The sequence below is a fragment of the Equus caballus genome, chromosome 1 (assembly GCF_041296265.1).
Source record: "Equus caballus isolate H_3958 breed thoroughbred chromosome 1, TB-T2T, whole genome shotgun sequence".
In the NCBI taxonomy this organism is placed as follows: domain Eukaryota; kingdom Metazoa; phylum Chordata; class Mammalia; order Perissodactyla; family Equidae; genus Equus; species Equus caballus.
Window position 1 is genome coordinate 40623555 of NC_091684.1, and position 68093 is coordinate 40691647.

Consider the following 68093-nt stretch of genomic DNA (forward strand, 5'->3'; position numbering starts at 1 on the left):
ACTCCGCTACAGGTGGCCCAGTGTTTCGTTGGTTCGAATCCTGGGCACAGACATGGCACTGCTCATCAAACCACGCTGAGGCAGCGTCCCACGTGCCACAACTAGAAGGACCCACAACGGAGAATATACAACTATGTACCTGGGGGCTTTGGGGAGAAAAAGGAAAAAAATAAAATCTTAAAAAAAAAAAATTCTAACACGAGTTCTATACCGTCTGTCCTCACTATATATTTTTCTGCATAGCACATCACTTTCTAACTGCCTATGGGATTTCCTTGTTTTCTTCATTTAGTGTCTGTCTCAGCTTACTAGAATGTAACATCCCTTCAAACAGACTTTGTTTTCTTAATGCTCTATCCCTGAGACTAGCAGAGCACCCAGCATGTAGTAAGTTCTCAATAAATAATTGTTGGATGAATTAATTAATCAGAGATGGGAGGAGTTCTTATTGGGTCACTTCATGCTCACCACATAGGCCAACTGTTAGAGCTATTAAAAGATTACCTTTTTTTTTTTTTAAAGATTTTATTGTTTTCCTTTTTCTCCCCAAAGCCCCCGGTATATAGTTGTATATTCTTCGCTGTGGGTCCTTCTAGTTGTGGCATGTGGGACGCTCCCTCAGCGTGGTTTGATGAGCAGTGCCATGTCTGCGCCCAGGATTCAAACCAACAAAACACTGGGCCGCCTGCAGCAGAGCGCACAAACTTAACCACTCAGCCACGAGGCCAGTCCCAAGGACTACCATTTTTTAATTAAACCTCCTCTCTAACCGTGCTCTTTCTACTTTATTCCAGGCCTTTCACTGTCTTTTGTGTGGATTGTTGCATCATTACTAGCTCACCTTTCCCCAGGTTGGTCTCAGATACAACTTTTCCTTCATCTTGCTAGAAAAGTACAATTTCTAAATTATAAAATTTCACCCAATCCATATGTTTTAAAACCGTTTTTTGTTGTTATATTATTTATAAGATAAGGTCTTAGCAGAAAGGACGCTCCATGATCCTGCCTTTATTTCCAGCCTCTATGTATTCTATCCACTGGTGTGCTGGAACAGTTTGTACCAGCTCTTGAGAATGGATTGCGTGTACCTTTTTCCAATTCTACATTCAGCGAATCCTTGGTGGTAGCTTGAAATCAGTTCTACTAGGAAAATTTACACCTCAAAAATTTGCTAACTTTTCACATCAGAGCATTTTTCCCCTGGAGAAACAGTTGTTAAACATTTTCCAGCACATCACGGCTCCCCTCCCCCCAAATACCTACCTCTCACCAGTTCTCTTCAACTCCAGATACACAGGAGAATGATTTCTTAACCTGACACACTCACATGAGATGTCTCCACTGAGAAGTTGAAGTTCTCAGTTTACTTTCAACGCTGATTCGACTTTTCCGTTATAGTCCATATATACACACGGTAAAATAAAAATGTAAACAATTTACCATGTGAGTAAAATGGATGTACAGGAAAGACTTGTAAGTTTATCTGGTGCCTTCAGATACTTCCTACTTCATGTCTGTGTGCTTTATGAGATTTTAGTACCCAAGTTTGCAAAGGTTGGGCTCATAACCAGGCCCTCCCAAGCTGATCATAGGTACCTTAGAATATTAGGCTCCTTCTTAGCTCTTTTGTGGACTCTGGCTGCTCCTTAGGCTCGAAATTGTCATTTCCTCTGTGGAATCTTCCTTTAAGTCACTCAGGACAAAAAATTTAGTCATCCTTCACTCTTTTCTTCTTTCACATTGCATGTTTAGTCAGGAAATATTGTTAACTCTTTTAAAGTTATGCATTCACAAATCATCTCCCTTTTAAAGTAGACAATTATTTTTATTTTTTCATTATTTTTAAAGATTGGCACCTGAGCTAACATCTGTTGCCAAGCTTTTATTTTTTCTTTCTTCCTCCCCAAAGCCAACCAGTACATAGTTGTATATCTATTTGTAGGTCCTTCTGGCTGTGCTATGTGAGATGCCACCTCAGCATGGCTTGATGCCATGTCCATGCCCAGGATCCAAACAGGTGAAACCCTGGGCCGCCAAAGTGGAGTGTGCAAACTTAGCCACTTGCCTGCGGAGCTGGCCAAGACAATTATTTTTATAGCAGTTTTAGGTTCCCAGCAAAATTGAGAGGAAGATACAGAGATTTCCCATGTTCTCGAACACATGCATAGGCTCCCCTAATATCAACATCCCCACCAGAGTAGTACATCTGCTACAATTGATGAACCTACATTGACACATCATAGTCACTCAAAGTCCATAGTTTACACTACAATTCACTCAGTGTTGTACATTCTGTTGGTTTGAACAAATGTATAAGACATATAACTATTGTTATATAATCATACAGAGTATTTTCACTGTTCTAAAAATCCTCTGTGTTCTGTCCATTCATCCCTCCCCCATGCTAGCCCCTGTCAATCATTGAGCTTTTTACTGGCTCCATAGTTTTTCCTTTTCCAGAATGTCATATAGTTGGAATGATAAAAGTACAAAGTCTTTTCAAATTGGCTTCTGTCATTTAGTAATATGCGTTTAAGTTTCTTCCATGTCTTCATGGCTTGATAGCTCACCTCTTTTTAGTGCTAAATAATATTCCACTGTCTAGATGTACTGTAGTGCATTTATCCATTCACCTACTTAAGGACATCTTGGTTGTATCTAAACTTTTACAATTATGAATAAAGCTGCTATAAATAAGTGTGTGAAGGTTTTTGTGTGGATATAAGTTTTCAACTCCTTTGGATAAATACCAAGAAGTGAGATTGCTGGGTTGTGTGGTAAGAGTTATGTCGGTTTTATGAAAAACTGCCGAACTATCTTCCAAAGTGACTGTGCCATTTTACATTCCCACCAGCAATGATTGAGAGTTCCTATTTCTCCAAATCCTTGCCAGCATTTGGTGTTGTCAGTGTTCAAGATTTGGGCCATTCTAATAGGTGTGCAGTGGTATCTCATTGGTGTTTTAAATCACATTTTATTGATGATATATGATGTGTAACATCTTTTTGTATGCTTATTTGCCATCTTTATATCTTCTTTGGTGCAGTGTCTGTTAAGGTCTTTGGCCCATTTTTAAATCAGGTTGTTTCTCACTATTGAATCTAAAGACTACTTTGAATATTTTGGATAACAGTCCTTTATCAGATGTGTCTTTTGCAAATATTTTCTCCTAGTCTGTTTCCGGCTTCTCATTTTCTTGACGCTGTCTTTCACATAGCAGAAGTTTTTAATTTTAATGAAGTCAGGCTTATTAATTATTTCTTTCACCGATTGTGCCTTTGGTGTTGTATCTAAAGAGTCATCATACACCCAAGGTCATCTAGGTTTTCTCTATGTTATATTCTAGGAGTTTCATAGTTTTCAATTTTATATTTACATTTATGATCAATTTTGAGTTAATTTTTGTGTCTAGATTTAAGATGTCTATGTCTAGATTTATGTTTTTGAATGTAATGTTTGATTGTTCCAGCACCATTTATTGAAATGACTGTCTTTGCTCCATTGTTTTGCCTTCGCTCCTATGCCAAAGATCAGTTGACTATATTTACATAGGTCTGTTTCTTGCCTCACTATTTTGTTCCATTGACCTATTTGTCTTTTCTTTCACCAATGATACACTGTTTTGATTATTGTAGCTTTATAGTAAGTAGAGTAAGTCTTGAGGTTGGGTAATGTCGGTCCTCCAATTTTGTTTTTCTCCTTCAATATTGTGTCGGCTACTCTGGCTCTTTTGCCTCTCCGTATAACTTTAGAAGCCATTTGCCAATATCCACAAAATAATTTGCCATGATTTTGATTGGGATTGCATTGAAGCTATAGATCACGTTGGGAAGATCTGACATCTTGAAATATTGATTTTTCTTATTCATGAACAGAAAATATATCTCCATTTACTTCATTCTTGGTTTCATTCATCCATTTTGTAGTGTTCCTCATATAGATCTTGCACCTATTTCGTTACATTTATACCTAAGTGTTTCATTTTTGGGTGCTAATGCAAATGATATTATATTTTTAATTTCAAATTCCACTGATTTATTGCTGGCACAGTCAGGTGTCCCTTAATGACAGGGATGCATTCTGAGAAATGCTTCATTAAGTGATTTCATCATACTGAAAACATCATAGTGTACTTACATAAACCTAGATGGTACAGCCCACTACACATCCAGGCTATATGGTACTAATCTTATGGGACCACTGTCACATATGCGGTCCATCGTTGACTGAAATGCTGTTATTCAGTGCATGACTGTATATAGAAAAGAGATTGAAATTTTTTATTAATATTGCATCCTGCAATCTTGCTATAATGGCTTATTAGTTCTAGCATGTTTTTTTTTTTCAGTTCTTTTGGATATTCTGCATAGGTGATCATATCCTCTGCAAACGAAGACAGTTTTATTTCTTCCTTCTCAATCAGCATACTTTTTATTTTCTTTTACTGTCTTATTCCATTTGCTAGGACAGGTACCTACTTTTTACACCTTCACTACTTCCACCTTGGCAAGCCATCACCGTGTCTTCTATAGAGTATTACGATATCTTCTTCATTGGTCTCCTTGCTCCTACTTGTGCCTTCTCCAGTCCATTCTAATGCCACAGCTAGAGTAATCCTTTCTAAGATGTTATTAGTCGAGCCATGTTCCTCTTGGCTTCAACTACTGCAATAGCTCCTCATTTCACTCGATGTAAAACTTAAATTCTAACAATGGCTTATAAGGCCTTGCACAATCTGACTTACCTCCTGAAAACACCCTGATGTCCATGTTCTTCTACCTTCTTCTTGTTCATGCCATACCAGACATTCTAGGAAATCTCTGGTTATAACCCTTTTCGAGACAGTCCTGTGTTATCTCTTTGGGAGGTGGACAAAGGGAGCATGAAAGAAGGATAGTTTATAAGTGAACGCAGGCTGAGAGTCAGCCAGATATTAGGGAAACACAGAGTTCACTTTTTAAAATATGAGATTCTTAAGTAGGTCTCTGGATAGTATAGACGAGATGGTGGACATGTATAAATACATTTGTTTCAAGTCGATTCGGTGGTAACTACCCAATAAGTGATCACATTATGTTACAACACATTCCTATTATGAACTGAACAACTACTTTATTTTCATACGATAATGAATTTAAGAGTTATCCCATCTGTTTCCTTCTCACTGTGTTGTCAAGAAGATTCAATGTCTTTTCAGGAGAGGGGGCCCTGCATTGCCATCTTGGGACATGAAGTTTTATAATGAAGAACTGAGATGAAGCAATAAGGAAAGAAGGAACAAAAAATAATTCAGGAGAATGATTGAACCAGTTTTTAATGTTTCTGAAGAGAATGGCTGTGCTATATAAGGCATTGAAATAGGGAGAAGAAAAAACAAAAGCAGTTAAAAATATTTTGGGGGAGACTCTATTTTTTTCTTCATGGTGTTTGGGAAAGTTTAAGTAAAGGTTTTTATTAATTTGAAGTCCTAATCAACTCTTATTTCAACAGAAATGTCCTCTGAGCCTGAACCATATAATCCATATTCTGTTACAGTAAAATCTTGGAATTCTAATTTTATTATGGCTGCATCAATTTATAATGACTCTCCGATGCACTTCCATATATGCAAAAGCATGAATGTGAAAGGGGGAAATGAGTGCTCAGAGACTCATAAGTTGACTGGGCACTTGACCTAGTGAGAGACTCTGAATGCCAACAAGTTTCACCTCTGCTTCTAGTTATATATTACAAATCATCTGCCCTTGCAGTAACTGCTGTTGATGTGACTTGAGGAAGGGAAATTTAATAACTTGATGTATCACAAATATCTAAATATATTTTTCTCAAGAATGTAAGGGGACAATTGTATTTTACTTGCAATTATTTAAGTAACCACAGCAATCAAATCAGACTAGAAAGAAGGGATGTAGACTGTTTTATAATTGACCTGGACTTACTGAAAACCCATATTGGACAATGAAAGGTATGGATTGTTTTTTAGTGTAGATGAACCACGTCTGAAAAGTTACACTTAATTGTTGATATCCCCATAAGTTTTATCTTTTTTCAAAACTATGTATTTACATAACTTTTAAAAATTGAATAGCTAGATAAGAGATATCATTCTCTTACCCATTTTCTCATTTATATTTTCTGCTCCCTGAAGACAACTATTTCCATCGTTGGCATTACAAATCTGTAAATAATATGCTTTGACTGATACTGCCTGATTGATTTTCCACTACAGAAGATGAGGATTAACTCTCTTTTACCCCCAGCCCCTAGCCCAATTGCCTCCATGAGGATTTTTCCTATCCCCATCAATTTTTAGTAGGCCAATTGTACATTATCAGGACGATGTAAATTACATTCCCAGATAAACTATAATGTTCTATGATTACCTTTACATCGTCATACACCTTCCTTTTTTCCATGAGATTAATAATTGTTTGGTGCTTTTGTTTGTTTCCTTGTGTAGTTTTCTATGAATCTTTCATGAAACTCTCCATTATACATCTATATTCTCAGTATGGTCAAGCAAGCTGGATACTCCATATCTCATATCATAGTTCAAAAAGTGAACTCCCTACAAGCCACTTCCTCCCAGTCACCAGCAAGAAAACCTGGTGTTGGTTGAATCTTCCCACTTCAATTAGTGAACTCTATTCTTCCTTTTGTTCAGACTAACATCTTGGAGTCATCCTTAACTCTTTTCTTTCACATTCAAGCTGTTCACAAATATTGCCAGCTCAACTTTCAAAATATAACTAGAATCTGGACAATTTCATAACCTCCACTGCTACCACATCATTCTAAGCCATTATTATCTCTCACCTGGATTAGCACAAAATGACCTGTTAACTGATCTCCTTGTTTCCACCCTGGCTTTCTTATAGCCTGTAAATGTAGCTGCCAGAGTGACCTAGCTAAAAATGTAACCACTCCAGGTCCTTCTTTGTTTTAAACTCCATCTCACACACAATAGAACCAATAGTGATTTTTTTCCCAGCCTTGTTGAGATATAATTGACATAGAACCTTGCGTACATTTAATGTATACATGTTGATATGATACACTTATATATTGCAAAATAATTGCCACCCATGAGTTAGCATTGCCAGTGCCATTCTTTTGCTACTTGTGCCTCTGAGGTTGCTGATGCCTTGCTGCTTATGATGTTATTGTTGTCTCAGGTATGGCTACCAGGGTCACTAGGCTGTCAGTACGTCTGCTGCTTCCAGGGTTGCCTGGACCTCGTGTTCCCCTCCTGGCTCTCTATGGGCTCTCCATGGATTTGGATGTTGCTGCCTTGTGCACCACCTCTGTTGCTGCCCCCAAGTTGTCTGTGGGTGCTGTTGGCATTGCTGACAGGGATGGTGGGTTCACAGGTGCTGCTGTCACTGCCAAAGTCCCAGGGACCCAGGGACTTATATGCAATCCCCGCTGCTGGTGAAGCTAGTGTCAGGGGTGCTGCCACTGGGGGCTAGGTCACCGGTCTGCTTTGGTTCCTGAAGCCTCTGGTCACAGGTTCCACCTGCCACCACTCAGGGGGAAAAGATGCTAAGTAGGGAGAGGTTTTGTTGCTGCTCCTTTGTGCACCCTCTGGTCTCTGGCGTTAGTCAGTGTGTTTTTTAAAACTCAAGTCAGGGAGCTCTGACGCAGCTTGGAAAATCTCAGTTTTGTATACTATCCCAACTGTTGCAAAGACCTGGCCACTGCAGGGGAAGAGGGAGGGAACTGTTCACTGAATCCACTGGGAGATGGGCAGGGGGCATGCCACACCTGTTTTCTCTTCCTCCACCCACTGCTCACAGGCATGCAGACTAGATCCTGTGAGAGACAGACAGGGAGCAAGCTGCACTGTTTTTTTCTGTTCCTGTCTCATCCACTCACAGTCATGTGAGCCATGGCACCTACTGGCCCCATTCCACTTGCAGTTGCATGAACCATGACACCAGCTCTTTCCACTCCAATCCCTGAATTGCTGCTGCTGGGCGAGGTAGAAGAGGCTGCTCCTCTTGTTCCTCAGCCTCACAGGGGGCCAGTCCACCCACCTTCAGATATATAGCTGCATGGATCTCTTAGGCATCCTGTTGTGCTGTGTAGAGAATCCTCTGTTGGTCAACGGATGTCTGATTGGATGTAACTTTGAGAGGAGAAATAAATGGAACAACTCAGTTCACGTTGATTCTGACATCACTCTCTTGGTTTAATTTCTATGAATGGTATAAGATAGGAGTCCAGTTTAATTTTTCTGCATGTGAATGTCCAATTTTCCCATCACAATTTATTGAAGAAATTATCCTTTTCCCATTTAGAATTCTTTGGCTCCCTTGTCAAATATTAGTTGACTGTATATATGAGGGTTTATTTCTGGGCTCTTGATTCTGTTCCACTGATCTATGTTTATATTTTTATGCCAGTACCATAGTGTTTTGATGGCTGCGGCTTTGAAGTAGAGTTTGAAACTAGGAAGTGTGATGCCTCCAGCTTTGTTTTTATTTCTGAGGATTGCTTTGTCTCCTCAGGGTCTTGTCATTGTAAAAAAATTTAGGATTGGGGCTGGCCCCGTGGCCGAGTGGTTAAGTTCGCGCTCTCCGCTGCAGGCGGCCTAGTGTTTCGTTGGTTCGAATCCTGGGCGCGGACATGGCACTGCTCATCAAACCACGCTGAGGCAGCGTCCCACATGCCACAACTAGAAGGACCCACAACGAAGAATATACAACTATGTACCGGGGGGCTTTGGGGAGAAAAAGGAAAAATAAAATCTTTAAAAAAAAAAAATTTAGGATTGTTTTTTCTATTTCTGTGAAAAATGTCCTTGGAATTTTGATAGAGATTGCACTGAATCTGTAGATGGTTTTACCATACAGTTTTTAATTACCTAAATCGTCCTGCATGACCTGGCCTCCAGTTCCTTCTCTGATCTTACATCTGATTCTTCCCCACTGACTCAGGCTATTCAAGTTACACTGGCCACCTAGTATCCTCATGTGCTCCAGCTATGCCTCTGCCCCAGGGCTTTGCCCTGGTTCAGGCTTCTAAAGATCTGGACCCTGGATTTGTATTGTCAGAATCATCTGGAAACTTGCTAGAAAAGCAAATTCTTGGGTCCACCTTACCTACTGAGCCAGGAACTCTATAGTTATGGTTCAGAATACTATGTTTAACAAGTCCTCTAGGTGATCTTGATGTAGGTTAAAGTTTGAGAACTACTGCCATAACTGTTCCCTCTGGCTGAAATACTTCTTCCCCAGTGCCTTGGCTTTGGTTCTTTAGAAAACAAAGCTTGAGACAGGGAGTCTTATCTAACTTATTTGTTGAGGGTGTGCTGACGGGTGAAATTTGTAACAGAAGAAGAAGGAAAGGGATGAATAAAGGGAGGGAGTATGGAAGTGGAGGATGTTAATGAAGGGGAAGAGGAAGTCCCCCAAAAGAAGCAACAATCATTGTGAAGACCAAGCAGAGTCTGAGCAGTGGACCAGTAGGGCCTCCATGTCCTGGCTGTACAGAGCTAGGCCAAAAGACCTCAAGGAAGGCCACAGTCCTCTCAAGTTGTCATCATCTGACAAGGCAGCCACCATGTGCAGTTTCTGGCAGCTTTAGGAAACAGATTTCCCTCCTCTCCTCACCTCTTCTCTCCCATGCCAGAAAGAAGGCAGCCTGAGGCAGGAGTATAGGTTACACATGTGCAGCTATGGGTTGCTCCACTGCTCCTTCAGAGTCTTCCAAGCCTTGTCCATCTTGGTGGGGATCAGCTTCTTCCATGGGGCAGCCATGATCCTGTGGAAGTCATCCACAACCTCAGTGTCTGCTCTGAGGACTTGTGGCCTCAGCTTCTGTTGCTCACCTCTTCCTTTGCAGCCTCAGCAGGTTGGGCTTCTCTGCAGTTGTGGGTACTCAGAATCTGATTAAGCAGGCCTGCCATTTGTGTATGTCAGCAGTGATCTTATCCTCTGTGTCCCCTTTGGTTCTGAGACTCCAGCAAGCCCTGAGTGATCAGCTCTTCCTTTATACGGCTCTCCAGGAACTTGGTATGTGGTACATGGAAGGGCTTGTTCTGATTGTGGGGAGAGGTGCTGGCAACCCAGCCTTGGAATCTCCCCCAGATATGTCATGAATAGGAGAGTCTTCCATAGGGTAAATAACATTTCCTTCACCTGGGACTCTAGGAGGTGTTTCATCAGGGCACCAAAAGGGTGCCAGTCTTCTGGCTGCTTATGCTGGGCCTCAGCCTTCTTCAGCAGGGCATACCCATCTTTAGTGCGTAGTTTACTCAGTGGCTCGACTTCCTTTTTGTCAGCCACTGACTGGGTCCATCCTTTTCCTCTAGCAGGTCCTCCAGTGCCCAGCACTTGGGGGAGTTGAATTTTCCCAGGTATGAGATCCAGTAACGTTAGGCCTCATCTTTCGGATGTTTCATTAGCTTCTGTAGCACGTACATCTCTTTGCTGATGATGTAAGCACGCTGAGGCTCTACCTAAGCTCAGAATCTGTTGGAGGTGTCATTCCAGGAGATCCATGGAATGTGGATGGGGTCATCAGTGAGTTCATATTCCTGCAGCTTGGACTGAAGGTTTTTGGATTAGAGCTACCCATGGTGGAGGCCGGGCCTAGGTCTCACTTTCCCTTCCAGTTTCTGTTTCTTGGGTTTCCCAGGCCAGGGAAGCTCAAAGCTCAGGGCATCCACCTAGCCTCAGGAATTAGTAGCCAATTTTCTTATCCTGCCAATCTGTCAGGATCCAGGTTTCCACCTCCAGCACCTGTAGGCCTCAACATGCAGAGAAGAGTAGGGTCTCAAGCTCCAGTGGCAAAGTGTCCAGCTCCTTGATGTAGATGCCATCATCCTTGAAATAGGCCAGCACTGCCCTGCAGCCGGGACACAGTTTCAGGTGGTCCACAGATTTGAGTTATGGAATTGCAAGGGGCAGTCCTTTAGTTCATTCATGGCCTGGGATAAGACACTTTGTTGAACTTCCTGCACATGCCATGAGGATTAACAGATGATGCCCACCCAAAGCTCAGCTCAGTGCTTGGCACAGAAGAGATGAGATAGTTATAATATCTGACTCCACCAGTGGGTTTCCTCAATGCCCCACCTTTAAGGGCCCTGTCTGCAACATCCTACTTTCAGGGTCCCCATCCTCTAGGACTCCTAAAGCCCTGGTTCCCTCTACCTCCTCACTGTGTTCTCCTATGACCAGGGACCTTAAATGTCAGGCAGCAGCTGTTCTCTATACCAATTCTTAATATTAGAGCTGTAGTCTGGATGTCTTAGAAACTGCACTAATGGGCAAAACCTGAAACAGCTTGTTCTAGCTGAGGACATAAGGAGATAAATTAAGGGCATAAAATTATACAATGCCAAAAGGGAGTCTGAGCTTTGTGTTTGTAAGCACACGTAGCCTATGCAGGAATATGTCAGAGAGAGACAGAGAACTAGTGCTCATAGAATCCAAAATGCTAGAGCTCTAGGAGCTCTTAGACATTATTCTCCTTCATTTTACATGTGGCAAAATTGAGTTGAGAGAGATTGTATTTATTCTTTCTTTTTAGTAAATACCTGTGGAGTTAAGCACTCAAAGATGTAGAAAGAAAAAGAAATCTTTAAGAAATGAACCATGTTTTACAGTCCCTTGCAAGCAATTGCAAAAATTAATTTGGAGAGAAAGTATGGCTTACTTTAATGGATCAATTAGGTATAATTCAAATTAATTTTATAGTAGAACAGTTGATCTGTGCAATTTAAAAGAACATACACTGTTCTGAAATGGTCATCTTTGCTTCATTTTTCCTTGTCAGTGATTAAACCAATATCTTTTTCTCTCTAATATATCTAAATATTTGTGTGGTTTATTCTTAAAAATAAACTTTTATTTACATTTCTAAGCAATTAATATTGGTGCCTGATTAAAAACCAGAGATGACAAATCAAATGTGGCACAAGTACTCATGTCACAACAGGGTGAGCATCTGGTACACTCTAACTTTGGGTTTCTTACTCCTTAGAAAACCTTTCCTCGTCCTTAGATTCACCCTGCATTCACCCCAAATCTAGAGCTCACTTATTCTCTCTTTGAACCTCTGATTGGGGTTATATTTATATCACTCAATTGTCACTGCCCTCAAGATTTTCTAAACATTTCTGAGATATTGTTTAAAAGCATTATAAAATGTGTATTCTCTCTGTTTTATTGCTTACAAGTGCATGTGAACTTATGGTTGTCTCAAAAATTTTAATTTAAAATTTATATATACATACCATTTTATAAAGGAGAAATTAAAAATATTCTTGTCTCTTCATTAACTGGCTTACTTCGATAGAAAACATGAATTCATAGATCCATGAGAGTGTTTCTTTTCTTTCTTAAGGAATTAGAGTTGATTCTTGTTATTTGAAGTAGTGGTGTTCTATAAAGGCAGCAGAAACACTGAATTAGGAAATACTGAATCACTGCTCTCAGGTGAACTAGAGTTAGGTTCCCGTGAGCCCCCGGCCACAACACTTTCATCAAATAGTCAATACATAACCTTGCTTTATGTGTGTGTCTGCTTAAAAACATCTCATTTAATATATTCTGTTGATTCACTAACATTGAACTCCTGGCCAACAGCATTGTAACTCGTGTCTCAATGAAGATTATCCAACAGGTGCTTTTCTCCGTAAGACACATCACAGCCTTCATGTGCTCAGAAACACTAGACGATGCTTCAGCATATGACTGAGGGCCATTTTAAGCAGAAAAATTATCAGCAAAAAGCACAAAAATGTGAAAAATATGGCACTAACTAGATTGTGAAAAGGATACTTGTTTACAATATGAGAGCTGAAATAAGGCAGAGTGCCATCTTGTTTGACTGCAGCTGAGAACGTGCAAAACTGACCACTGAAGTTTTTCACTGTCCTGTGCATGTTCACAAATGACTGTAAAAGCAACATATTGACTTTGGTATTACAAATAAATTTTAGCCAGCAGGTAAATTGTCAAATATGGAATCTGGCTCTAATGAGGATTGACTGTAGCTCCTATCTATCTAGATTTTTCTTTTTTCCATGTTAATATGTTCAAACTTAAGTGATTTACTGACATCTGATATGTATATAATGCTATTTTCTGTACTATTGGTGCAGTTTGCAGAATTGTTTCTTTTTAGGAATATCCCATAGGCCTTTTCCTTCAATGGTATTGCTATATCAACACCTACTCATTTCCAAAATTATATTCCGTCTAAAAGAAATTCCTGACATGAAGTCTTTTCCCTTCCAGTGTTCTGCATCCTCCTTGGACATACTGCTTGGCTGTCTCCATCTCATATTTGAGTGATCCCCTGAAAGCCACGCTTGCTTTGCTCAGGACAGATTTCTCAGGTTCTTTAGATCTAGGCCTTTTACAAAGCTACCAAGTAAAATGCAACTTAGAACTTATGAGTCAGTTTGTGCCAGTTGCGGTCTTAAAGTTAAAACATAGTAACAGTAAGCTGAGCAATAATGCCATATCCTCTCAAAAGATAATTGAAGTGATGAAAAAAAAGCTACTACTTACTGACACTTCATTGTGGGTGCCAAACCTTCGGCACAAATACACTATTTTGGTCAATTATCTGACAATCCTATGAAGCAGAAACCTTAATTCATCGATTCGAACCACTATTCAAGAGCGCTACAGTGGATGATGGAACCAAGGGGATCTGGATTTCAACCCCTTCTCAGCTATTTATTTTTACTTTGACTTTTAGTGGGTTACTTTATCTCTGTAGATTTCAGAATTACAATTTGTAAGGGTATAATAAAGATTAGTAATAAAATCTACAAAAGATCTTGTGTACAGCAATGCCTCAAAAAACATGCATATGTTTGCACAAAAACCCATATGTTATGTGTGTAGTTTGTGGGTTTGAGGTGGGACTGGTGCATTCCTAATATCTTATTCTCTATTTCCCTTTGGTAACTCTGCATGGGGAATTTTTAGCCCAGGGGAAAATAGACAAATGGAATGACTTACAGGGTTTATTTATGGCTGGAGAGTCCACTGTGTTTTTTATGTAGCAGCTGTTCAGTCATTTTCATTGCTGTAGGAGAGTATTCCATTGTGAGAACACACCACAACCTATTTATCCATTTTATCATTGATAGCATTTGGTTTATTTCCATTTGGGGATATCATGAAGAATGTTTCTATGAACATTATTGTATACAGATTTGGTGCACATATGTTTTGATTTCTGTATATTCCTAGGAGTTGAATTGTTGGGTCATATGCTATGTATATGTTTAGCTTTAATAGATATTTCTAGGCTATTCTCCAGAGTCACCGTCCCATTTACCTCCATCAGCAGGTTTTTTCCATGAGAGTTTTTAAGCAATCAGCTAAACCTGGCTAGGACACTCTTCAACAAGTAAATAAAGAATGTCAGGCAAATAACATCTTTACCGTTTCAGCTATAAAGGGGAAGCTAACATTTTCAAATGGTTAGAGCAGTTTCCCCTTCCCCTCAGAAATAGACTATAGTCTAAGCATTTAAATTGTAACAAGAAAATGATTTTCATAAACTAGAATCTCTGTGCTCCTTGGTTTCTTTATTTGTGAAATGGTGATGTTAATAAATATCTGACAAATTCCATAAGGTTGTTGTGAGGTTGAAACCCTGAGCCCAGAAATGGAAATGTTTCTTAAATGTGAAAATATGGTACTTAATTCTTAAACTCTGGAGTCAGACTTTCTGTGCCAGAATGCAAGCCTTGCCAATCACAACTTGTGAGATTTTCAGAAAAATTAATTGCTATGTACAGAACTGTGTCATCCAAAAATTCATATGTTGAAGCCCTAACCCCAATATGATGGTATTTGGAGACTGGGCCTTTGGGGAGTAGTTAGGTTTAGACGAAATCATAAGGTTTCATGATGAGAGATGTGCCCTTCTAAGAAGAGACAAGAAAGCATGCCATGTGATGACACAGCAAGAAGGCAACTGCCTGAAAACCAGGAAGAGGGCCATCACCAGGAACTGAATTGGTCAGTACCTTGATCTTGGACTACTCAGCTTCCAGAACTGTGAGAATTAAACGTCTGTTGTTTAAGCTACCCAGGCTATGGCATTTTGTTCTAGCAGCCCAAGAAGACTAAGACATTACCATTTCTTTCCTTGCCTCAATTTCTGCATCTGCAAAATAGAGACAGTAATTGTTCCCACCTTACAGTCAGTTTTTTGAAACCTCTGTGAGTTATTTATAATATATAAAATCCTCAGAATGTGCATTGTTATCCTCAATAAGTGTTGACTACTGTTTTTCTCTCCACAAAAGTTTCATGAAAGTAGGGATTTTTATCTGTTTGGGTCCCAGATGTATCCCATTGTTTGGTATAATGCCTAATACTTTGTAAGTGCCCTATGAAGTATTTGTTTCATGACTGAACTTCTCTAGACTCTCTTCTTCTTTCTATGTAATTTTGCTTTTTCATAATTCCTCTGAATCTTTCAGCTTCTTACACTGATATTCAGCCTACAGAGACCAAAAATTATCTTTTTGCCTCTCATTAGAACATATATGCAAATTTGTAGAAAATTCTTAGCCTCTCTCTATTGCTTCTAAAAGTCCAATTTTTATTGTTTCCTTCTGAATTATCTCTATAATAAATATTAGTCTATCCTTGCTATTTTGCAATTCAAAAATGTTACAGAAACAAATTTTCTACATCTTTAAACATTCCTGCTTGAGTTGTTGGCAGATTCTATGGGAAGCTGCATTGGATGGGAATTTCTAGATCTAGAAAGAATTCTTGGTGCAGAGAACACTAAAAGCAGGCCCTCTTAATACTCAGGAGCCCTATATCATGGTTAGTGGTTTTGGAATATCATCACAATTCTACCAATAACTGTATGTTAGGTATATAATGTACAACGGATACTTTCACAATCAGTTTTAAGTTGCTTCACACAATGTGGCTTCTTTGAGGGCATCTGCCTATTTCCTGTGAGGATCTATAAATCTAAGACTGTATCCATCATTTTAGAAAGGATTTCAACACTGGAGTTATTGCAATGACACACAATTTGAATTTTGCCTGAAGTATTTCCCAGTCCTTCATAACTGATATTATAAACTATCTGTTCTCCTTTTCTGCTTCTGTTGCGAGTATTTTTTGTAAAATGTTCTAAACATTGATAGCTCTACTATTTGCCATCCCCATGTTTTGCTCTCTTCCTTTTCCAGAGCTTTTCAATAAAAGTTTTTGCAACTGGTAAAATGTTGTATATTCCTGCTTTACAATATGGTAAACGGCAACCTTTATGGTTATTGAGTACTTTAAATGCAGCTAGAGAAACTAAGGAATTGAAATTTTTAATTTAATTTGATTAATTGTGATTTAAATTTAAATAGTCATGTGTGGCTACTGGCTACCTGATTGGACAGCATATTGTAACAGATGAACGAAAGTGGCCAAAGCATTTTGATAACCTCACATTGTTCTTGGGCTTTCAACACATATGGAGTGACTCAGTCTGATAGCATCATATGTTAATGACTCAGATTCTTTTAGATAAATGCATGACTAAAAGTGAATGCAACCCTGGGAGTCAATAAACAATGTTTTATCAGCCTTTGACATTTTATATTTTATACTGATTGACATGCTTCTTTTTGGAACTATTAATCCTGGGAAGAGCATTTCCCATAACAGAAAAATGATCTTAAGAAAGTTTCTTCTATTTTCCATACTAGGGGATACTAATACAAACACTTTCTTCAAAAGAGTTACTGGGCCATACAGGTGGTGAGACAGGAGAAGTCCTGGTTTCCTTGAATTTCAGACAAGAAGACTAATTGACAAGGTCCTATTTGGCTTCCTTGACAAAAAATTAAGGTAGGCATTTTTATAGTTCTTTCTCCAGACACCATATCCCCCAAATGCATACAATACATCTTTGGTTTCTTCCTGCATAAATATTTCAAGATTACTTTTTTGCCAATAAGAAGTATGCTTACTCTTCAAAGAGCTCTCTTCTTGGCAAAAATATAAATATTACCATGACATGAAAAGCATTCACGAGATGAATGAAATATTTAATAAGTGCTCATTCTTCTTTGTACAAATACAAATGATTTAGCCAAATGATTCTGACTCTAAAACCAAAAATGTTTAAGTAACAAAAGATAAGCAAGAGAACTTTTACATACAGAAAAGCAAGGGGCCCTCAGAAGAGTTGGGAAAATATGTGCAGAGCAAAAGAAAACTTCAGTCTCATTGAGCTTCATTCATCATTGTGATTATTTCAGTGTAAATCTGATCATAAACATCTAATCCTAATACAAAATCAAGATGATTGTAGAAAGGAATCTTCTTATGGTAAATGAGATTGGAGATTTTTGGTTCCAAATTCCTAACATCTATTGGGTCGACCAGAATGTCCTGTCCACCACTCCACATTGGAGTGGGAACCTTCATATCTTCCATCTGGTACAATGGAGGAGTGGGCAAGAGGGAAATGAGGAATAGTAATGTTTATGATAACAGCATATCAAACTACAAATAGTAACTTGATTATTTTCTTCTCCTATGAAATGCTAATGGTTATTACCTCTTTATTATATCCATAGAAATTATCTATAGAATCTCAACCTTTGTCAGACAGAAATAGACTATAGTCTAAGCATTTAAATTGTAACAAGAAAATGATTTTCATAAACTAGAATCTCTGTGCTCCTTGGTTTCTTTATTTGTGAAATGGTGATGTTAATAAATATCTGACAAATTCCATAAGGTTGTTGTGAGGTTGAAATGACACGATATACAGAATTGTGTTTTGTATACTATTGTGGTAAAAATTTTATGCTTTGTTATTTTGAACCCCTCCTTAGGTCTATCTTTATCATTTTCCTGGGAAATGTAAAGTACTACAAAATTTTTTAAAAATAAGTGTTTTCTTACATCTTTAATATACTTTCATTTTTGTCTTTCCAAAAGGGTCAAATAAATAAATTTTGAAAAAGTGTTCTTAGCTGATTATGGTGTAGAGTATTTAGAGATGGACTTCCCCTGTCATAATCTTGATATGTACCTTTATTAATAGGCTTAAATAAAGATTAAAAACCTAATACTAATAAAATCTTATAAGATAAATAGAGCTAGAGATTACTGAGTTTGTTGCTTCATTTTACAATATGACCCATTGATTCAGACTCAATGTCCCCCATATGTAAGTCCAGTACTCTTTCTAACAGAATGCTACATGTTCCTGGATGATTGGCTACTAAAACATATTCCCAGTCAACTAGAAATCAGATAAATTAGCACAAATAACGTATTTTTAAGAAAAATATTAAGTACACTTTACAGATATTTTAATAATGTTTAAACTATTGTAACAGCATGCTATGTAATAAGGAAGGACCTAATTAATAGATTTAAAATAACTATAATAATGATTTTGTGGGAATAAATACATGTTTGTCAAGTTATTTTAAAATGATGATTTGTTATATCATTAATTTACTTTGGTGATACAAAGTAAATTTCAGTTTGTAAATATTCTTTACTACCCAAATATTTCAAATTACTAGGATCCAAATGAATGAAGTCTTACAGTACAAATAAAATATGCAGTGACAATTTACTAGTGGTATAAAGACTTCTTTATTGCTGTACAATTCAATTGATAAAATATATTTTCAAACAGATTAAATTAGTTAACATTTGCAATGAAAATCGATACGCAGAAAAAATTTTATCCTTTACGTAGAATTACCTTTTTATAAAAATTTTCCCATGACACTCCAAAATAATTTTTGCAACATAGTAAGAAAGATTTCTGTTGCAAAAGGATTGTCTTAGAATTGGAAAGAGTAATAAATGGACCTTTTGTAGTACTCTAATTGTCAGATGTAAGTTGTTCAAGGACCCTCTCTTCTACAAAGTGGAGATACTGTGCAGTGGAAATGTCCTAAACAGATTTATGCAAACAAGAAAACGGAATGAAGCATTTCTTCTTAGGAGCTGACTTATGTTGCTTTGTTGATTATGTGCTAGTGGAGTAAAAAATTTCATGGCAATGAGGGCACATGGAATCAAAGAGGGAGAGGGTGGTGATTTTCTTCCAAGGGGCATTTAGCAATGTCTGGAGACATTTTCAATCATTATAACTTGGGGGGAGTGCGCTAGAAAACTTTTTTAAACTATTAATCTTCATCCAATATGGCTTGAAAACCAAATGGGAAATGTTCTTAAACAAAAGGGATCGTTAGAGTGAAAATATGTTCCATACTAAAATGCCTGCGCTGACATTTACTTGTCCCAGGTTATTGTCCAATAGAATATAATCAAACCTACGTATTTCTCTACTTTGCATGAAGGTAAAATAAGCACAAAATAAGAGTATTATGAAAGTGTAATGGGTTAACCACGACATGGATTATTCTTCTGTTTCAGGCAGGACAAAAATGTGGTTGTTATTAATTGTGGCAAGTTTGATCTCTGCGTTTAGAACTACACATGGTTTCTTTGGAAAATTAAATCCTGAAAACCTTGAAGTGATTGTAAATATTGTAAGTTACCAGGGGAAAAAGCATAAAACTAAGAGATATTACTATGATTAGAATCATGGGAGGGGGTTAAGCTTTTACATGACCAATTAAAAAATCATTAACAATATCTAATTACGGACATTTAAAAAGTCAATTAAAACTTAAAGTTTTGGTTTTTCCTGAATCATCAGAGTCAGATGATTTCCTGTTGGGGATACACAGGTGAAGAATCTGCAATTGTGACTGAAGATGGTTATATCCTTGAGATCAACAGAATTCCTTATGGGAAGAAAAATTCAGGTAGTAGACGGTACAAGCTTCTTCCTTTCCTGCCTTTTTCTCTCTTTCTACTTTTCTTTTTCCCTTTCCCTCTTTTTTCCTCCCTTCTTCTCTCTCTTTTCCTCCCTTCATTCCTTACTGTTTTTTCTTTCTTCCCTTGTTCCTCCTTCCATTTCTTCTAAGGACTCAATGAGTCTTGCTTATTGTGTGAATACAACAGTAATGAAGCCATATATTCAGCCTTCAAGGAGATCACCAGTAAGTCAATGAGCTAGACAAATACAGATGATGATAATAATATGTGAAAAGTGCAATGTTAGAACTGTTCACAGAACATTAAACTGGAAGTTCTAACAAAGGAACCTAACCCAGCTAGGGGAAGTCAAAGAAAGCTTGCTCTCAAACATAATAACTGAGCTGAGTCCTGGAGGATCAGGAAGAATTAGCCAGAGTGTGTGTTACAGAGGGGAGAATGGGAGGCAATTAGAGGTTCATTTCCTCAACAGATAAAAGTCACTTTTTTCTAGTACCATTAACATTTTTCTTATTGTACAAAAATTGTGAAGTACAAAAAAAAAATAAAATTAAGCAAGACAACACATAACTTAACCACTTAAATTAACATCATGCTGAATTTCCTTAGACTATAATTTTATCAATAGCTTTTTGAGATATAGCTGGCATACAATTAACTGCACATTTTTAAAGTGTACCATTTGATAAATTTTGTCAACTGAGAAACCACCATTACAATAGGATAAAATTTTCAAAAATATTCAACTCAATCAAGCAAATGTATTCAATTATAGTCATATGGAAGCCTGTTTCTCTTTTCATGATTTTCTTAGAACAACGATGAATTTCAAAGCTTTTAAGGAATTTTCTTCTTTAGGCCAGACCTGTTGTGTTTTTTTTTGTTTGTTTGTTTTTTGTTTTTTTTGGAGGAAGATTAGCCCTGAGCTAACTACTGCCAGTCCTCCTCTTTTTGCTGAGGAAGCCTGGCTCTGAGCTAACATCCGCGCCCATCTTCCTCTAGTTTATGCGTGGGACGCCTACCACAGCATGGCTGCCGAGCAGCGCCATGTCCGCACCCGGGATCCGAACCAGTGAACTCCGGGCCGCCGAGAAGCGGAACGTGCGAAATTAACCGCTGCGCCACCGGGCCGGCCCCCTGGACCTGTTGTGTTTTTGCAACATGCTTTTCTCACAGTGGCCACAAACTGGATTTCCAACCCTCCCAATAACAGCCTGGACTTCCTTCTGGCAGATGCTTGTTACGACGTGTGGCTGGGGAACAGCAGAGGAAATATTTGGGCCAGGAGAAATATGTACTATTCACCAGATTCAATTGAATTCTGGGCTTTCAGGTAAAGGAAAGGGAAAATTAAAAAGCACAGGTATTCATACATGGGTATTCCAATCCGGCCCCTTTTTAACATATTACACTCCAAGAAGGAAGAGAAGGAAGTCATTTTTATTCTAATTCCTTCTTGGGTTCTTCCACACACCTCATTCCAAAGGTAGCTTTTCCTCAAAAAAAATTATTTTTTTATGATCTCCGTACCCATTAATAGAACATTCCCTGAATATACTTTTCCAAATAGAATGAGAAAAAAAGGTTAAAGCAAGGAAATTCACTGCTCCTAGCAAATTCTGGAAGCCACATCTATATGGATTCAAGAGGATTTTAAACCCAATTGGTGGCTCAAGAACAACAATTTGAGTCATCATCAATAGCAAGGTGGGGATGAGACAGGATGAAATATGGGCACCATGGAGAAATTATCAAAGGTTTTCTGTCCCTGACTCTCTGATGCCTTATTCATGGAAATTACTAATGAAAGTGAAGAACAGAAGAAAATTTGGCTGATGATGCTGAGGCATAAAAGTGCTACAAGAGTTCTAGGAACTGAAAGGAAGCCCATGTCAACCAATGTGATACACCACATTAACAAAATGAAGAATAAAAATCACATGATCATTTCATTAGATGCAGAGAAAGCATTACACAATATCTAATATCCATTCACAATAAAAACTCTCAATGCAATGGGTATAGAATGAAAGCAGCTCAAAATATAAAGGCCATAAATGACAAACCCCCAGCCAACATCATACTCAACAGTGAGAAACTGAAAGCTCTTCCTCTGAGAAGAGAGACAAGACAAGGATGCCCACTTTCACCACTCTTACTCAATATAGTACTAGAACTCCTAGCCAGAGCAATGAGGCAAGTATAATAAATAAAAGAATCTAAGTTGGAAAGGAAGAAGTAAAACAGTCACTATTGGCAGATTACATGATTCTATGTGTAGAAAACCCTAAAGAATGCACCAGAAAGCTATTAGAAATAATCAACAATGTTGCAAGATAGAAAATCAACAGGGAAAAGTTAGTTGTATTTCTATACACTGAAAGAAATTGAAGAAGATATTAAGAATCAAAAATATTCTATACACATAGATTGGTAGAAAAAAACATAGCTAAATTGTCCATATTACCCAAAGCAATCTAAAGATTCAGTGCAATCCCAATCTGACCCAATAACAGTTTCTATGTAAATAGAACAAAGAATCAGAAAGTTTACATGGAATAACAAAAGACCCCAAAAGCCAAAGCAATCCTGAGAAAAAAGAACAAAGTTGGAGGTATCACACTTCCCGATTTCAAAATATACTGCAAACCTATGGTAATACAAATAGAATGGTACTGACAGAAAAACGGGCACACAGATCAATGGAGCAGAATTGAGAGCCCAGAAATAAAACCACACATCTATGGACAGCTAATCTTCAACAAAAGAGCCAAGAACAAACAACGGAGATGGGAAAGTTTTTTCAATAAATAGTGTAGGAAAACTGGACAGTCACGTGTAAAAGAATTAAAGTAGGCCATTATCTCTACCATACACAAAAATTGACTCAAAGTGGATTGAAGACTTGAATGTAATACCTGAAACCATAAAACTCCTAGAAGGAAATATGAGGACTACACTCTGACATTGCTCTTAGCAGCATCTTTTTGAATACCATGCCTATGCAGGCAAGGGAAACAAAAGAAAGAATAAACAAATGGGAGTAGATTAGGCTAAAAATTTCTGCAAGGCAAAGGAAACAATCAACAAAGTGAAAAGACAGCTCACCAACTAGGAAGAATTATTTGCAAATCGTATATCCAACAAGAGGTTAATTTCAGAATATATAAAGAACACATACAACTCAATAACAAAAAAATGAACAACTTGATAAAAAAAAATGGACAGAAGATATGAACAGACATTTTCCCAAAGAAGATATACAGATGGCCAACAGGCTCATGAAAAGATGTTCAACTTCATTAATTATTAGGGAAATTCAAATCAAAACTATGAATGAGATATTACTTTGCATCCGTCAGAAAGAATATAATTAACAGATGAGAAATAACAAGTTTTGGGGAGGATGTGGAGAAAAAGGAACCCTCATCCACTGCTGTTGGAAATGCAACTGGTGCAGCCACTATGGAAAACAGTATGGAGATTTCTCAAAAAATTAAGAATAGGAATAAAATATGACCCAGCTATTCCATTACTGGGTATTTATCCAAAGGACGTGAAATCAGTAATTCAAAAAGATACACGCATCCCTGTGTTTATCACAACGTTGTTCACAATAGCCAAGACATGGAAGCAATTAAGAAATCATTCTCCTATATGTATAGAGTTGAGGAGCACTGGTGAGTGGTAGGTATTTGGTGGGAGGGGAACAGTGGTGTGCTGAAAAATGTTTAACTGTTTCTCCAGGGGAAGAGATTACCAGGTTTGTAGGGTTTGCCAATTTTTGTGGTGTCAGTATTCATAGTAGGACTGATTTCAAGCCACCATCAAGGACTCACTGAATGCAGAATTGGAAAGAGGTGCACACAATCTGTTCTCAAGAGCCAGTACAAACTGGTTCCAGCACACCACTGGATGGGAACACATAGAGGCTGGAAGCAAAGGTAGGATCATGGACTGTCCTTTCTGCTAAGACTTTATCCTATAAACAATAAAGAGGCAAAAATGAGTTTTAGAACATATGGATTGGGTGAAATATTACAATTTAGGAATTTGACTTTTCTATCAAGATGAAGGAAAAGTTGTATCTGAGACCAGCCTGAGGAAATACGTGCCAGTAATGATGCAACAATTCAGACAAGAAACAGCAAAAGGTCTGGAGTAAAGTAGAAAGAGCACAGAGAGGAAGTGCAAATAAAAAATGATAATCCTTTAATAGCTGTACCAGTTGAAAAGGCTGTGGCCTATGTGGTGAGCATGAAGTGACCCAATAAGAACTCTGATTAATTAATTCCAATCTCTGATTAATTAATTCATCCAACAATTATTTATTGAGAACTTACTACATGCTGGGTGCTTTGCTAGTCTCAGGGATAGAGCATTAAGAAAACAAAGTCTGTTTGAAGGGACGTTATATTCTAGTCGGCTGAGGCACACAATAAATAAAAGAAATAAGGAAATTCTATAGGCAATTTGAAAGTGATGTGCTATGAAGAAAAATATAGTGAGGACAGATGGCATAGGACTTGTGTTATAACTTTTAATAGGATGTTCAGGTTAACGTTTCATTGAAACAGTGGCATTGGATTGAAGACTTGAAGGCAGCGTCTGAATCATGCACCTTTACCTTAAGGGTAAATTAAATCTGTTAGCAGAGAACACATTGAGCATTCAGAATGATTAAATGCATGAACTCAGTTCACATTCTCACCTACTAGATAGGGGCCTACAGCTGATAAAGGAAGACAAAAAGGACATTTACTTGGGTGTGGAAGGAAAAGGGAGATGGTATTTACCTTGCCTGAGACTTGGCAAAACGCTATGGTGAAGGGCAGGACAAGTGAGGGTCAGCATGGGTACCCCGAGATAAGGGGCTTATCGGGGTGAGAAGGACGCATGGAGAAATCTGAAGGACAAGTATTACCTTTTAAACTCTTTGGCTAAGATTGTAACTGTGAGAGAGGTTTTCGGGAAATAGTCATTTGGAGCTAAACTCTAGAATCATGCATGGCCAGTTAACAGATTTGTCATGAGCCTTTTATAGCTCTCCTCTCTCTGTCAATGGTCATTTACCCGTTTTTTGTGCAAAGGAAAAGGAAAATGTCAAGTTATGGAGACTAATTATAGTTTGTGCTCCTCTCTACTGGTATTTAGGGATTCTTGGATAAGACAATTCAGATCTTTACAGGCTTCGTAACTTAAGATCAGAGGATCCTGCTTCCCTCTCTCCATTGTCCGTTGTCTCAGAAATATCAGTTCTCTCCTCCACAGTAGTTTTTCCCCTTAAAATGGGTGAGTATAGAGGATTTCTTATCCATTGAAGAGTGACATCTCAACACAGTTATAAGGGACTTCTCTGGACATTTAATATAGCTTTTATATAAATAATGTTCTTTTTCAAAAACATCAAAAAAGTGAAATAGTTAAATTATTTAAAATTTTATGCTACAAGTTACTGGCTGTGCTCTTTATCATTGTGATTTAGGGCTAAAAAAATTCTAAAACTCTTGTAGGTTTTGTGTGTGAGTGAAATCAATACATAAGCAGAAAACGAAGAATGTATAATTTTCAAGCAATCTAAAGTCAGGCAGAAAGAGACAGCTGAACAGACAGTAAAAGGAGCAATGGCCCTTTACTGAGTCAGGAAAACTGTTTTTCACCCTTGACAAGTAATAGGTCTTTTTCTGTTCTGTGATGACTTACCTTTCGTCAGGTCTGTAGAAACTATGACCTTAATTTATTTCTATATTTTGTTATCCAAGTTCTATGTTATTCTTTGTTATTCTAATGAGAGACTAGAATATATGCCAAAGCAAATGTTTCATGAGTCACTTTAGATTTAGATAGGGGCTCACAGATATATTCATTGAAGTAGTGCTATTGAACCTGAAATGAGTTCACTCACCCGTTGCACAGCAGGCCAATCTCTGACACTGGGGGTAGTCGAAGAAAGTAGAAATTTTATTATTGCTGCACTGAGCAAGGAGAAAGGACAGCTAATGCTGAAATCCCAAACTCCCTGAAAAGCTGAAAGGAAGGGCTTCTATTTGGGGTTTTAGGTAGAGGAATGGGAGCATATGGCCTTGCTGGTTCGAGCTTTCCCACCAGCCTGTCTTTGGCCTTGAGACTACTTGCAGAGACGAGGGAGTCCATGACCTTGCTGGACAGCAAATTTCCCACCAGCCTGTCTCTCCTTGTGGGGAGGAGAAAGCAAATCCAGGTGCTTGTCCTTGGCTGTGTCTGTCTCCATGGAGGATAGCAGATTCTGGAGCCAGGAAGCCAGCGAGTAAGCATGGAATGAGTGTTTTGTTTTTAACTCCACATTTGCTGGGTATAATGTGGGGGAACCGATATCAGGGTCAGTACCAATTCTCCCCCCCCCCATCTTATGTCCATCCCTCAATCTTGAGGGACTTGGGGTAGTGACTGATACAGCTACTCCCTGCTGAAACAGGGCATAGGTTGTTCCATCTCACTGAACCAGTCTTTTAATAAGGTGGTGATGCAGGTAGGCTCCCAAAGTTAGGCATGTATCATGTAAGTAATCAGGTATTTAATAGGAAGTTTTTCTAGAGAAACAAAAAGAGAAAAACAAGGTTAATGGTTGGAGCAAATTGTAAACTAGTTCTTGAGCCCAGAGGGTAGCCAATCAAGATTCTTAGAAGTTAGGGTTGAAGCATCTTTTGAAGTTTGAAATACCTCTGATGGTGTCATCGGGCACTCAGGTAACTTTTTGAGTTGCTTACACAGCGGTAGACATGAATCTCTCTTAAGTTTATATTAAGTCCTCCAATTTCAGTTTGCATGGTGACAGGAAAAAAGGCAGATTTAGTTTTCAATGACACTAAATGAAAAGGATGGGAAAAACCCCTGAAAATATTAGTTTGGAGGTTTGTAGCCAGATATTTCAGGAGACTAAAAGAATTCAGGATCCAGTCCAGTTAAGAGATGCAATAAAAATCTTAAAGACTATTGACAAAACCAAATCCAACATCTAAAAATGTATATTATAGTTTCTGTTGAAACATAATCTTTCTCTCTAAAACCACCCTGAGTTTTATAGAGATAGCCAAATAGGACTAACTGGCTTGCAAAATAAGTCTAGTTTTAATAAATTTGGCATAATTATTTACATAAGTACAGAAAGAACAGCAATTGCTTATTGGTCCTTTAAATCTGCTTTGCTTGAACCTTATAAGGAATCTCAGGTTGAACTTTAAAGGCCTCTTGAGGCCAGGAAAGCCAAGTAAAGGATCTGTCATCAGATTCCACCTGCAGTACCTACAGATTTGGGTGAATCTCTCTCTTTGTGAGGTTCCCCAAAATATTGAGGTTCTTTGTGCTTACCAGAGGGAGCAACATTCTTTGCTCAACCTTACCAGGTCACTGGAAATCCATTAGATCAGTACCCAGCCAATATTTCCAAGTGGCTTTATTCCAGAATGTCAACCTTTATTCTTCAAAAGCTGTCTTGTCATATCTAAGTCTGTGTGTTTTTCTCAAATATGACATTCCAGTCAAAGCCTTGGTATTATAACAAGTGTTTCTAATTGTGTCCTGTTATAAAAAGAACAGATTCTTATTGGACTTATGTAAACAACCATATTGCCATGAAAATAGGAATACTTACTTACCAAGAATTTCAAAATTTCTGGAGGGATCAGGTAAGGAGAGAAAGATAAATGCTTCAATTTTGTTTAAAAATTGCTATAAATCATAGTTCCTTAAGAGGATAGAGAAAAAAGTTTTCTTAAATCTGAAAAAACAAAACATCAAAAATCAGCAATATCTTACGTAAAAAGCCATGAAAATTATAATCATCCTTATCAGGTGATTCTCCTGTGAAACTGGTCCTTAATCTTAATCTTCTGTCAGCAGTTTGTGCAGTCATCAGTTTCTCTGTTAGAGTTCTGTAATTTCCTTCCTAGTTTAGTTTTATAATAATCAAAGTTTGTCAGAAACCTGTATTCTAGAGTGTTAGAGTCTTTTCCATGAATTTCTCTGAAGATGAAACACATTTGCAAAAACATCAAAGTAAAACAACTGTCTGTAGATAACAGCATATTTAAAAATAGTGATTGACAAAGACACTTGACCATTCTCGTGACATATACTTTGAGATAATAACCAGAATTACGGCTGACAATTAGAACAGATCAGAATTTTAGGTAGTTTTAAAAATACTTATCTCAATAATACTCATTCACACAATACCATTTAAGAAAGTTTAATATTACTTATTTGATAATGCTTCCCATGTAGTCTAATATGCCACACAAGCCTAATTAGTTTATCGTTTTTTCCTAGAGGAAGAGAGCAATTTCCTCCAAGAAGTCTCAGGGGCCCTCCGCAAGTCCCCAGAGAAAATTACCCTCCCTCTCTAGGTCAAAAGAAAGCTTTTATTCAGGACTTGAATATTTTTGTGTGTGTGGTGGAAGCTTGTCAAAAATATTAAAAGCTTTAAAACATTTGTTCATATAGGAAACAAAGTTCACTGTGAAACCATGTTCAGGTACCCATTCAAAGTGACAACAGAAACAGTCAAGGGGAAACAGAGTTAAAATCGTCAAAAAACCTTTTTACAAGCTTTTTATCTAGAACAGATTAAAAGTTTAGTAAAATTATCCTTTTAAGAAAGAGGGAACCAAGTTTTAATTTTGTACCAGTTTACTTTTGACATATAAGTTTATTTACTTAATTGGATTTTTTTAGTCTTAGCCAACTTGACCATGCACAAAATTTCACAGGGTTTTACTTTCACAAACATTTCATTGCTTTTTTTACATTCAGAATTTGTCCCAGTACTTTAGGACACATTTATCTTTCTTAACTCAAGAAACAAAAATGTTTCCATTCTTTATACCTTTTTACTGAAAACATACATTTTACTTTATTTGTATACAAACCTTTTAGAAATATACATTTTCTCATAGAAAATGCCTCAGCATACATAAAACATACTTATCAATAAACCTAAGCACTTTTCATTTTCTTTGATATAAGAAAGCAAAGGCAGAGGAATATATGCTTAGTAGTTAACCTTTAATATTTTATCTTATGTGGAAAGGACCTAAATACCCAATAAAATGTTATTATTTAACTTGGTAAAGCTATAAAGTTTGTTTCCAAAAACATTTTGGAAGTAGTTTTTTAAGTATTCAGACTATAAAACAGAATTATTGTACTTAAAAACTCTTACTCAGTTTTAATAGTTATGTTTAGATTACTCTTAAAATCCTCACGTGGCAGTAAAGCAGTTAACAACCATTTAAGGTGTTTTAAGTACATACACCATAATACATAGAATTATTGTTTAAAAGTTTTTCCAAAAACTTTTATCCTTTTACATTTATTTAGTTTACCTGTCTTTAGCAATTATATTTAGATCATCTACAAAAACCTCATGAGACATTAAACAAAATTAGCTATTACACTTGCTTATTACTCTTGCTGACAAATTTTTTAACAGAGAGAATATGAGCTCATTTGAGCAGTTAACACAGGCTGTTTGCCTGCATCATATCCAATATGGATAAATCTGGAACATGTCTATTTTAAATAAAACCAGCAAACTTAAACAGGCTTTCATTCATCAAAGATCATTTTATATCACGTTAAATAACTGTCTTTTAGAAGTTTTGACATATTAATCAAAGACAACATTTCATTATGAGAGATTTTGAATTCTGTTTTTTCTGAAAGAGAGGTTTTCCAAAATGGCCATTACAATTCCAAATTATCTCAAAAGTTTGCTTATTTTTACTTGTTCAATTTTAGATCTGGAATTTCAGGGGAGTTGAAGCAAAGAAGCTCATCTTACTAGGAAGCTCAGCAAGAGAACAGACAAAAGCAGCAGATTTGGCTTTGGTTGCTGGTATGTTTAATTGTTTATTTTCTCTTAAAGAGGCAGTAGAATATTTCTAATTTTATTTAGAAGCCTCAAAAGATTAAAACAGGCTTCCTGTTATTGTAGCTGGCTTTTCTAATTGCATACATCAGTTTGAGTAAACTGAAATAGGCCCATTTTGGTCATTTTAAAGTGAGCTCTCCTTTAACAAGTCTAATTAACATAGCCCAAAAGGTAGATTCCTCTGCTTTTGCAATATCAGGCAGGGGAAATGTTCTCCAGTGAGACACAATGTTTATCCCCATGATGTAATTTATAATACAATCAGACAAAAGAGATGTAATCATTTTACATAAAGCTCATTTAAATATACTAATTTTTACAAACTCTGCCTTAGTTTTACTAACCCTTATACTTTTAACTATAACTTACATTAGAATTCCGTTAACAAGTTTTGGTATTACAATATTGTGTAGGGGAAGCATTCCCAGCTAGACATAACATTTATTCCCAAAGCAAATATCCAGGCAAAGTTGACATTATTTCTTGATATAATATTAGCTTAAACACTTTAATTTTTATAGTCTTATTAACATTAGCCTAACTGTTGCCCCAAACAATTGTTGGTCAGGGTTTCCACTGTGATTTCTGCCTTCTGATCTTTTAAATTTTTTCTAACTAGGGTGAGTCGAACAGGTTTGTCTGATGTCTTTTAATGTTGGGGGGGCAAACAGGGGGGTCCCTTTAGCCCATCCAACCTTAGGCAATGTTTTATTAAAACTTTTGTTTTAACTTTATTTATAGCTGTTCCATTTATCCTATTTTTCTTTTAATAACTAGCTAAAGATTTTCATCCTGTTGAGATGAGTCCTGTGGCTCTTTCTTTTCTAATTTCTTTTTGCTAACTTAATGTTTTCATTAGCATCTGTAAGACCACAAGAAGAAGCTGAGACCCCAAGTTTGATTAAGACTAGTCATTTTCTTTTCCTTTTAATTTGGTCTTTTCATAGGTACAAATAAAACAGCTGTTTATCATGAGAGCTCTCTAAAAACTTTCTTAACTTAAGGATCCATTATTTGGTCTTTTTTTTTTTTTTTTTGTCCTGACTCTAAAGAATATTGTGGCCACATGCTGTTACAAAAGAAAGTCATGCCTATTTAGTCATTGGCTTTTAACTATAGGTTTACCAGTCAGCCAAAGTTTTTCTCAAGGTGCTCTTAGGTGGAATAGATATGGCACATCCTATGTTAACACTTTTAAAAGGGCAAACAGACACACAACAACAAACACCAAATAAGCACACTTTCCCAAAAACCCTCGGGCACAAATGGAGGCCAAAACAAAGACCAAAACCAAAAACCAACATGCTTCCAGTGCCAGCTCAGTCCGTGTCCTACACTCGGGGGACATCCAACAAACGAAGATCTGCTACGAAGATCTTCCCAAATGAGTCGGGACGAGGGACCTCGTTGTGCACACCCAGGAGATTCACCAAAACCTGGCCGAGGTATCACGACTTCAAAACAAATGGAGCCCAGAGGGCTGCCAGGTCCCCATTATTTCTGGTCGGTCCTATTGGGAAAGTTTAGCACAAGGACAAAAACAAAAACTACCAGCTACTTACAAGAGATGTCTTCCTAAGTCCTGAACCTAGTTTCTTCCACCAACAAAGTAAAAGCCCCGTGGGCCAATGATGATTGGCTAGCAACCAGTTGCTTGGGGCTGTCCCTGAGACAAGGGGCTCAGGCAGCTGCAGGACAACTTTTAAGAGAGGCCTTTACCCAGAGGCTGGTGTGCCCCAGGTGAGACGTCCGCTTGGGACATTGTCCCACCTGGGTCAGCAAATTGATATTGAACCTGAAGTGAGTTCACTCACCTGTTGTGCAGCAAGCCAATCTCTGACACCGGGGGTAGTCGAAGAAAGTAGGAATTTTATTATTGCACTGCGCTGAGCAAGGAGAAGGGCAGCTAATGCTAAAATCCCAAACTCCACAAAAAGCTGAAAGGAAGGGTTTTTATTTGGGGTTTTAGGTAGGGGAGGGGGAGCATATGGCCTTGCTGGTCAGTGCTTTCCCACCAGCCTGTCTTTGGCCATGAGACACTTGCAGAGAGGAGGGAGCCCATGACCTTGCTGGTCAGTAGATTTCCCACCAGCCTGTATCTCCTGGTGGGGAAGAGATAGTGAATCCAAGTGCTTGTCCTTGGCAGTGTCTGTCTCCATGGAGGATAGTGGATTCTGGAGCCAGGAAGCCACTGAGTAAGCAGGGAATGAGTGTTTTGTTTTTAACTCCACATATGCTGGGTATAATGTGGGGAATCAATATCAGGGTTGATATCAGTAGCATTTACTCTATGTATCTTATATGTCTAGAATGATTCTAAATCTTGCAAGAGAGACATGAATTTACTTGAAACACTGACTTTCCTTGAGCAACCCAATATAAGAAAACACAACAAACAAATCATTTGTTTTACACCCGATGGCTTTTCCTTAATCAGAATTATAAAACTTATATGATATAATAAATTATATTTGCTTACTGGGCTGTCTTTTCTAAGACTGTGAACTCCTCAGGATAGTGTCTCATGTAAGATGTTCAGGAATTGTTTGAGGATGGCGGAAATGTATAGAAAGGAATGAAGAAGTCAAGGAGAGACATATGATGTTAATTCTGTTTCTAATGTTTGTTTATCTCTAACACTTTTGTGTCCAGATGCTTCCTTACACCCCCCACTAGATCCCTAGTTGTATTCGTTCCTCTATCTTCTCACCTCCTACAGTGATTGGGACTGTCATTAGTTATTTCTATATCAAAGGCTATGGATGGGGCAAGGGAGCTGCAAACTAGAATGGTGAGATGATATGTCTGGGGAAGATTGGAGTAGGGGACAAAAACGTGTGATTTACAGAGCAGATCTAGTTAAGCATGTCCAGGCCATGGGATGGGTACAAGAGAAGAGCACTCCTAGAGGCTGCAAACAGAAAATGTCTGTTAGGCTTAAAAATTCATTTCTACTCTTGTGAAAAAGCGTATCGGTCATATCTTTTCATCTTTCATTGATGAAATTTGAATTCATTCAAGTCACTTGAAGAATTGTCACTGTTTGGAATTTCTAAATATCGATTTCTTTTCCAATTCTTTCATTTTTTTCTTTTAGCTTCTAGCATACAGATATTCACATTTTTTAAAACATAATAAAGCATTTCTTGTTTCCTAGTGTTATTGTAAATGTGCTTAAAAATATTTTCTTTTGCTTATTGCTGATATATAGAAATGCAATTAATTGATATCTTCATATCCAGTGATCTTATTAAACCCATGTTTAAGTTCTAAAGCTTTTCTGGGTGGATTCTTTGGGATTTTTAATGATGGCAATTATCTGCAAAGAGATGAAATTTTGCATCTTCTTTTTCAATGTATAGCTCCTTTTGTTTTTCTTTTGCTGTCTGTGTTGCATTAGGAAGGGACTTCCAGTATGTTGAATAGTGGTGGTAAAAGTAGGCATCCTTGCTTTGATTCAGATCTCAGTAGGAAGGCACTCAGTTTTTCACAAGTATTCACATCTGTATCTATTAAGTTATTTACACCTATATCTGAAAGGTATACACATTTATAAACAATTTTTTAAACTTTTATCCAAATAAAATAAACCTAGTATTAGCTACTAACCTAAAACCTTTATAGTCATACTATCTTTTTAATTAATTAATTAATTAATTTATTTATTTATTTTCGGATGTACATCATAATATATTTCGAATTCTGTGTAGATTAATCGTGTTCACCACCGGGAAACTAATTATAGTCCATCCCCTCACATGTGAGCCTAATCACCTCTTTTGCCTTCCCCCCTTCCCCTATGGTAACCACCAGTCCAATCTCCAATGCTATGTCTTTGTTTGTCATTGTTTTTATCTTCTACTTATGAGTGAGATCATATGGTATTTGACTTTCTCCCTCCTGACTTATTTCACTCAGCATAATACCCTCAAGGTCTATCTGTGTTGTCACAAATGGCCAGATTTCATCACTTCTTATGGCTGAGTAGTAGTCCATCATGTATAAATACCACATCTTCTTTATCCATTCATCCCTTGATGGGCACCTGGGTTGCTTCCAAGTCTTGGCTATTGTGTATAATGCTACAATGAACATAGGGGTGCAAGTATCTTAACACCTTTGTGTTTTCAAGTTCTTTGGATAAATACCCAGCAGTGGGATAGCTGGATCATATGGTAGATCTACCCTTAATTTTCTGAGGGTACTTCATACTGTTTTCCATAGTCATATGAAGACTATAAATCACATGATCATCTCAATAGATGCAGAGAAATTATTTGACAAGATACAGCATCCATTTATGATAAAAACTCTAAATAAAATGGGTATTGAAGGAAAATACCTCAACCTAATAAATGCCATATATGACAAACCCACAGCAAATATCATTCTCAATGGAGAAAAGCTGAAAGCTACCCCTCTAAATACAGGAACCAGACAAGGATGCCCACTGTCACCACTCTTATTTAACATAGCATTGGAAGTCCTAGCCAGAACAATCAGGCAAGAAAAAGAAATAAAAGGTATCCACATTGGAAAAGAAGTGAAACTGTCACTCTTTGCCAATGACATGATTTTGTATCTAGAAAACCCTAAAGATTCCACTAAAAACTTTTAGAAACAATAAAGGAACACAGTCAAATCGCAGGATACAAGATCAACATGCAAAAATCGGTTGCATTTCTATATACAGTCATACTATCTTTTTTTTAAATATTTTATTTTTTTCCTCTTTCTCCCCAAAGCCCCCAGTACATAGCTGTATATTCTTCGTTGTGGGTCCTTCTAGTTGTGGCATGTGGGACGCTGCCTCAGCGTGGTTTGATGAGCAGTGCCATGTCCGCGCCCAGGATCCAAACCAACGAAACACTGGGGCTCCTGCAGCGGAGCACGTGAACTTAACCACTCGGCCATGGGGCCAGACCCCAGTCATACTATCTTGATAGAGATATCCAGATATTGCTATATCAAGATGCCAAACAAGGTCATTACACAGTGGTAAAATTAGACTAATGGACTACCATATAATTTGATTAAGTAATCAATTTAGCTTTACCTGAATATTCATTTTTTAAAATAATATGTATTTTATACTAATTATATTAATAAAATAAAATATGCTTCATTAAATACATTTTATTAGCTTGATTTTTATTTATTTTCATAGCATCCCAAGCCTATAGCATCATTAATTTTGCAATTGCATTTGATGTGACTGGCCTTCCTTTTTCTTAAGAATATTGGTCTACATGAGAAGCAAATGTGGAGTTTTCTGACGTCCCCAGAGGACACCTAAGTTTTAGTTGAGTGTTATTTTTTTCAGTAAATATAGAAGAGAAAGTTGAGAATCTCTCATTACATTAGGTCATAATAAGAAGCAAGATTATAAGCAGTTTATGGAGATGGGTCTCTCATTTGCTTTGCCTTGGAAAATTTATGAGGAATTATGGCTAGAAAGTGAACTATTTATATCTACTAGGTTTATTATGAAGTTATCCCTAATGCCTAGTTTTCTAAGGTAATCTTGTCAAAAATTTCTTAAGAAAGATGACTTCAGTGGAACAAAGGTCCTTAGTCCCTCTTTCTCAGCTATTTTTGCCCACCGTCAGGAAAACAACTTTAAAAAAAAAGTGTGATTTTGAAATGACTAAATATTGTTCTAAATAAAGCTATAAGATATTCATGTTTGCATTCTGATAATATTCATATCAAAAACAACATTTCAGGTACTAGAAATTTTATTTCAATTATGAAATCTATAATCTATAAATATTAAGAGAATGAAACTATCATTTTTAGATTGATGACTGTTATGGGCAGAATTGTGCTCCCCTAATATTCAGATGGTGAAGTCCTAACCCCTAGGACCTCAGAATATGGTTGTATTTGGATATAGAATGTTTAAAGAGGTAATTAAGCTAAATGAGGTCATTAGTGTGGGCCCTCATCCACCAGGACTGGTGTGCTTATAAGAAGAGAAAGTTTAGAAACAGACAAGTATGGAGGGAAGATGATGTGAAGACACAGAGAGAAGACGGCCATGTGCAAGCCAAGGAGAGAGAAGAAACCAACGCTGCTGAAACTTTGTCAAAATTCTAGCCTCCATGACTGTGAGAAAATAAATTTCCATTGTTTAAGCCACTCAGTCTGTGCTACTTTGTAATAGTAGCCCTACCAAATTAATACAGTGACTTTTGATGGGTGCTCCAAGGAACCCCAGGGTAGCCCAGAAGGTGAACTATGTCTATAATCTGAAGCCCTTGTCCTAGCTCCTCCAACTGTGAAACAGAAAATGTGTATTTACTCTGTAAATGGTTTGTAGACTTTTGCCAATAAAATCTGAATAGAAACTAAACACCAGTAGCTATAACAGTTTGTATTTACGTGTAAAAAAGCCTATTACCATTACAATAAAAAATAATTCCCCTTCCACAGGCCTTTGCTTTTTCAAAACCTATATTTCCAGGGAAATGAAGCCACAAGGAAGGTCACAAAAGGAAGCCTCATTAAATTGTTTTTAGACTTATTATCCAAGTTCTAATTAGGATTTTGCACGTTGTAACTATATAAATTTTTTCAATTATTCTGGTCATAGGAAATTACACCGATGGTGTAAAGATTTACCAACTGTGTTTCCTTAACCAAATGAATCTACCTGAGCTGGCTTTTTCATTTGTAAATTGAAGATGATACGTACTGGCTATCTCATACATTAGCTCTAAAGATTACACATAATAGAGGAGAGTTTGGAAGATGGTAACATAGAAGGACCCTGAACTCACTTCCTCCCCTGGACACAAGAAATCTACAACTACCTGTGGAAAAAGTTTCTCTGAGACAGATCTGGAAATTGGATAAGAAGAATCCCCACAAAAAGGGACAACACTGACAGGGTGGAAGAGGCAGAAACACACCCCTGCTGAGGGAAAAACAAACACCCCAGCTGCAGCACTTCAGGGCCAAGAGTCATCTCAAAAGTCCATATCTTTACCTGGAGGACTGGGGGAACTAAGTTCCACATAAGGCATCCTAGCCCTTAGATTCAGCATGATCGAGATGAGATCCCATAATACCTGGCTTTGCTGTCTTTGAAAGTGAACACAGAATATGCCCAGGAAAATTATAGAACTTCAGAGAAAGAAAAACCTGCTCTTAAAGGGCTCAAGCACAGATTCACCCAATTTGGAGACCAGCACAAAAAAAGAAAGAAAAGTATATAGTCCATTGGTAAAAGAGACTCACTTACTAAGCTTGGAGCACATCTTGGAGAGACAGGAGGCAGCCAAGCCAACCCCTCCAGGGACTGAGACACTGGCAGCAGCCATTATTATGACCTAATTCTGTCTCACTGGCACAGAAACTAGGCTGCCATTGCATTCCTTCCTCTAGCCTGTTAGCATAGGAGTTTGCCCCATCCACTAGAGCACCTAAGACAATTGAGTACAGGCAGGGCAGGCAGGCTGTCCCAGGGATGGGCACTGCCCACCAGCAAGCCTGCAGCAAAATTGGGGATTAATGAGGGCAGGGCATGTGGGATCTCTGTCATGGGGCGAGTATGCCCGAGACTGTGGGGTGTGTGTCATCCCATGGGCAGTGGGGTTGTGTGAGCCTGCAGCAGGCTTGTGTCACTGACCATCACGAACAGCCATATGAGTCATCTGTCCCATGTTCCAAAACCTGAAAGGATAGTGGGCTGCCATGCTTGGTGTGGCTCCACCCATCAGTGCTTCTGAGGCAGCTGTGTGCTGCAAGGCAGCATAGCCAGATCTGGCAAGAGGGCTGCCCTGTGCTAAAGAGACCTGGCAACAGCCACACACCACAGGGAGCTGCATCAGAGACCTGCAGCAATTGTGAGCTCCTGAGCGTAGCAACCAGTCACAGTGGGGGCTTGACTGGCTTAATAGCAAAATAGTAGTAGTTTTGTGCTATTATACCTCACAGCCAACAGAGCCAGGGCTTGCCTCACCCTATAAAGTGACCATAGAAGCTGCATATGTCTGAACCTTATAACCAACCAGCCTAGAGTACAGCCTACCCTACCTGTGTGCCCACAGCAATAGCAACCCCATCACAACAGAAAGGTACATGCAGTACACACAGAGGATATTCCTAGAGCATTTTGCATGGATGATGGTAGGGGAGGACATAGCTGGGCCCTATAAGTCATCTCCTATGTAAGACTGCATTTCCAATAATGATAGATGTTGCTGATCCACCAAAAAGATAGATATAAGCACAGAGAAGTAGTCAAAATGAGGAGACAATGAAATATGTTCCAAATAGGGGAAGTGGACAAATCCTCAGAAAAAGAACTAAATGAAACAGAGGTAAATAATCTATCTGATAATGAGAACAAACTAATAATCATAAGGGTGCTCACTGATCTTGGGAGAAGAATAGAATAACATAGTGAAAAATTCAACAAAGAATTGGAAAAAATAAAATAGAACCCATAAGAACTGAAGAATACAATAATGGAAATGAAAAATTCACTAAAGTATATCAGCAACAGAGTAGATGACAAGAAGACTGGATCAGCAAGAGTGGAGGAAACCACCCAAGCTGAACAGAAAAAGCAAAAAGAATTTAAAAGAATGAGGACAGTCTAAGGGATCTCTGGGACAACATCAAGTGTACTAACATCCACACTATAGGTATTCCAGAAAAAGAAGAGAGAGACAGAGGACCAGAGAACTTATTTGAAGAAATAATAACAGAAAACTTCCCTAACCAGGGGAAGGAATCAGATATCCAGATACAGAAAGCACAAAGAGTACCAAACAAGACAAAACCAAAGAGGCCTGCACCAAGACACATTATAATTAAAATGTCAAGGATTAAAAATAAAGAGAGAATCCTAAAAGGTGCAAGAGAAAAGCAATAAATTACATACAAAGGAAACCCCATAAGTCTGTCAGATGATTCCCCAGCAGAAAACTTACAAGCTAGAAAGGAGTGGTATGATATATTCAAGGTGTTTGAAGGAAAAAACCTACAGCCAAGAATACTCTACTCAGCAAGATTATCATTCAGTATGGAAAGAGAGAGAGTTTCCCAGACAAGCAAACACTAAAGGAGTTGATCGCCACTAAACTGGCCTTAAAAGAAATATTAAAGGGACTTATTTAAGTTGAAAAGAGAAGACCACAAATAGAAATAGGACAATTATCAAAGAAAAAATATACAGTAAAGGCAAATATACAGTAAAGTTAGTGGATCAACCACCTATAAAGCTAGTATGAAGGCTAAAAGACAAGAGTACTAAAATTTTCTATTTCCATGATAAGAAGTTAAGGGATACACAAAAGTAAAATAGGTAAAATATGATGTCAAAAACATTAAATATTGGGGAAGGGGAAAGTTTAGAGCTTTTAGTAAGTGGCCAAGCAGAAGAAACTATCACCAAATACAGATTGCTATTTACATAGGTTATTATATATGAATCTCACAGTAATCACAAACCAAAAGCCTATAATAAATATACAAAAAATTAAGAGCAAGGAATCCAAACATAACACTAAAAAAAGTCATCAAATCACAAGGAAAGAGAGCAAGAGAAGAAGAAAAGAAATAAGAATTACAAAAATATCCAGAAAAAAAGTAACAACATTGCAATAAGTATATATTTATCAATAGTTACTTTACATGTGAATGGACTAAATGCTCCAAACAAAGGACATAGGTGACTGAATAGATAAAAAAACAAGACCCATATATATCCACCATACAGGAGACACACTTTAGACCTAAAGACACTTACAAACTGGAAGTGAAGGGATGGAAAAAGATACTCCAAGAGAATGCAAACAAAAAGAAACCTGAGGCAGTAACACGTATATCAGACAAAATAGACTTCAAAACAAAAGCTTTAATAGGAGACAAAGAAGGCATTATACAATGATAAAGGGAGTAATCTGACAAGAGGACATAAAACTGGTAAATATCTATGTGCCCAAAATAACAGCATGTAAATACATAAAGCAATTATTAACAGACGTAAAAGGAGAAATTGACAGTAACACAATAATAGGAGGGGAATTTAACACTCCACTTACATCAATGGATAAATCATCCAAAAAGAAGATCAGTAAGGGAACTTTGGCCTTAAGTGACACATTAGGATAGAACATTTCATCCAAAAACTACAGAAAACACATTCTTCTCAAAAGCACATGGATCATTCTCCAAGACAGATCACATATTATGTCACAAAACAAGTCTCAACAAATTTAAGAAGACTGAAATAACAGAAAGCACCTTTTCTGACCACAATGGAATGAAACTAAAAATCAATACTAGAAGAAAACAGGAAAAGCCACGAGTAAGTGGAAATTAAACAAAATGCGATTGAATAACTATTGGGTCAATGAAAGAATTAAAGGAGAAATCAAAAATACCTGAAGACAAATGAAAAGGAAAACACAATATATCAAAACTTATAGGATACAGCAAAAGTGGCACTAAGAGTGAAGTTTATAGCAATACAGACCTTCTTCAAGAAACAAGAAAAAAATCTCAACTAAACAGTTTAACAATACACCTAAATATACCAGAAAAAGAAGAACAAATAAAGGGCACAAGGAAAGGAAATAAGAAGGAAATAATAAAATCAGAGGAGAAATGAAATAGATACCAAAAAACAAAACAAATAAATCAATGAAACTAAGAGGTCGTTCTTCGAAAAAATAAACAAAATGACCAATTTTTAGTTAGCCTCACCAAGAAAAAAGAGAGAAGGCTCAAATAAATAAAATCATAAAAAAGAGGAGACAACATGGATAGAACTTGAGGGTATTATGCTAAGCAAAATAAGTCAGATGGAGAAAACCAAATGCCATATGATTTCACTCATATGTAGAAGATAAAAATGACAACAACAATAAACAAACATGTAGATATAAAGATTATATCAGTGGTTGCCAGAGGGGATGGGTTGAAGGGTGAGGGAAAAAAAGAGTAAACGAGCACATGCATATGGTGATGGATGGTAATTGGTCATTGTGTAGTGAACATGATCTAGTCTACGCAGAAATAGAAATGTAATGATGTACATCTGAAATTTATATAATGTAATAAACCAATGTTTTGTGATTAAAAAATAAACAAAAAAGACGTAAAAAGATTACACATAATAGTGCAAATGAAAGCATACGTAACATACAGATTAGTGTGTAAAGCTAATGGAATCTTAATATTTTTTAATCTGTTTGACTGATGCTGGGCATCACATGACAAAGCCAAAGACAACTTTGTTCTCATGCTTCTGCCATATACTATTGAGTGAGGCATAACTTCTGCCTTTAAACTCTCAGTCAGGACATCCAGAGAATTCTCTCTCCAAAATAGTTTTCCCTAATTCTATCCCAATCTCTCTGTCTCTTGGACAAAGCCTCCTTGATTTCCATCCTCAACTCTCTACTTGCCTCCATTTTGTTAAGGACTCTTCTAAACTGGTTTTACCCAAGTAGGGGTGGCAGGAGAGGAGGACAAGGGACAGACCTCAGCAGGATTAGGGCTGGAACTTGTTGACTCTAAGAATGAGATCAACACCCTTATCTCTAGACCTAAGGGTTAAATGCAAGACCAATTGGCCAGATTAGGAGAATAGTCAGCATCCCAGACTGGTCTATGTCTAGAAATTCTGAAACACACCTATCTTTGTTTCTTCAAAACAGTCAACAAAGAAAATCTGGTTTGCTTTTCAATAATCTATTTTGCTATTGCCTTAAAGATTAGGAATACAAATATTGTCTCTCCTCTAATCTCAGTCTGTGTGTAGAAGGGCACCAAAGCTTGCCAGGTATACTCTGGGATCTGGTATACTCTGGTATGTGGTCTTTTTTCTAGAAGCTGTACATTTTAAAGCCAACTCACTTTCACTAATAATAATAATATAAATAATATACACATTGTCTTCTAGTAAATCATGGTTTTACATTGACCTAATGTTGCTTGTAAGTGTGATTATTTGTTGAAAACTCTTTTCTTTCCTTGTATTCACTTAGCCTACTCATCCACAGTACCATGTGACTAACAAGAAAATCTCACTTGCACTGTGGATGAGAAAAGCTCTTACCGTTTGACTGTAAGGATACCAGAAATTTACTCTATCAAATCCATAACCTATTTCACCTTCTGTCTTTGCCTCCTACAATCAATTGGATTTGATCTGGGGGCATGGAGCACTTTAGTACACTTACTATGAAATGATTGACACAATAAAGAAATCTTTCCTAGATGAAAGCTCTGGGTTTTATTGACAATGGAACTGTTCTTTCTTAATGCTACTATTCATTTTTCATATTCTTCCACAATATTCCTTAAGAGTTACTGTAGTATTTCAGTTCTATGAAATAGAGTTACAGAAATATTCATTACTAAGTTATTACCTATATCATTATTTTTCAGTGCTGACATTGAATTTATAATGCATGTAAAATAACCTTTTGGATCACAATTTTTACTATTGGGAATTCTTATCTCATTGTGAATATTTTTCCTTCTTCTATTCACTACCATTCAGTCTCATTTGACATGCATTTATTGAGAACTTTGTAATTGTTATATGAAGGATTGTTAGACACGATCTGCTCTTAATGATTTTTAACATTTTTATGGGTTAAGCATAAATTTGGGAATCTAATGGAAGCCATGGAGCTACTCGCCTTAGAAATGCACAGACATACAACAGCAAACACATAGATACAGAGATTAGATTGGTGGTAACCAAGGGGGAATGAGGGAGGAGGGAGGACAAAAGGAGTAGAAGGGCACGTGGGTACAGTGATGGATGGCAATTAGTCTTTGGGCGGTGAACATGACGTAGTCTACACAGAAATACAATGATGTATACCTGAAATCTATATAATGTTCTAGACCAATGTTATCTCATAACAAATACATAAATAACATAGAAAGAAATGCACATATGTAAATACATACACGTTTATATAAGCCCCAAGTTATGAACATCTGTCCCTTATAATGTCAGTGTCAACTATTCAGAGCGATGAGCTCACTCTGGGTTTCTAGGAGCAGTTGTAATGACAATATAATCACTCTCAAGTGATAAAGAAATTTTGGAATGCCATGAAGACAATCAAATAAACTCATTTACTAAACACAGAGTCATCTCATGTATTTGAGAAATGATGCTAGAAACAAGCTAATTCATTTAACATTTGAAATACTAAGCACTTGCTGAGTAAAAAGCTCTACACCATGGCCTATAGTGATATAAATGTGTTCTAATGAAGTTCATCTTCTTGAACTAATAGGGAATGCTCTGAAGTCATTAAGAAGCAATACATACAGGTCAAAATGAGATTTATTGTCATCAAGGTACAATAGGAGGTCATAAGCAAAGGGACATCAATTGTGGCTGGGAATTTTAGGAACACTCCATTTCCTGGAACCAAGAAGATTCTCTAAAAACTCCCTATTCGTTGAATGAAATACATTCTTTTCTATTTGAAGTCTATTCTTGGGACAGCAGGAATCAATGTAAGTTTCCAAGGCAAGAGGTGATATGATTGGCCTTGCACTTTAGGATTCAAATTGGGTAGCACTTTGGTGATGCATTGAATAATAGATTAGAGTCCAGAATACAAGTTAAGAGTGACAGCAAAAATCCTAAGTGAGATGTAATAAAAGCCTAGAATAGCATGATGAAATGAGGAATGGAAATCAATGAACAATAAAAAGGAGATGTCTCAAAGACAGAAATACTAGGACTTGGGGACTGATTGAATTTCAAGAGTAGATAAGTTTATCAAAAATAATTCTAGTATTTTGAACTTGTACGACTGTGAAAACATTCCTTCTCACTGTCAAATAAGAAAAGTCAGAAAGGGGAACATAACAAATTACATTATAAATAGTTTGACTCCTAAGACATGGTGATTCAGCTGGAACAGATATTCTTCATGTGTGGACCTCAGGGAGTCTGCACAAGCCCTCAAAAATTTAGGTAACGTTTTGTGTATATGCATATGTAATACGTTGTTGGGGAGAGGGGCCACAGCTTTCTTTAGCTTCAAGTGTGCTTGCCACTCAAAGAGATTATGAAGCAGAAGACGACTGTGCAGTGTACATAAGCTTGGCCTAGCTTTACAAGGAAGGGCCCCTCCCACTGGTTCTTGCTCAATTCTTTTCATATGCGTTGACTGTTTCAAAGCAGACAGGTGGCCTTAGACTTACTGCCTGATTCAAAACTAAGCTACGATGTGTATGCTGAATCTTCAGTTACTAAGTTAAATGCTCTTTTGAACTGGAAAGATCTGAATTATAAATTGTGAAGGTTGACAACAAATGTGGCAGGAGTAAGAATTATACTACGTTCATTGTGAGACTTTGAAATATTTATGAGAGGACAGGTGTTTAGAGAGCAGATTCTTTCTCATACTGTTGCATTCCATTTAAATGTCAAAGTAGAGTGGAAGAACTTACACTTTTTGATCCAACAAATAATTCATGAAAGTGTTAAGCAATCATGAACCACATACTTCCCTCACCCCTCCCATCACGTCACACATAAAAGAAAAATATCTCAAAATATGAGGAAAGATTATGGCCACTTTTTAGAATATGGGCAATCAATGGAATAGAATAGAGTCCAAAACCAGGCCCACATCTGATTAATGATAAAGGTGACACTGCAATTCAGTGGGGGGAAGTTTGCTGCAGCAAGTAATCTGTGTAGAGAAAATTAACCTTGACCCTTCCTCTCCCCAAATACAAAAATAAAATTGATACAGATTAGAAACCTAAAGATGAACTGTAGAACAACAAATTTTCTAGAGGAAAACATAAGTTCATGACCTACATGAAGGCAGATTTTTTACTTTTGAAACAAAAAGCACCATAAAAGGATTGAGAAATTAGATTTCATTAAAATTAATGTACTTTTCATCAAGAGATTCCATTAAGGGATTGTAAAAGCAAGCTACTGAGAAACAAGGAGAAAATATTCACAACACATGCATCTAACAAATGGCTGATATCCAAAATACAGAGAGGATTCCTGCAAATCAATAATAAAAGGAGAGAATTCAATGAAATTGACCAAAAGATTTGAACAGGAGCTTCACAAAGAGGATATATCAATGTCCAATAAGTTTATGAAAATGTCTTTCATTATTTGTCAAGGAAGGCCAAATTAAACCTGCAATGAAATATCACTTCACACCTACCAGAATGCTTAAAAATAAAAAGAATGACAGTACTAGGTCTTAGTGAATATATAGAAAAACTGGAATTCTCATTTATTGCCGGAGGAGGTGTAAACTGGTGCAACTCTGGAAAAGTGTGTGGAGGGATCTAATAAAGTTAAATGCATATGTATCCTAATGACACAGCAATTCCATCCATAGGAATCTACCCATTGGAATTGAAAACTGGAATTTTGATATGTCCATCAAAAGACATGTATATAGCAGCCTTATTCACAAGTGCCAATAAACTGGAAACAACCCATAAATCTAAAAACAGGAGACTGGAGGAATTGTAGTAAATTCATACAATTGAAAACCATTGAGCTAAAAAAAGTACAAGCTATTGTTAGATGAAATAACATGGATGAAGCTCACGTAAATAAAGTTCTGCAAAAGAAGCCAGACACGAAGAATACGTACTGTAGAGTTCCATTCAAAAAATGTTTAAAACTGGGCAAAACGAACCCATAGCTGTATAAGTCAGAAAATCAGTCATCTCCTGGGGGTGAGGGAGATATGAACTGGGAAGGAGCACCTTATGGGATGTTGGAAACATTCCATATCTTGACATGTATGGCAGTTACTCCAGTGTGTACAGGTACACAAAGTAATCAAAATGTGTACTTAAGATGTGCACATTTTACTGCTTTAATAGAAAATAAATTTTAAAACTCTACATCTGTCCTCATCATACTTGACCTCTTAGTAGCACTGAAACCAGTTAGCCACACTTTTTCGAAACACTCTCCTCTCTTGAGGGGACCACGTTTGTCTGCTTTCAGGCTACCTGGCTCCTTCTTGTCAGTTCCCTTTGCTAGAAATCTTAGGTCTCTAAGTATTGTACTGCCTCAGAGCTCAGTCTGGGACCGTTTTCTCTTCTCCATCTACAATCTTTCCCTTGGTCACAGGTTTTCACTTCTCATGAATGCATCAGAATTCACATGAAGGTTTTGCTTTCTCTTAATACTGACGTCCGGTTATCACCCTAGGGCTTCTGATTCAATTGATTGGTGCTGGAGAATTGCCACCTGTATTTAAACGTTCCCCAGGTGCTTCAAATGTAGGCAAAATTGAGAGCTATTTCTCTAGATGATCTCATCCTATCCCAAGGTTTACATACCATCTGTACACTAATCATGCCCACATTTGTATCTCCAATATAGGTGATTTTCTTGAACTCCAGACTCATATGAAAACCTACCTACCTTTAATTTTCCTCTGGTGTCAAATATATCAAAAATGGATTTCTTGACTTCCTACCTTCAAACTCAATCCATTTTTCCTTAGACTTCTCTATGTAATTGGTATCACCATCCACCCCCCTGGTTAATGCAAAAATCTGTGAGTCCTTCCTGTTTCCTGTTTTACCTTCACCCTGACCCCTGCTGAATCAAATGTGTTGGCAAATTTTCCCAGACTAACATCTGGGATGTATCTTGAATCAATTCTTTTTATCTTCTCTACTACCATTCTGATCAAAGACTTCAACACCTTTCAAGTGGAGTATTGCAAAAGCTCCTAACTGGTGGTCCTGTTCTCATTTTTGTCTCCATTTTTCAATATTTTTATATATACAGTCATTTCTTGACCCTGAAGTTAAGTCACTCCCCTGCTTAAACCCTTCAACTCTTAAAATGAAATCACAGTTCCTTGTAATGGACTGACTGAGGCAAATGCTCTGGTCCTGTCTGCTTTCCCAGCATCAGCTTGTACCACTCTCATGCTTACTCATCGTGCTCCAGTCACATTGTCCTCTTTTCTGCTCCTTGAACATGACAAGTCCTTTTCCACTTCGTGGTGTTTGCATTTGCTCTTACCTCTACCTGGAATGCTTTTTCATTGGCTCTTCATACACTGGTTCCTTCTACTCATTCAGGTCTCAGCTTCCTCCTCAGAGAAACCTTCCCTATCTGCCTCATCCTAAGTAGTATGGTTACTCTCTTTCACATAGTCTCTGTTTCTTCACAGAGCTGTTCATAATCTATGTAGACTTTTATCTATTTATTTGCTGTCTCTCTCTGTGCCTAAAATATATGCTCCTAGAGGGTAGGAACCTGGTTGCCTTTTTTTTCCTGGTGACGAAGGTTAGCCCTGAGCTAAAATCTGTGTCAATCTTCCTCCGCTTTATATGTGAGTCACTGCCAAGCATGGTTGATGAGTGGTGTAGGTCCATGCCTGGGATCCAAACCCACAAACCAGGGCCGCCAATGCGAAGAGTGCTGAACTTAACCACTATATCACAGGGCTGGCCCCCTGGTTGCCTTTTTTAAGACTGTATTTCCAGCTTCTGAGGCAGTTTCAAGCATATAACAGACACAACACATAGTTGATCAATAGATGAATGAGTCCTTAAGCAACTAGTCAAATTATTCATTATGTACATAAAAAGTACCATTTATTTAGTAACTATGCCATATCTCATGCTAAGTAAATTGTATAAATTATCTTATTTAATTTTTATAAAAACAACTGAGAGGTAGGCACTATTGTCTTGATTTTACAAATGAGGGAGGTGAGAGGCTAAAGCTAATATCAGTTCATGCAGGCAATAGATGACGATGCAAGAACTTGAACTTAGTCTGTTTGACCCTAAAGCCCATGCATTTAGATTATGGTATTCTACCCTCTGTCCAAAAACAAAAATGAAGAAATTTCCACGCTATGTATGGGATAGCATCTTCTTGTAAGTAGGCTAGCATAACCTTGTGGATCTTGTTATGTTTCTTTAGTAAGACCAACACAAAACACTATTGAAAACACTATCTTATATTTACTTCTCTATTTCTTTAAATCTTCCAATCTGTATTCATGTGCTCATTCATGTGTCTGTCCATTATTTAATTCATCTTAAAGGTCCTACGTTTCTGTTTTCTAAATAGGAACACAGCTTATATTTAAATATGGAAAGCGCTAGCACAGCGGTACAGATAAAGATCTAGGACAACTAGGGAAAGAGCCTATTAACTCTGCAGAGTCAGAGAATTCCTTACCCTGGAGGTGACATTTGAAGTGAATCTTGAATCTTGAGGAAAAGATGCCAAGCAACAAAAGGAAATGAGGATACTTGTATGATAAACCTACCGGGTAAGTTGGGCAGATATTGTTATTATTATATAATTTATTACATAAACTAAGTAATGGGCTTAAACTAAATAATGGACATAAACTAAATAAACTGGGCCATAAACTAAGGCCCAGTGAGTGAGTAATTTGCCTAGAATCATACAACGTATGGTTCTATAGTTACAACCATTCCTCTTGTCCTTGACCTCTTGTCTCAACATTGTGGCCTGATTCAAAGATGGTTTCCACAGCAGATTCATGTTTTCATTTGTCCGAATTAAAGTCTCAAGCATTAATTGCACCAATGATGTTTGTTAATGTCTATCCCAAAGATCATGGGGTCAAGGTGGTTTTCATGGAACAATTTGTACAACTCTTAAATTACCTCTTTTCTTTCAGTAGTTTATAAGTTGCTTTCTATTTTTGTTATCAAAATTTCTTATCATCAGCATATGAAACAAGAGATAGTAATTTTCTAATACATGTATTGTTTTCTCATGTATATTTAAATATTCTCCTCTGTGTTATAATTTCATTAAATTAATTTCATAATTATTTTATCTCCATCAGGTAGTTTACTGTAGCAAAGTGTATATGTGGTATGCCCATGCATGTGTGCATAGGTGATTTTGCAATTATTTTTCTTTAATCATTTTTCATCAAATATGTATTGATAATGTATTTTGTTCCAAGCAAGTGGCAGGCACTGAGCATAGGATAGTGGTTGAACAAATTGGAGTCCCCGCATTTAAGGAATTTACTTAAGGAGTGTGTGTGTGTGTCTGTGTATGTTGTGTCCAGTGAAGTGACCTAACAAAAAGCCTATCAATCAACAAGTCCTATAACTATAGGGTTCCATGATAATGCATACAAAAAGTCTCTGCCCCAATATGGAGAGATGAAGAACAGTGTCAGGGTGGTGTTCCTCAGGGAAGTAATGGCTAAGCTGAGACCTAAAGATGAAGGAGAGTTAACAAGGGGAAAGGACAGAAGAGTTAGGAAAGTTAAGGAGACTGCTATGAGTAGAGAAAGCGTCATATTTCTTCATGGACCTTACTATATGTTGGCCACTGGAAACTGTCCTCTTTATTAATTTATGTGACTACCAAAATTACCCCTAGCTAATCAGAATTTAAGGTACTTATAAGGTAACAAAAGCGTGTTTGGCTCTTTGGCTGCATTATCATAGTAAGAATCATAGACCTCTATCAAAGACTACTAGGATTTATATATGTCCAGACTCTGACTCCAAATCCTCTTCCATCACAGTAAAAGGCCAAAGGGACACTCTTCCATTCTCCTGTTTAAACACATACAAACGATGACATGAAGAAACATGGTTAATCTGCTTCCTATCTGCTGGTGAAGTAAATTCAAATTGTATTAGAATAGCTAGTAAAACCCTCTCCTTCCATATTGATCCTTACAAGAATGTGTTACCGTCTTTCCCTTTCAAAAATTCTGCTGTCAATAAAAATCAACTAGAGTTGAGCGAAGGTGAGATATCAGTAACACAAAAATGTGTAAATACACGTGCTATTTGATATATCCTGAATTTTGTCCTACTTTATTCAAACAGTGCAAGTTCACTTAGTTGTGTTGTGATGTTTGGTGGACAGTTGTTGATTTATAGCTTGCCATTTTGTTCTTTTCAACAATTACTTCTTCACCATTTCTATTAGTTATTTAGGTACTAATAAAAAAATTATTGCAAAAAATAAGTTACCAACTATTTTAACAAGTCACAGCATGGCTGTCTTTTTCCTTTCACATGAGATACAGATGCTTACAGTGGTTGTAAAAGATCATAGAAAACCCAGCCCTGCCCTTTAAAAGTGCATAAATAAAATAAATAATAAAATGCATAATAAAATAAAATATAACTTTTAGTTGCACAACTCATGTGTATATAAAGAAATGGCGCTACCTATGTGTTTTTAAAGGGCAGGGCTGGGTTTTCTATATTAGCTAGAACATTATCTACGGGCTTAGAGACCCTGGTCAAAGACTAAATGCTAATCCTTGCTGATTACATTCATTTTCAGGAGGTTATCTAACCATCCAGTCAGAATAGTTTATGCACTGTATTTTCAAAAATCAAGAAGAGGCCTTTTGTCATCTTAAGCCTCTTTATCTGAGCCATACTACATAATCATTTGCATTATGCTTTTGGTTCAACAGTTTTTATATCTTTAAGCTATCAAGAATCATTTTTTTAATGTTTTCTAAATCATCTTTAATCATCAAAACTCCTTTGGCCAATATTTGTAGCTGTTAAAAGTTTAAGGTGTGAATTCAATAACGTGATATTATTGAATGCAGTATTTGATTTTTAGGTTTGTCCTTTTACAATTAGATGCTGTCCAGATATAAAGACTTTACGGCAATTTAATCAGTGGATGACTAATTCTGGCCATTGTTGAAGGTTTTGTATATAAGAAGCAAATGTGCCAGTAACCACAATACTAAACACCTAGAGAAACATAATCCTTACTGTTTCTGAGGAGACTGTGAGTATAACTTCTACTGAGTGAATGTAATATTCGAGTTATTAGATTCATTTTTTCTCTGTTACATTTTTTAAAGGTCTAAATATTCATTCTGTATTCATCTATATAAATGGGACTATTTGAATTAGGGCTTATTCTTCTAGGATTTGATTTATTTGTCTTTTATTTTTTACCTATACATGAAATTCTTAATTATTGGATGACAAATTTCTTTATTAATTTAGCATTTTGTAATGAGTGTCTAAAGTGAAAATCTAATCTCTCTTATTCTCCCTTTTGAGACGCACGAGCCCAGTCCTCTAACATCATATGACCTGTCTGTATTGATATCCTATATTGAATAATTTCGCTTCATCCAAACCGACTGCTGTTAAATTAACTGTTATTAATACTGTTGTTGAACTTCACAGGCTGCCAATGTACTTCTTCAAATTATAAATCCCTCAAGACAAGTTTGGACCAAATTATGTAAATCTCTCTGGGGATGTGCCAAGTAGTTCATTATAGATGCTGGCCTAGGGTCATCCTAAAGAAGAATTACAGTGACGAAGAACATAATCTTTGGAGACAGGCTACCTACTCTTGAATATGGGCTTAGCTGCTTTCTACATACTTGTTGGGAAAGTCCTCTTTTAGCCTTGGCTTTCTCATCTGTAAAATGGAGAATATGTGCTACCTACTTTGCAGGGTTATCATGAGAATTAAATGAGATGACAGTAATAGTAAACGTAGTTATCCAGCATTTACTAGATGCCTAGCATGTTAAGAACTTTGCTTTCACTATCTGAATGGATTCTCATAATAACTTCGGGACAAGCTCTATTACTGACCCTGTTTTATAGAAAGGAGACCATCTTAGGGAAGGTAACTTCTTGCACACATGGCGTATGGAATGCAGTGCCCAGCACACAGCAAGCCCTCTGTAAGTGTTAGCTACTACTTTCTCCTACAACTTGCCGTCAGGCATTTTGAGGACACTTATTCTGCCTCTGAACATCTTTGAGCTGATGTGTATGACTGGGTTGTTTAGATGTCCTATAACCCAAACCCTAGGTTAAGCGTTCTCACTTTGCAATGGTAAGTTACTTTATGGAGGCAATGGATGGTATAAAATGATGGATTCCTGAAATATTTGATCAAAGCCTTCTGGTTTGAATGTTAGAACAGTGCTTATTGGTCTTTATGTATTAGTGTGTTCGTTCCTAAAATAGCATTGTAAAGACAGATTTTAGTTAAAAATTCATTTTTAAGGTAAATGGATTTTATCTTATAAAAATATTAAGATAAATCTAATACAATTTATGTCTGTTGCCCAACTATTAGACCAGTTGCTTTGCAACCATAAAAAGCTTAACACTTTCGGTGTTTTATTTTACACTTAAATGATACATTTTTATTTTCATAAATGGTGCTATATATACTATACTGTAGATACTGAAGGCACTGTATTCTGTGCCTTGCTTTTACAATCCATCTGAGATAACTTTTCATGTAAGCACATACAGATCTACCTCAGTTTTTTCTTGAAAGCAATTTGCATGGCATTCTGCTGTATGGTTGCACAATAAGTTATAAAATTATGTTCTCTGCTGATGGGCATTTAGGTCATTCCCAATCTTTCCTGTTATAAACAATGCTGTAATCAAAATCTTTGTACATTCCTTTTTCAACACATTTGTGATTATATTTGAGGTTAAATTTCTAAACATAGAATGGAAGGGATATGTATTTGAAATTTTCATGTATATTGCCATGTTCTTCTTGAAAGACCTCATAAAAATTCACGTTCCTACAAACAGCATTTATGTGTCTGTTTCACTCAACTTTGCCATCACTATAAAATGTCAATCTTTATTTGATAGGTGGAATCTGTTAGAACATTATAGTTTTAATTTACATTTCATTAATTATAAATGTAATTGAGAATATTTGCAAATGTTTTTGTCTAAAGGTTTTAAACTACATCTCCTTCTATGAAAAGCTTTTGCATGTACTATACCAATTTATATGGATTTGTTGGTCTTTTTCTTACTGAATTATAAAAGCTAATTAGATACTAAGAAAATTAGTCTTTTGTCATAATAGGTGCAGATACTTTATGGTTAAAATTTTTTCAGCTTTTTAAAAATAGATTAAAAAGCTTAAGAATTTTGATAGAGCAATTATAATTCAGTCTTCTTGAAATTATCTTTAAGTTATCTAAGAAGTAGGTTGTTATTTCTTACCTGTAAAATATTAGTGGGTTGAATTAAAAAATCACTAGAATCTTTTTCAAATCATGATATTAATTTTCCTTTTTTTGTTAAATATTTGTAAAAAAGGTAGTGTACCACCCAATACATTCTCAATTTCTATTTACTGAGACTTACCTAAGCAATTTCAATTAGGTAGCATCTCAGCAAAAAATTTAAAAAGCAATGGTTTTCCTGAAATTACATTCACACAATACTCTAGTTATGGTAGCATTTTGAGAAGATGGTGGAAGCTCTTTCTTTTTTTTGTGTGAGGAAGATTAGCCCTGAGCTACCATCTGTGCCTGTCTTCCCTAATTTATATGTGGGATGCCTGCTACACCATGGCTGGATCAGTCGTACATAGGTATGCACATGGGATTCGGCCCCCAGAAGTGGAGCACGTGAACCTAACCACTATGCCACTGGGCAGTCCCTAAGACGGTGGTAGCTTTTACATCCACATGATTACCTCAAATCAATAAATATTTATGAAGTAGCTATTAGAAACAATAGTAAAGACATAATGATAGATTTAAATGCACATTATATTGAGATTGAATCTAGAAAAATTCAAATGATCACAAAGTACCACGCACCCCCCACATTAGACTCTCAAAGACAGTTGGCAAAAGCCTTAAACATAAGGGATAATAAGAATGTGATGTTATGCTAGACAATTAGAAGGGATTTTTTTCAGTTAAGCTCCATTCAATATGACTTGAAAACCAAATGGAAATGTTGTTAAACAAAAGGAATCAATAGACCAAAAACATGTTACACCTTAAGATGACTGTGCTCACATTCACTTGCCCCAGTTTATTGCCTAACAAAATATAATCAAACCTAAGATTTCTCTACTTTGCATGAAGGTAAAATAAGCACAAAATAAGAGTATTATAAAAGTGTGATAGGTTAACCACGACATGGGTTATTCTTCTGTTTCAGGCAGGACCAAAATGTGGTTGTTATTAACAACAGCAAGTTTGATCTCCGCACTTGGAACTACACATGGTTTCTTCGGAAAATTAAATCCGGAAAGCCCTGAAGTAGCTATGAATATTGTAAGTTGCCAGAGGGAAAAATCCATAAAACTAAGAAATACTACCATGATTTAGAATCACAGAGAATTTAAGCTTTTACATGACCAATTAAAAATCATTAACAATATCTGCTTACTAGATGCATTTTAAAACTCAACTAAAACTTAAAGATTTGTTTTTTTCTGAATTATCAGAGTCAGATGATTTCCTATTGGGGATACCCAAGTGAAGAATATATAGTTGTGACTGAAGATGGTTATATCCTTGAGATCAACAGAATTCCTTACGGGAAGAAAAATTCAGAGAATAGAGGTATAACCTTCAACCTTTCCTTCGTTTTTCTCTCTTTCTCTTTTCCTCTTTCCCTTTTCCTCTTTTTCCCTCCCTCTTTCTCTCTCTTTTCCTCCCTTCTTCTCTTCCTTGTTTTTTTCCTCCCCCTGCCCCTCCTTCCATTTCTTCCTAAGGACTTAATGAGTCTTGCTTATTCTGGGAATGCAACAATAACAAATCTGTATCTCCAGTATTCGAGGAGATCAGCATCAAGTCAATGAGAGAGATAAATAAACAGATGATTCTAATAATATGTGATAAGTGCAATGTTAGAACTGTGCACAGAATATCAAACTGGAAGTGCTGATAAATGTATATAGCCCACTTAGGGGAAGTCAAGGAAAGCTTGCTCTCTGAAATAATAACTCAACTGAGTTCTAGAGGACCAGGAGGAATTAGCCAGGATTGCATTACTGTTACAAAGGGCAGAATGGGGAGGCAATTAGAAGCTTGTTTCCTCAACAGATAAAGGTCATTTTTTTAGTAATGTTTTTAGTAATATTAGCAATTTTCTTTTTCTCATTGTACAAAAATTGTGAAGTAGAAAAAGAATAAAATTAAACAAGACCACCCATAACTTAACCACTTAAATTAACATCATGCTGAATACCCTTAGCCATAATTTTGTCAATAGCGTTTTGAGATATCATTGGAATACAATAAACTGCACATATTTAAATTGTACCATTGCATAAATTTTGTCATCTGAAAAATTATCACCACAATAAGATAACATATTCAAAATATTCAACTCAATCAAGCAAATGTATTTAATACTAGGTATATGAAAATCTGTTTCTATCTTCATGCTTTTCTTAGAACAAGGAATGAATTTATAAAGCTTTTAAACAATTTTCTTCTTTAGGCCAGAGACCTGTTGTGTTTTTGCAGCATGGTTTGCTAGCATCGTCCTCGAACTGGATTTCCAACTTGCCCAACAATAGCCTGGGCTTCCTTCTGGCAGATGCTGGTTATGATGTGTGGCTGGGGAACAGCAGAGGAAATACCTGGGCCAGGAGAAATATATACTATTCACCAGATTCAGTTGAATTCTGGGCTTTCAGGTAAAGAAAAGGGGCAATGAAAAATGGGCAATTAACAATAAACATTGAGTTTAAAAAGCACAGGTATTCATGCATGGGTAGTCCAATCCAGTCCCTTTTTAACATATCACACTCCAAGTAGGAAGAGAAGGAGGGCATTTTTATCCTAATCCCTTCTTGAATTCTTCCATACCCCTCATTCCAAGGGGAACGTTTCCTCCAAAGTTTCTATGATCTCAGTACCCATTAATTAGAGATTCCAGGAATATGCTTTTCCAAACAGAATGAGCAAAATGCCTGAAGCAAAGAAATTCACTGCCCTTAGAAGATTCTGAAAGGCATATGGATACGGATTCAAGAGGATGTTAAACCCAGTTAGGGGTTTAAGGACAGGAACTTGAGTCATCAATAACAGCAAAGTGGGGGAGGGGGAGGAATAATTTGCACACCACAGAAACATTACCAAAGGTTTTCTATCACCGGCTCCCTTGTGCCTTATTTCTGGAAATTACTAATGGACGTGGAGAATGGGAGAGAATTTGGGTGATGATTCCAAGGTGCAAAAGTGCTCTGAGAGTTCAGAACTGAGAAGAAGCCTGTGGGTCCCCGGTGCAGGGAGGAAGAGGGAGAGTGACATGAAAGGAGACTAGAGAGGCTGACAAAGCCCAGATAATGAAGCCCTTGGAGCTCATTCTAAATGTAAGGAGAAACCACTGAGAAGGTTTAGACAGGGGAGTGGCATAATCCTGTGTTCATTTTCAAAAAAACGTTCTGGCTGATTTGTGAAGAATAAAATGGAGAAGGATATGGCTCCTATTAAATGGCAGTAGAACACTGCATACAAATGATTATTAAATCTGAACTTCAGTTTCAGGGATAGAAAGTCTCCAGCTACGGATACTATCTTGTTTGGCTTAAATTTCCACTGTAATGCTGTGCTTCAGAAATGATGTCAGTTATTTATAAGAAGCCATCCCAAAGAGCACCTGACACTCACTAATGGTCTTTATGCAACAAAGCTTAGAGAATCTAGTTTTTTATTTCTCAAAGGGAGCCTTAGCTATAAATATGTTTGACTTTTAGAAATTATAGCAAGGAAAGGTATTCAGTTATTTTTTTTCTTGTAGCTTTGATGAAATGGCTAAATATGACCTCCCATCTACAATCGACTTCATTTTAAAGAAAACTGGACAAGAGATGCTACACTATGTTGGCCATTCCCAGGGTACCACCATTGGTAGGTAAAAGGAGTCAAGGCAAGTAGCTCAGTTTGTATAAATCCCTTTCCAGTTGTTATGCAGGCATGCTGGTCATCATGATAATTGCTTTCCATTCATTACATACTGTAATGCATACTGCAACCCAACAATATAGGAAGAATTGTTATTTCTGTTGTATATGTGGGGAAACAAAACGGGGTAAATAATTTGTGTGAGGTAACATAATTATGACAAATAGTGTGGCTCAGATACCAGCTCAGGCATTCTAATCCCCAAGCCCATGTTCTGAAACATATACCAAATGGACTCTGGACAATTCATTCCACTCATTCAACCACATTGATGGGGCACCTACAATATGTCGTAAGAATACAGCAATAAATAAAATAGATCAAAATCTCTGTCTTCCAACTTCTTATACTCTATTTGGAGGAAGCAGAGAAAATAACAAAGATTAAAAAATAAAATGCAGAGTATGTAAAGACATGAAGGAGATCTCAGCCAACTCTGTATGAGGTGGCTCTTCAGAGTCTTCTCAAGTGGGACTACATGGCTGAGCCTATTTACGCACTTGTCGATTAGTCTTTAAATGCAGGCTGCCTCCAGGAAGTGGGCATAAGCTTGGGTTCTCTTGAGCAAAAGCACACACACATACACACACACCCCTTCTTCACTGGTTCCTTGTTGTTCTGTTTCAGGTTTTATTGCTTTTTCTACCATTCCCAAGCTGGCTAAAAGAATTAAAGCCTTTTATGCATTAGCTCCAGTTGCCACTGTGAAGTATACGAAAAGCCTGATAAACAAACTTACACTTATTCCTCCATTCCTCTTCAAGGTATGTGGTTCTCTTTCACTGAATCTAAGATATCAAATTCTCCATGAGTTTCAAAGTGATGGAAAGATAACAAAAACACCTGGTGGGCAATCATGTTTATATCCAAAAATGGAAACGCACAGATGTATATTATTTCTTGAATAGTACTGACCATGTTTGAATACCCATTACAGCCTGTACATCCCCAACTTAATTTTTTGTTCTTGATTACTTCCTGTGGGTTAGTAATGCCTGGGAGTGTTTTTGCTCCTGTGTAGATGTTTTACTTACCAAGCACTTCACACAGCTATGTCAAGGCTGTGATTCCATCCCTGGAGCAAGGAAGGGGAAATAAAAACCCCAAAAAATAGTCAAATATGAAGCCTGAACTACCTGGGCCAAGAAAACTGGGAATAGGAAGGACAGGAAAGTAAGGAAAGTGAAGGGAAAAGGAGAATGAGAAAAGCAATGGTTGAGTGAACAAGGACTTTGAGATGACTCATCAAAAACTTTTAGTGTTCCAAGCCTTTTCCTAAGAGCTCCATCTTTTTTAAATTGAATATGGCCGTAGCATAGATTTCAACAAACCATAAATATTAAGTGCCTTGAACAGTAGGCATCCATTGTAGGGAATTAATAATCTTTACTTTTTCTAACACTTAATCACTGACCACTCCCATCTACCAAAACCAACACATACACCTGCATACAGTTTCCTTTAGGACACAGTTTAACCTCAGGCTATAAAATGTAGTGATGCCATTTCCTTCTGTGGTTTTGTATTATTAATTTCTTTTCACTCTAAATTAACATGTGTCTAAAATCTAAGAGACATTATCTGTAGTCAAACTACATTTGGAAAATTTTTATTCAAAATGTGAAATTTTGTGATGACCCTGAGTATATTTACTCTCTACAGTGATTCAGAACCTGTTTATTTCCTTCTTGTACTCAGATTTCCTGATACACAATGCAGAGAATGATTAAAAAAAAGAAAAAAAAGCATTAGACCTCAAGTCATGGGCTTGGATCAGGCTTCTAGCTACAATCCATTTCTAGTTAGCTTAAGACCCTGACTATTTATTAGCCTTATGTTTTCTCATGTATAAAATGGGGATAACAAAATGTCTACTTTCCTCAAGAAGAGTTGGGGCAAATCCTTTCAATTATTAAACTATATAGCTCCATTGTCTTTCTAAAAGCTTTGCTAAACATATGGCTCGGAGTGACCATTTCCCCTTCTGATCCTTTTACAATTTATTGCTGAAATCACATATCTTGGCACTTAATTATGTTATTCTTCCATGTTGCTTTATAATTTTATTCCATAACTCTTATTATCCCAACTAGACTATAACTTCTTAGCAGCCAGTGCAGTTCTTGATGCAACAACAAATACCCAATATTGACATCTGCCCTGTCCATTCCACAACTTCATTTTGGGAATTAAATGAGAGAACATATTTAAAATTCCTAAAACAATATATAGAAATATGAAAATCTCATCAGCCTAATCAAAACTGTACAAGCAGGTTAGACAAATTGATGAGTCTTTTCTGCAACTTGACTTTCATAAACCTCTTTTTATAAAACTTGCTTTTATTTTTCAGATTATATTTGGTAACAAAATATTCTACCCACACAACTTTTTTGATGAATTTCTTGCTACTAAAGTGTGCTCCCGTGAGACGTTGAACCTCATCTGCAGCAATGCCTTATTTATCATTTGTGGATTTGACAATAAGAACTTGAACACGGTTTGTATGCATTGAAATTTCTATTCAGGGTACTTTGAGCAAAATTTTTGATTACCTGCCCTATCATAACTTAGAAATGGTACTTTATAAGAACTAGGAGTAGCTTCAGAATTATGTCCATGATACACAGATAAGCCCCAAAGAAATCACAAATCATTGCTCCCAGTTGTGTCCCCTCCAGTTCCCTTCCATTACCCCAATTGCCCCCTAAAGTAAACAATATGTACAAAAAAATAACAACTCACTATTGACTTCTGACCACCTAAGTAATTGGAGTGACATTTAAATTCTGTGAGGTGAGGTATTGAACCATATATTTTGGCAGGCTCCTCTGTAGGAAAAAAACAGGTAAGCACTGAATAAATGTTCTGATAAATATTTTTAATGCAGATAGTCATTCCCATAAATTTTATAAAACTTATTTCAGAGCGACTTTTTATGTAAGATCTTGTCAAGACCCTTTTCTGCTATTTCACTTAGCTTGCACTGAGTTGGAGTTTTAAAACATATATGACAAAATGTGACATCATAAAATATTTAAGAGTATGGATTCAGATTAAGAACCTAAATTCAAATCCTATCCTTGGAACTGACTTAAATCCTTCTGTGCTGGTGTCCTTATCTACAAAATGGGTTATTGTGAAGATTAAATGAGCCAATATATGTAAAGCATATAGAGCATACTACAAAACATATGGCTCACAGTTTATCATATATTTTGCTACTAATACTGTTATACATTGACAACTACCCTAGCTCAAAATTGTCAGTTTAGTCATATACCCTTGAACTCCTAAGAAAATCAGGGCCACTGATAACATGGTATAATTCTACCTACAGTTTACTCACTAAAGAATACTTGTAGAGTCACTACTAAGTGTTGTAGTCACTGAGAACATAGTGGTGAAAAAGACAGATACGGCTCCCGACCTCATGAAAATCAAGGACAGTCAGTTCTCTTTCTCAATGCTAGTGATCATCTCTGTGGATATTGAAATATATGTGAGCAAAGGAAACTTTCCTTAGTCTCTATTTTGAGTGGTAAATAAGAGCCTCCTTTTTCTCTCTTGCAAGGGAGTTAATATCCATGGTTCTGGGAATGTTTGTCATTCCGTATGTGGAGTATGACAGAGCAGTCGATCCTTCTTGCACCAAGAAAAGGCAGCGTAGATTACTGCATTGCAACAATAAGATCCTTATAAGAAAAAGAAAAATAAAAGACAAACATAAGGAAATTAGATATTTCATGTTCTGCATGACAATTATGTGGAGAGACACTTCGGGCCCCTATGAAGATGTTCAATTTGTATCACTCTATCCAAGACCCTCTCTATACAGTGGCATTAAGATCCATTATGAATATGTCTACACAGTGTGAGAAGGGAGTTTCAGTTTTTTGTCTGGGCTCTGATCAAGGTGGGTTAGGGCCCTGATGGCAGGATAGCAAAACAGTTGGTGAAGATATTACATACAACATTTCATCCACTGCCCTCTGGCACTGGGTAGAGAAGAGTAAAAAGCTGAGAATTTAGGCTCAGAGACCTAGGTTAAAGTCTCTGGTTCCACCTTGTTACTATCTCTGTAACACTGGACATTTCTCTAAACTTATTTTAGCCCCAGTTCCCATTTTGATAAAATGGCAATGGTCACCTCTCCTCCTTAAGTGGCTACAAATGAGAGAAAATAGCCCATGCAATTGCTCTCTGCAAGCTCTGAAGTGACATACAACTGTGTTGCTTGTATCCTTCCAGTAAATGTTTCCCTTAAACATGTGACCTAGATCAGAAAACTTAAATCTTAGCTGTTGTTGCAAACTGAATATATGTCTAAGTGTGCGTGTCTGCATGCATGTTTACTTTCTAGAGTCGCTTGGATGTGTATCTGTCACACAACCCAGCGGGAACTTCAGTTCAAAACATGCTCCACTGGACCCAGGTATAGTTTCTCAAAATGCTGTTAAAATTTATTTCGTGGGCCTTAACCCCTAGCACTTTACCTAATGCTCATTCTTAAACTACTCTGTCCAATGGTCCCAGCAGAGAATTTTTTCTGGCATGTGGCTACCACCTGAAAATAAATGTCAATCCATGCGAATGAAAATCTTATGAAAACAGACACTTTGGGTAGCAAAGAAATGAATTATTTTTAGGACTTGGCATGCATGAAAAGTTATTTCAAGTAAAGCTGCATTTAAACTTGCATAAGTACCTTGTCTTGGATGATAAATCTTTTTTTGGAATGAGCAAAATGTTTTTTAATCACTGTTTAAATTGAAAAGAATCTACATGAAAATGTTTGAATTTTATTTTTATACAGCAAGAAGAGTTTTTATTTGCTTGTGTTCTTAATTTCTCTAGGCTATTAAGTCCGGAAAATTTCAAGCTTTTGACTGGGGAAGCCCAGTTCAGAACATGGCGCACTATGATCAGGTAAGCTTCTTAAAGTTGAAATTATTCACATTTCGAAAAGCAAAGATATAAAAGGTTGAAGATGAAATTATGATAACTGTGCATATATTTTCCAAAGGAATTTTGGCGCCTAGACACAGCTTAAGGAAATTATAAAATAGACAAGTATTTCCTCGGAATCCCTTCATCATGTCAGACATCACCCCAGTCCCCCATTCTCCCACTGTGCACTCATGCTGCAGCGTCTGTGCTCATTCAAGCTGCCCTCAAGTGTGCTCCAAAGTACCACACCACTACTACACCACTAGAGAAGCTTTCTAGACTTTATCACCCCTCACCACATTGGACAGACCTGCCCTGGATCCCAGACTCCAAGCATACTGTTCTCTCCTTTCTGAGGTGCAATTAAGTTATATGATAAACCAACAATTCTAACAGTTCATGAGATAGAGCTGGAATTTCTCATCTTCTTAAACAACAGCCTTTCCTTTGTTGACAACCAGAGAAGTGATTCTACCACATTTCCCGATATAAGAGAAGGATGGTGTACTTGCAGCTCAAAGTTGAAAATATGTTTCATCAGACAGGGGCCTTGTAGCCTAGACAGACATATTGAGCACTCCTCCTTCTTGTTGTCGCACAAAGAGCCCAGGCTTTGGAGTCCTTCCTATCTAGGGTCAATATGAGTGCAGACAATAATTTTTTCCTCTTTCCACTCAGACTCTGGGAGTTATTGACAATATTTAATGGGATAATGTCTATAGGGCCTTAGCTGAAGGTAAACCCACAGATTATCACCGGCTAAATTTGAACAAGGGAAGTATCTTGCATTATTTTTGTAGACCTTTCCCACCCCACCTTACCCCTCCCCCAATTTTTCCACTAAAATAGTAGCTGAACAGCCCTACTTATTTGCATCTACTTCCATGATTCAGTATTTAGAAGTGGTTTATATCTCTTCACCACAATATCCTATCTGTAGAGAAGACATCCCCCCTTTTTTACATCTTTGATGTCTTTAAAGAGGTTTTCAGAACACCATCAGATTAAACATTTGTTGAAAACACTATTATTCCCAACCAACACCTCCTCAAAGCCCAAAATACAGACTCTCTTTGAATCTACCTTTCTACTGGGCTCTAATATCAGTAATCAGAGGACTCCATCTTGGAGGCCCTGCAATGCCAAATCCCAAGTCCACCCTCCCTCCAACGAAGCCAATAACAGCTCACAATGGCCGTCTACTAACTGAGGCAGTGACACTAACTTAAGATCCAGAAGCTAGCATCTAAGAATCTCTCTGAACATGGAATATAAGTACAGGAGAGTAAGTTTACTATTATGGATATTCTCCACACTTTTCCCTTTCCTCCAGTATATAAGGGACTATAACAAAGCAGTAAAATACTATGGAAAATTGCATACGATATAATATTTTGCTATGGCAAGTTGGCTATTACGTAAGGTGAGAATACAGAAAATTTTAGCATATTGGACTAGTATTCTTGAGAATATGATCTAAAAAGCTAACAAAATTCTCTGTGAATAGTGGGAAAATTAGCAATGATTCTCTTATTCCCTTGTCTTGCTTTATAAGCCTGTTTAAAATCTATGTGTGAATGGTAATTTTCTAGAAATATGAAATGAGAGTGATGATAGCTTTTTTCAGAATTTGAACCAATATTTAGCAAAATGAGGTAAGTTCAATAAATACAGCTCCTAAAGTGAACTGACTGACCTATTGATCAACCATGCTGGGAAGTCAATACAAAGCCAGAATAAAAGACTCAAGAAATTTAGAGGAGATCATACTTTAGAGTACTTGGGTAGAAAAAAATCTATTAAACTTAGAATCCAATCAAATCCACTTCCTTCAATTTGTGTTAATATCTAAGTTTCTGATTTGTCAGAATTGTTATCTAAGCATGGTCAAGGACCAGCAGCATCAGTATCACCTGGGAAAGCAGAATCTAGGCTAATCCCGCAAATGTACTACGTCAGAATCGTTGTCTTAACAAGATCTCCAGGTGATTCACAGGCCCTTTAGAGTCTGAGAAACACTGATCTAAAACATATTGCATCCACTTTGCTCTGTGGATAAAGGTGACCTTCTCTGAACAATCATTGTTTAGGATTTACTTATGAAACGAGGTCATGCCATTTGTGACAACATGGATGGTCCTTGACGGCATTATTCTAAGTGAAATAAGTCAGATGGAGAAAGACAAATACCGTATGATCTCACTTATATGTGGAATCTAAAAATAAAAAAACCAAAGAACCAAGGTCATTGATACAGAGAACATATTGGTGGTTGCCAGAGGCAGGGGGTGGAGTGTGGCAAAATGGGTGAAGATGATCAAAAGGTACAAACTTCCAGTTACAAAGTAAATAAGTCCTGGGGATGTAATGTACAACATAGTTACTATAGTTAATGGTACTGTATTATATATTTGAAAGTTACCAAGAGAGTAAATCTTAAAAGTTCTCATCACAAGAAAAGAAATTTGTAACTGTGTATGGTGATGGATGCTAACTAGGCTTATTGTGGTGATCATTTTTCAATATAAATGTATATCAAATCATTATGTTGTATACCTGACACTAACATAATGTTATATGTCAACTATATCTCAATAAAATAATCTGGGTCAGTTAAGGTAAAATAGTCTACCCAAGGGATAAGTATTGAGGCTTAAAGCACAGTTACCTATGAAAACTGAGGTTCTCTCTCTCTTGTGTTTTAGCCTTCACCTCCCAACTATAATTTGACAGACATGAGAGTGCCAATTGCAGTGTGGAGCGGTGGCAATGACTGGTTGGCTGACCCTCAAGACGTTGACCTCTTGCTTCCAAAACTCTCTAATCTCACCTACCACAAGAAGATTCCTCCTTACAATCACTTGGACTTTATCTGGGCAATGAATGCCCCTCAAGAAGTTTACAATGAAATTATTTCTATGATGAAAGAAGATAAAAAATAATTCTGGATTTAAAGAATTATCCATTTATTTTTCCAAAATACTTTCTTTTCTGACACGTAGTTTCCTATAATGTTTGAGATGGAGTGCTTCTTTCTGTAATTTTGACTTTACAAATATATTAGCATCAACAAACTTCTCATTTGTCGCTTTGAATTTAAACGAATTTTTAACATTTGATATTCACTTAAAAATGTATCTAGAAACACTTGAAAGAACACAGTCCTGGAGGGGTGAAAATTCTCTTCCGATCCTCCCATAGTTTATCTTCTAAACTCAGCAAAGATTATGAGCCATGAATCATGAGTTTTGCCAAAAGACAGTCCAGATATTGAATATTGACACCTCTTATGCATGCTTGGGATTGAGAAAATTGCTTTCTATTGTCTATTCATGCTGAAGCTCAGTCTCTCCACCTGTCCATTGGGGATATCACTTGCTGTTTTGCATGTTTAACTCCATGATATGGAAAATTAGGCTATCAACTGATTTGAAGACAACACACTTTGACTTCCTAGGGAGAAGACAGCAAGGGTATGTTAGGAAGCAACAGGCAACCCTGGTTCAGGAAGTTGGGAGGTAAAGGGTATGCTTTCCATCCCTACTGCTATCCCCCTGCTTTACCCTTGGACTTTGACCACAAAACATGCACTGACTAACCAAAATATTTTTTAAAACACTACCACTGCCCTGACAAGCACAGGATTCAGAAACATTCCCACTGATATTTAAGACAGAATATACAACTGCCACCAGTTTGTGCCAACCTCCAATAAATGACTCCTCCAAACTTCCAAAATTTCCATAGTAAAGCCTCACCTGAGAATTTCTATTAACCTTGTAATATTGTGACCTTATATTCTATGCAATTAAGCTTTTTGTATCTCACTTATTATGCTATGGTAGGGTTTCATATATGAAATATAAATAACGTAAAGGAGTATCATGTACCCATGTGGTATATAGAACATAGTGAGTATTCACAAAAAAAAAACCCCAGTAAATAATTTTTGTTGTATTCCAATTTTCTTCAACCTTTGCTAGAAAGCCTGAAGTTTCCAGTTTACTTTTACCCGCTCCCCTTTATTTTTAAATTTGAAACAAGAAATTGCTGGAAAAAAAAGTCATTTAGGAGCCTTTATTTCAATACTTCAGTGAACTTTGTGGGCAGCCTTTAGTAAACTGACATGAGCATCTCAGTGACTAGTGACAAATATTCATGGTGATGAAGCCAGCTAAGGACAGCTAACTCTGCCTTCTCAAGAAAAGAACAATCAGTATATTCTTAGTCTCCTGTGCTTTTGTAGCTAACTGCCTTTCTTTTGTAGATTACATCATGTTCACCGCCAAAAAATTAATTACAGTCCATCACCTCACATGTGAGCCTGATCACCTCTTTTCCCTCCCCCTCACCCCTTCCCCTATGGTAACCACCAATCCAGTCTCCAATGCTATGTGTTTGTTTGCTGTTGTTTTTATCGTCTCTCCCTCTGACTTATTTCACTTCGAATAATACCCTCAAGGTCCATCCATGTTGTCACAAATGGCCGGATCTCATCATTTTTTATGGCTGAGTAGTATTCCATTGTGTATATATACCACATCTTCTTTATCCATTCATCCCTTGTTGGGCACGTAGGTTGCTTCCAAGTCTTGGCTATTGTGAATAATGCTGCAAATGAACATAGGGGTGCATGTATCTTTATGCATTTGTGTTTTCAAGTTCTTTGGATAAATACCCAGCAATGGGATAGCTGGATCACATGGTAGGTCTATTCTTAATTTCTGAGGATACTCCAGACTGCTTTCCATAGTGACTGCACCTGTTTGCACTCCCACCAGCCATGTACGAGGGTTCCCTTCTCTCCACATCCACTCCAATACTTGTTGTCTCCTGTCTTGTTAATTATTGCCATTCTGACTGGAGTGAGGTGATACCTCATTGTAGTGTTGCTTTGCATTTCCCTGGTAGCTAATGATGTTGAGCATCTTTTCATATGCCTGTTGGCCATCCATATATCTTCTTTGGAGAAATCTCTGTTCAGATCTTTTGCCAATTTTTTAATTGGTTGCTGGTTTTTTTGTTGTTGAAATGTATGAGTTCTTTATATATTTTGGATATTAACCCTTACCTGATATATGGTTTGCAAATATCTTGCCCCAATTGTTAGGTTGTCTTTTCATTTTGTTGATGGTTTCCTTTGCTGTGCAGAAGCTTTTTAGTTTGACGTAGTCCCATTTGTTCATTTTTTTCTTTTGTTTCCCTTGCCCAGTCAGACATGGCACTCGAAAATATGCTGTTCAGACGGATGTCAGAGCGTACTACCTATGTTTTCTTCTAGAAGTTTCATGGTTTCAGGTCTTACATTCAAGTCTTTAATCCATTTTGAGTTGATTTTTGTGCATGGTGCAAGGTAATGGTCTACTTTTGTTCTTTTGCATGTGGCTGTCCAGTTTTCTCAACACCATTTATTGAAGAGTCTTTCCTTTCTCCATCGTATGCTCTTGGCTCTCTTGCCGAATATTAGCTGTCCATAAATGTGTGGGTTTATTTCTGGGCTCTCAATTCTCTTCCATTGATGTGTGTGTCTGATTTTGTACCAGTACCATGCTGTTTTGGTTACTATGGCTTTGTAGTATATTTTGAAATCAGGGAGTGTGATACCTCCAGCTTTGTTCTATTTTTTCAGGAATCCTCTGGTTCTTCAGGGTCTTTTGTTGTTCTATATAAATTTTAGGATTCTTTGGTCTATTTCTGTGAAAAACATTGTTGGAACTTTGATAGGGATTGCATTGAATCTATAGATTGCTTTAGGAAGTATGGACATTTTAACAGTGTTAATTCTTCCAATCCAAGAGCACGGAATATCTTTCCATTTCTTTGTGTCTTCTCATTTTCTTTCAACAATGTTTTATAGTTTTTGGTGTACAGATATTTCACCTCGTTGGTTAAGTTTATTCCTAGGTATTTTATTCTTTTTGTTGCAATTGTAAGTGGGATTGTATTCTTAATTTCTCTTTCTGCTACTTTTTTGTTAGTGTATAGAAACACAACCGATTTTTGTATGTTGATTTTGTATCCTGCGACTTGATTGTATTCATTTATTGTTTCTACAAGTGTTTTAGTGGATTCTTTAGGGTTTTCTATATATAAAATCATGTCATCTACAAAGAGTGACAGTTTCACTTCTTCTTTTCCAATATGGATCCCTTTTATTTCTTTTTCTTGCCTGATTGCTCTGGGTAGGACTTCCAATACTATGTTAAGTAAGAATGGTGACAGTGGGCATCCTTCTCTGGTTCCTGGTCTTAGAGGGATATCTTTCAGTTTTTCTCCATTGAGAATGATATTTCCTGTGGGTTTGTCATATATGGCCTTTATTATGTTGAGATATTTTCCTTCAATACCCATTTTACTTAGAGTTTTTATCATAAATGGATGCCGTATGTTGTCAAATGCTTTCTCTGCATCTATTGAGATGATCATGTGATTTTTATTCTTCATTTTGTTAATGTGGTGTATCATGTTGATAGACTTGCGGATGTGGAACCATCCCTGCATCCTTGGAATGAAACCCACTTGATCATGATGTATGATGTTTTTAATGTATTATTGTATTCGGTTTTCTAGTATTTTGTTGAGGATTTTTGCATCAATATTCATCAATGCTATTGGCCTGTAATTTTCTTTTTTTGTGTTGTCCTTGTCTGGTTTTGGTATCAGGATAATGTTGGCTTCATACAACAAGTTAGG

General features: G+C 37.0%; 1 protein-coding gene, 1 long non-coding RNA gene and 1 pseudogene across 2 annotated transcripts; 1 reads left to right on the top strand and 2 right to left on the bottom strand.

The window, feature by feature from the left end:
- Window positions 1-9677: 9677 nt before the first annotated feature.
- Window positions 9678-10930, bottom strand: LOC111772140 (transcriptional adapter 3 pseudogene; annotated as a pseudogene).
- A 14827-nt stretch (window positions 10931-25757) lies between these two features.
- On the bottom strand, window positions 25758-31656 carry LOC138923476 (uncharacterized). The gene is made up of 2 exons (XR_011437130.1): window positions 31542-31656; window positions 25758-26386 (listed from the first exon to the last, which is right to left on the bottom strand). It is a non-coding gene; the product is annotated as an uncharacterized lncRNA (long non-coding RNA).
- Window positions 31657-52561: 20905 nt separating this feature from the next.
- LOC111771795 (gastric triacylglycerol lipase) lies at window positions 52562-64474 on the top strand. Its single transcript, XM_023634827.2, has 9 exons — window positions 52562-53807; window positions 53981-54098; window positions 54982-55180; window positions 56287-56396; window positions 57078-57214; window positions 58804-58950; window positions 60814-60885; window positions 61308-61379; window positions 64106-64474. Exons 1-9 carry the CDS (start codon window positions 53670-53672, stop codon window positions 64340-64342), a joined length of 1230 nt encoding a protein of 409 aa, XP_023490595.2. The 5' UTR covers window positions 52562-53669; the 3' UTR covers window positions 64343-64474.
- Window positions 64475-68093: the final 3619 nt, after the last annotated feature.

Coding starts and splice junctions, on each gene's coding strand:
- LOC111771795 (XM_023634827.2), top strand. CDS start 53,670: ATGGGTTATTCTTCTGTTTCAGGCAGGACCAAAATGTGGTTGTTATTA. Junction 58,951..60,813: donor ACAATAAGAACTTGAACACG/GTTTGTATGCAT, acceptor TTTACTTTCTAG/AGTCGCTTGGATGTGTATCT. Junction 60,886..61,307: donor ACATGCTCCACTGGACCCAG/GTATAGTTTCTC, acceptor TAATTTCTCTAG/GCTATTAAGTCCGGAAAATT.